The sequence below is a fragment of the Vicugna pacos genome, chromosome 7 (genome assembly GCF_048564905.1).
Source record: "Vicugna pacos chromosome 7, VicPac4, whole genome shotgun sequence".
Taxonomy (NCBI): Eukaryota; Metazoa; Chordata; class Mammalia; order Artiodactyla; family Camelidae; genus Vicugna; species Vicugna pacos.
This window is the reverse complement of record NC_132993.1, coordinates 4014394-4086482: the sequence shown is the minus strand read 5'-3', so window position 1 is coordinate 4086482 and position 72089 is coordinate 4014394. Positions and strand designations below refer to the sequence as shown.

Sequence of the window (72089 nt, the reverse complement as noted above, 5' to 3'; positions counted from 1 at the left end):
TATTTTCAATGACTGTATAATATCTGATTATATGAATATATCTTAATTTATTTATCCAATTTCCTATTTTTAAATAATAAAGTTGTTTTCAATTATATCTGCTATTATAAATAATAATAATCATTTAAATATATAATTTTCTGTAATTTAAAAACTTTTTTTGAGATAGAACCCTAGAAGGGGAATTTCCAGATCAAAGTATATGTATTTTAAGGATCTAGAAATGGATTTCCAAAGTGCTTTTCACATTTGCAGTGACCTTCCCTTCTACTACAGTGCCTGAAAATTCAATTCCACTCTCCCCAACATTGATTATTATCTGTAATTGACTAAAAATGATGTTCCATATTATTTTAACTTGTATTTCTGGATTACCAGTTAGGCTGACCATTTTAAATGATTTTTTAAGTTATTTGTGTACTTTCTGAGAATTGTTTACAAACTGGCCTCATTTTCTAATTGAGTTTCAGTGCTTTTCCTACTAATATATTAAATGTCTTATCCAAGGCAACTTGTCCTGCTGTACACTGCCTAACCTGCCCCACTGGCCTTTAGAAACCATTTGGTTCAGTCACAGCAAGTGACCACTGCCTTATTCCAAAAGCATTACTGGGAATCCCAAGTAAAGACCTTTTAGCTTATCGATGCACAGAGACCTCATGCAAAAACTGTGCAACAAGAATGTATTTTTCAAGCAGTGAGAAGAATAAATTACAATTCGTTTAAAATGCGCTCTGCTTGCATGGCTTGATATGTTAAACCTAAAGGAATCAGTATCATAAATGTATTTCTGACTCAGTGATTTAACAAATCCACTCTATTAAGACCCTGGAATTGTGATTACTGTCTTTGAAGAATGATACAGTCCCAAAGCTACTATATCTAAAATTTTGTCAGATTTGACATCAACAGGGTATTTGGGGGATGTTTATTTGTGGTAAACTACCAAAAAGTAGGGCAAGGGCCTGGCCTGACTATCAGGAGCGGTCACTTAGTGTGAATGGGGGCATCTCTCTATAAACAGGAGGACATCCGCGTCCCAGGAGCCACTCCAAGCCCTGGGACGGCACATTTGAATTACAAATGAAGGTGTTGGCCTCCATGGAAAATTCTGGTTCCTACGAGGTGATTTTTTAGGACCAAAAAAATAACATGGCTTTGTTTGGGCAATGATTGGAAAGATCTGAAATTGATCTTTAAAGGAGGCCATATGAAAAACCACCAAGTTAGACTGGAGTGATGGCCCCTCCTTTTCCTGGTCAGGTCTCAGGAAGTGCTCAGTGTTGGCTGGGGAAGGTTCTCCAGTCTTCTGAGTGAGCTTGCTACTGCTAGTTGTGAACCTAACAGAAGACGAGTAATACTTCTGCTTCCTTTTCTTTTTCCCTTTTTGGTTACCTTTGATGACCCAATGTTTATAATTATTAATACATAACTAAAGTCTATAGTTTACTTTAACTAAAGCTTATTGTTTACATTGGGGCTCACTCTTTGTGATGTACATTCTATGGGTTCTGACTAATGTATGATGACATGTGTCCCCCATTACAGTATCATACGGAACAGTTCCATTGCCCTAAAGTTCCCCTGGGCTCTGAGTGTCCACTCTTTCCTACCTCCTCCCAAATCCCTGGCAACCACTGATCTTTTTAAGGTCTCTATAGTTTTGCCTTTTCCAGAATGTCATATAGTTGGAATCATACAGTATGAAGCTGCTGAAGACAGATTTCTTCCACTTAGTAATATACATTTAAGGTTCCTCCATGTCTTTCTGTGGGTGATTACTAATTCCTTCTCATCAGTGAATATTCCTCCTTTGCATGGACGTACCAAAGTTTATCAATTCACCTACAGGTTGTTTCCAAGTTTCAGCAATTATGAATAAAAGCTGTTGCATACATTCATATGGAGGTTTTGGGTGGATGTAAATTTTCACCTCTTCATGTAAGCCCCAAGGAGTGTGACAGCGGCATAACAAGATAAGTTCTGTAAGGGCTGCAGCCTGTCCTCCAAAGGGGCTGCGCCATTTTGCACGCGCACAGTTCCTGCAGCTCCACGACCTCGCCAGCATTCGGTGCTGCTGGGATCCTGCGCCTTTCCTGATGTTTCTCTTCATCATCCTCTTTGGGCACATGTACACCATAACTAAGATTTTCATGATTACGATATTACGTAGCCAGCTTTTCCTGACCACTTTTTTACCTGAGTAAATGCCATCATCATTTCACTCAGGTCAAAAACTGACATCATCTCTGACTGATTTTTATTTTTCTCTCACCTTCTACGTTGACATCATCATCACCACATGACCAGCACCTGCTGGATCACACCACTTCTCTTCCCCTCCCAGCTGTCTCCACCACCAGCACCACTCATCTCTCCTGCCCAGCTTGCTTCCCAGCTGCTCCTGCATCTGGTCATATCCCTGCTGGCAGATCAGTCTCTCCAACACAGCCAGGCTCATCCCTCCAAAATACTGGTCAGATAAACTAACTGCCCAGGACAAAGCACTTCAATGATTTCTGATCACAGTTGAGGCAAAAAAAAAAAACAAAAACAACCCTACCATGGCCTCCAGCACCTTGCAGGCCCCACCTTGACTCACTGCTGAATTAACCTCCCACCCTCCCTTCTGCTGACAGAGTCTGGCAGCTCCTGGAGCATGCCAGCTCACCTTCCACTGGAGGGCCTTTGCACTCAAACTGCTACCTCTCCTCAGAATGTTCTCTCCCCAGGCCTTCATTTACAAGACTCCCTCACTGCATTCAGGGCTCTGCTGAAATGTCAGCTCCTCATGGATGCCTTCCCTCACCATTGTACCTAAGATGGCAACTTCATCATCACCTATCACCTCTTCCTCCTTTACTTTCCCTGACAGCACTTGTTTCCATCTGATATTATATTTCAGCGTTTGCTGTTATCTGTTTACTGCCCATCCCCACCCCATCTTGTTCCCTGCAGACCTGCACTAGCTCGAACACTCTGGCCATCTCATATGCTCGGTACACTCAGTCTTGGTTGAATGGATGAATTCTGAAACTACTCATGCTTTCCCCTGCTAAGTTTGAGTGAAGAGTCTGTGCTAGCAATGGCATAACCTGAGCGATAAGGTGAAGGATAAAAGAACTCCATTCCAGAGAACAGCATCCAAACACGGAACGCCCCAGGCGGTGTGTGGGAAGAGGTGTGGAGCTGGGCAGCAGAGCTCAAGGAAGTGGGCCGCAAGAGAGTCGAAAGGAGAAAGTCAATTTTGGGAACTTTAAAATTAAGAACTTCATTTTTAATTCTACGTTTAGATGATGCGAGAGAAGTGAAGAGGGTTTAGAAGATTTAGATGGTTTTGTTGATATTATTGCCATCGTAGTCATCATTTTGCTCAAGAAAATTTGTTAACTACTTACTGATACACAGTGTTTTTCTGTTTTGCTACAAAACACAAGCTAAACCAATATAGGCAGTAGAATAACAAAATGAAGTAGAATTACTAAATGGAGCAAGGGAATAAAGAAAATTAGATCAATGCAGCCAAAGGCAGAGGGGAAAAGAGAAAACCCATAAAAAGCAAGATGAATAGAAAACATGAAGATATTAAAAATTAGGCCAGCAGTACTAAGGATCATTAAAAATTTTAATAGATTAAATTCTATTAAAATACGAAGAACCTCAGATTGCACTTAAAAAGTTATAAGCTTTTTATAAGACATACATCTAAATAGAAAACATGAAGATGTTAAAAATCAGATCAGCCATATCAAGGATCATTAAAAATTTAAATAGACTAAGTAAAAAATTAAATAGACCAAATTCTATTAAGAAACAAAAAGTCTTAGATTGCATTGTAAAAAGTTACATGCTTTTTATATTCCAAAACAAAATTCCATAGGAGGGCTGAAAATTCAGGGACAGATAGAGACAAGAAAAAACAAAGAAAGTAGGACTTGCAAAAGTATTAATGTGCAAAAGCACTAATGGCACTAAAATAGATGTTTATGTTAATAAAAGATATTCATTTAGAAGATATTACAATAATGATTATGAATTGGGCAACGTAGCTTTAAAGTCAAAAGCAAAAACTGTTAGAAACACTAAAATTTGACAAGGCAATAAATAACAAGAAGAGAAACTAAAATGTTTTTTAAAAATTTAAAAATCAAGCAAATAAGGAAAACAAATCTATTATAACTTTGTATCAATAAATTTGAAAATACAGACATGATTGGTTCAAAAATATTTTAGGAAAACATGAATAAACCAATAAGTATAGGAAAAAACTGAAAATGTAGTCATAGATTTACCTCTCCAAAATACTCTGAGCCAGCTTAATGTTATAATGGGTAAATTCTATCAAACCTTCCAAAGAAATATAGATAGTATACTTTTGTTATTCAACCATTACAGATAATAGGGGAAAAAAAACAAAACAGAAAGAATTTCAATTCACTGTACAAGGCTAGCATAACCTGTCAAAAAATTCACCGAAGATACAAAAGGGAAAATTGCAAACAAAGGTGCAAAAATGCCAAATGAAATATCAGCAAATCAAATACAGCAATCAATTAAAAGGTTAGTAAATACCATATGATTTCACTTGTATGTGGAATCTAAACAAATGAATGAACAAAGTAGAACAGAAACAGATTCACAGATTCGGAGAACAAACTAGGGGATGTCAGAGAGCTGTGAAGTGGAGCAATGGGCGAAATAGGCAAAGGGGATTACAAGGCACAAACTTTCATAAATGTTGGAGTGGGTGTGGATAAGAGAACCCCCTACATTGCTGGTGGGAATGTAAATTGGTGCAGCCACTACGGAGAACAGTATAGAGATTCTTTAAAAAACTAAAAATAGACTACCCCATGGTCCAACAATCCCACTCCTGGGCATATATCCAGAGGGAACTCTAAGTCAAAAAGATACCTGCACCCCAATGTGCACTGCAGCACTATATACAATAGCCAAGACATAGAAGCAACCTAAATGTCCACTGACAGATGACTGGATAAAGCAGCTGTGGTATATTTATACAATGGAATACTACTCAGCCATAATAAAGAATGAAATAATGACACTTGCAGCAACATGGATGCACCTAGAGATTATCATACTAAGTGAATTAAGTCAGACAGAGAGAGACAAATACGTATCACTCATATGTGGAATCTAAAAAAAATGATACCAATGTACTTATTTACAAAATAGAAACAGACACACACATAGAAAACAAACTTATGGTTATCAAAGGGGAAAGGGAGTTGGGGAGGGATAAATTAGGAGTCTGGGATTAGCGGGTATAAACTACTACGTATAAAACAGATAAATAATAAGGTCCTGCTGTATAGCACAAGGAACTATATTCAATATCTTGTAATAAAACATAATGGAAAATAACATTAAAAAATATACATGCATATAACTGAATCACTTTGCTATACACCAGAAACTAACACAACATTGTAAATCAACAAGACTTCAATAAAAATAAATAAATAAATAGATAAGTAAATAAATGGCACAAACTTCCAGTTATGGGGATGCAATATACAGGAAAGGGAATACTGTTGGTAATGTTGTAGTAACTTTAAATGGTGACCGTTGGTAACTAGTCTTATTGTGGTGATCATGTAATGTATATAAATGTTAAATCACTATGTTATATACCTGAAATTATTGTAACATTGTATGTCAATTATCCTTCAATAAAAAATAAAAATAAAAGAATGATTAGTATGCCAGGAGACATAAAGCTGTGACATCTACTACCAATGTAATTCACTATATTATCAGAGAAGAGCAGGAAACAAAAGTATTTCAACAGAGCAACACCCAGTCCTGAAAACACATGGAGACCTAGGAACAGGCACATCTCCTTCACTGTGATAAAGCAGGCGACACAGATGCCGTACTTAACGGTGAAAAGACCAAGCCAGGAACAGGACAGGAACGCTGGTTTCATGACCACCGTCACTGTTTCACTGCCGGCCCCAGCCAATGGGGTGAAACGAGGAGAGTGGATGACTCTACAGAAGGAAGTGGCCTACTTATTACTGCTGACAGATGGCAGCACTGGCCACGCACAAAATCTGTGAAAACCCAGTGACAAACTAAAAGACTTCCAGATAAAAAAGGCACAGTGGGATAACCAGTAACGAGTAAACACAAACACTGACACCCATGACTATAAAAATGATAAATTAGAAAATCTAGTGGAACAGAATTCTACTCAATAGCAAAAACAAAACAACAAAAACATAAAACCCAAATCCACAAAACACACACAAAAAAAGTATTTAGGAATGAGCATAATAATAAATATGTTACTTGTGTTACTGGTGAAGAACTCTCCAAAACTTACTTAAGAACATGAATTATACCTGAAAAAATGGACATTTATTTTGGTTTCTAGACAGGGAAGACTCATTACTATGAAGATACTAATTCTTTTGAAACTGTTCCATAAATTCAATACAATTTAAGAGAAAACCCTAATGAATTTTTAGTTGTGTCTTTATAAGTTGATTCTAAAGCTTATTTGGAACAGTAGAGCATGGAAGAACAGCAACTATACTCTTAAAAAAAGGATGATGGCAGGGGAACTTTTCCTCTAAAACGTCAAAATTTACTATGCAGCTACAACAATTAAAACTGGCACAGAAAGAAATAAGAATCAAACAAAATAAATTAGAAACAAGTCAGTTCATAGTAGGAACTTAGCATTTGATAAAGATTAAATTCCAAATTAGGAAAAATAAGGCAAATAATTTTTCCTTCTTTTTAAAATTGAGGTATAATTGACCTATAATATGATATTAGTTTCATGAAGTAAAGATTTAAACATTAGAAATACAACTACAAAAATACTGGAAGAAAATGCAAAAGGTTATTTTTGTCATTTGGGGGCATAAGGATGGCTCCTCTCCTGCAAGTCACCACACAGAAACCATAAAGAAAAGATTGTTAGATTTGGCTACAGAAAAAGGTGTAAGCCTCTGTTCAGTGGGAGGTGCCATAAATAACATTAAAAGATGACCATCCAGGAAAAGCATGTAATGAATAAAAAGTCTTAAGAGCCAACATTAATACAGGGGCTATTATATGCCAGGAATTGTGTTAAGTATTTTACACAAATTATCTAATTACAATGGATACGTATTATTATTGTTATTCTACTTTACAGGTGGGAAAACTTAAGTTTAGAAAGGTCACATATGTACTAAAAGGGCTGCTATCTGTAATAGGCTGCGTTGTTCAGGACTCCCATTCCCTGGCCCCATCATTCCTCAGACATTTGAACCAAATCAGCTAATTAAAGCTTTGAAGTTTTGGAGCTAGAGGAGAATGGACATTACCTTTGGGTTTAGAAAGCTTCAGTGACGTGAATTTGAAGTTTCCTTCAAATGTTCAATCATCAGTGTTTCTGGCTACATAAAGAAAACCTAATTCCAGAAGGATCAAACAGAGAAAAGCAGAGGTAAAACATAAAAGGAGAAAAGTTGTGACGTAACTGTTGGGTCCCTGGAAGCACTTGTGCCTGAGTTTAGAGCTACTCCTGGACTCCCAGTGGTGAGAGCACGTGTCCCAGTCCCCTCTTTTCTTAAGCTAATTCGAATGGGTTACCTGACCCTTAGCATACAACGTCCACAGTACAGAAAGACTTCACCTACTAATTAAGGAAGCAAAAGACAAATCAACAGCACAACAACAAAGAATGTGATTAGAAACTCAGTGAAGAAATATTGGTGGGGGGGTCCAAGCCCCTCTGCGGTGGAGGACTGGACACTGTTTCTATCTGCTCCTCTTGAGGTCTCCGCATTGCGAAGAGCCACACAGATCATCCACAGTTAGTGTCCAGTGGCCGTCTGGGTGTACGGATGGTTTATCTTGGGATCACTTCTGCCTTAACACATGACCTCTTATTTGGCTCTACGAAATAATCTTCCTTAAATGTGGAGGTAGAAAGCAGGAGAAATCATTGATAGTATATTGTTTCTGAAACATCAAGGGACTGAGATAAGATTACCCCCACGTGGCTTCTGTTAGCACCGCGGAGGTACGGGGGCTTAAGTGTGCTTCAGGAGCGGTGTTGGTCGTTAACTGGCACCTTCCCACAAAGTCCTGACCGTCCTCCCACGTGGCTTGTCGCAGAGCCTGTAATGAAGCTGACAGCTCCTCGAGGCACGATTTTCCTTCCTTAATGCATGGCTTCTTTGGAATAGAATCAATTACAGAGTTTTATTTTATTTCATCTCTACAAATTGGTTGTGGAATGATGCTTCTTTGGTGTCAGGGGCAAAAAAAAAGGTCCCTGGATGAGAGACTGATATAAAGCAGAGAAAGGAATGTCATCGCTGAATAAGTGGCACAGATTGCGACCCGTGGCAGTTCAGTGCAAAAGTTTACTGCAAACCTAATCTGTGCTCAGCATTACGGAGGATTCAAAAATGGGCAGAAAACCTAACTGCTTTCAAAAAGCTTTCAGTCTAGTTTGGGAAAGAAGAGAGGGGACAGGGAAGCAACAGTGGCCGTCTCTGATTCACTGACGGAGAGGGGGAGGATGGAGACAGGACAGCGAGGAGGTAACTGACAGTGAGGAGGTAACTGACAGTTTGTTCTAGAAGTGGAGATACCAAAAGCATATTTTAGACACTTGCTCCTTCAGTACAGGAAGGAGGAAGTTAAAGATGAGGGCAGATGTGTATATATATATATATATATATATATATATATACACCAACCTGAATTTAATACTAGTTCATTTTATTTCTTTAAACATAATGTGTTGGACGAGAAGCAATGACAGTCCATTAGCAGTGAATACTCGTCATGCCCAGTTCCACTCAAAGGAACCAGGGCTCCTCAGAAAACTTGTTCCAGGTATGGGGCAGAAAAAGACTAATATAGACAAATCAAAAGGGCACAGAGTAAGTTTGAAAAGGAATTCTGATTAAATCTGGGATAATTTTAGCATTAAAAAAAACTAGGACCGCATTGGATTGAAACTCATCAAACGTAATAACAATCCATGAATTCATAATGATACTCAAAAATTATTTTCATAGTTATATTATGAGGTGGCTTAGAGAATCAATTTGATATAAAGAAAGGGAAGGAATCAAGTACTTATCCTGCCTTTCCAAACATGAGGGGGAAATTCTCTATAAGGATTATGGCTAACACACGCCAAAGAAAATGAAAATGTTAGAATACCCACTTACTAACCCCTCATGAAACAATCATTCCAGGCAAAGATTATTAATGTCTGCTAAAACTATTAGGTAAAGTTAATGGGGAAACTTTATAATGCATGCATCAAATTGACATTTGACCTCACTGATCAATTTTAATATCACTGAAATTGAACAGTTAGACATTTGTGACTCCAGAGTAAGATGCAAAAGAAAGTTCATAGCACCAGCTATAAACTATTCTTGGAAAAAAACCCAAACCTGATTCTCATGGAGCTTCTAGATTTTACTACGAGTTTACAGAAAATACAGGAGCAAGAGGAACACGTCAAAGAACACCTTGAGGATATAATCTCACAACTAAACACAATGTTCTGCCTGGACTAGATCGAGTCACACAAACTCAAAGGCATTTCTGAGGCATTGTGTGAATGTGAACCTGCCTAGATACTGGGCGATACCAAGGAATTATTAGCTATTTAGTTGAATGTAGTAATAGTTTTATGGTTACATTTAAAAAAAAACCTTTATATTTTAATTACACAGTAAAGCACTTAGAAGTCAAATATGCCTGAGATTTGCTTTAAAATGCTCCAGTAAAAAGAAAAAAAAATGGAGGTGAGGGCTAGATTAAAAAGAAGGGCAGAATGTAGAGAATTATTTGATAGATGTATGGGGCTTATACTATTCCACTTCTGTGAATTTTTGAGAATTTTCATAATAGAGCTTTTCTTTCTTTTTTTTTTCTAAACCAGTTTCTCTATGATTTTTTCCAGGGAGTTTATGCAGTTCACTCTATCTCAAAGTACCTTTGGAGGTAAAGTAATCCAAGCTTCTCAGCACAGTTTTCCAAAATAAAGATAAGCCATTGACCCCAACACTCACCACCCACCAGGAGGAATTTTGCTAGGTCAAGCATCCTTGCGGGAGCCTGGAACCCCGGGGGTTAACAGCCTGTGCCCCGCAGCTGAGCGCGGAGCGGCCCCACAGCTGCCAGCAATTAGGCTAGCTGGCAGCCCCCTTAGGAAACTCCCGCCGCCTGATTAGGACTAATTGCTAGCCAGCCTCTAAGTCCCCGATCGATAGAAATGGAAATCCATTAGGGAAAGGCAGGGCCGAGGGAGGCCGCCTTCTGGTGAGTATGCACGTACCAGGCGATGCCAGCGTTGTTTACTAGTATTTACGGAGTACTCCAAAATGCACCCCATTCCTGCAGTGTTCCTGGAAAATTACACTGTGAGAGACACTCCCATAGTTTCCTTTAGACCCCCAAAGAGAGTCTTCTTTCCCCCCTGATTTTGGTCTATAACTGAGAGAAGCCTGTTTCCGCCAAGAACGGCACTATGACAGTAGTTTCTTGGAGAGAGAAATCACGTGTCCGGGAGCGTGGCCGAGGGCAGGGCTGCGTGGGAAGCTGGGGAAACGCTTGGCGCAGGGGCGGGACTTTAGCTGAGCTTTTGAGTTTGCCCAAAGCAGTTATTCTGCATCAAGTAAGTTCAGGTCTGAGACTCCTTGGCAGCTACTGAAAAACTCACTTCAGATCCTTGCCAGTTTGAAATTTGTGACCGGACACCAGAGAGGATGGTAGTTTTAACCCGAACCATTTCAATTGACTGCATGCTAGGTTCTGAGAATCCAGAGATGGGTAAGATGTGGTCCTTACATGCAAGGAATCCTACAATCCATGCAAATTCAAAACCAAAAAAGGGATCGCAGAGAGACTATTTAAACTGCCTGCTTATGCTTTTAAACCCCCACCGCCACATTTTCTCATTTAATTGAATTTTTTGTTAAAACAAACCACACATACGCACAAGGAGTTTTGAGTTTGAACTTATTTTGAAATTTAAGGATATTAAAATGAAGTATGGGTTGTATTATTTGAGAAAATAACGTTTGTGAGCTTACTCTGGATAAGTTTCACAAGTAGGACAAAGGTCCTTGCTTATCCTGTGTTCAGAAACTTAAAGTTCTTCCATATATTGTACATAAAGACTAGATTAAATTCAAGCTGTGAATTTGTTTCTCCAGAAATAACATGCCTCTTTTAAAGAGCTTATGAAAATTAGACAAGAGAAGAACCACACTATTATTTTGCAGCTTCATGCAGAGGCAAATTCTTATTCCTCTTGCATTAAGAATACAAATGTCTGAAATGTATTAAAGAAAAACTACTGTTAAAAAAGGATTACTATGTATTCTTAACTTACTGTTTACCTCAAATACAATCTAGAACTTTTAAAAGCAGTTCAGAATATTCATTTGCTTTAAAATCAGATTCATTACAAACGACCCACTTATTAAAGAAACTCAAACATCAGCAACTCATTGAAGTCGCTGTGTATACATGAAAGTAATAAACTGCATTTCTGTTAAAACAGTCTAAGATTCTGTTTTTCCCAGAGTAGTACCGTAATGCTGTTCAACTTACACTTGAGATGATTTCAAACGCCATAACCACATTATACAGAAGTCTTTAAACTTCCTAGAGGGCTTTCTTTTTTTTTCAGGATAAGCACTGTGGCAGGGACAGGAAGCCCAGATGGAATGATCTAGATCATGCTGTACAGTTATGTGTCTACAGTTACTGGTATCCAAACTGCATTTAGAAGACTGTTCGACAGGAGTGAATTCTTACCGTTATGCGGTGTTGCTGCACTGGGATGAGGTCAAGCAGGAACCTGAAAGTGACAGATAAATTTCAGTGACTGGGCGCGGGAAGCCAACAAGAGAATACAACTTTTTTAAGTGCTTTTTTTTTTTTTTTTCAGAGTGTTTCCATAAAATAGCCCAAATTCAGAGTAAGGAGACTGGTTTTGTAAACTACAGAGGAAAACAAATCTCATTGCTCTATGCTCAGAATTCGCACTTAGTCATTTGACCCAGAGGAGGACAAGCATCACTTCCTTATTATATGGGCCAGGAAAAGCGGGAAGAAGGGAGAGAAAGTGATTTGCCCAAGATTACACAGTTGACTGAGGGCAGAGCGGGCCCGAGAGCCTGACTCTCTGTTTCTAGTCCACTGCTTACCCTTTGCTGTTCTTTTGTCTTTGCTATTTTTTCCTAAATTGGTCTCTTTATTCCCTTTTTCCCCCATTCCCTATTTATCCTTTATCTCAGTTGGATGCTTTTGATTTCTTCCCTCTCCTTTTTCTTCTCTTTCCTTTTTAATTATGTAAACCTCCTACAGCCCAGGGCTAGTTGGGCCGCCTGGAGGTCTGGGTACAAGAAGGCCTTGACAAAGGCATCAACAAGTGTGTCAGGTACTGGAGACCCCGCTACCTCAAAACTGCAGAACAATTTTACTATTTAGTAACTGGAGTCCCATTTTAGTAACAAGAATTTCACTTACACTTGATATATTTGATTATGTTTAATTTTATGAAGTTAACAAGGAAGAACTCTAAAATAAAAATCTACAAAAATCACATTCTATTTTTACCTAACTTTTAAAAAAGTCCTCGTATTTCAAGAGCTCTGGCAACCAAAGCTTAAAGTGGAGAACTCTGAAATCCAGTTGACATTCACATTGCTCCAATCTTAGGAATACTTCCCCTTCCTTCGTAGGGGAGACCTCGCTGGCTACTTGTTATTCCGCTTTGATTCCATTGTCCTTATCTGAACTCTGTCATTCTGAGAATCCCAAAATCTTCCTTAAAGCCATGGTTTAGTTTCACAGTGAATAGGATTTTAGCCTTAAAAACATTCAGCCCACTGTATGAAGTTACATGATAGCAGTAGACTCAAGAGTTAACGGGAAACAAAGGCTCAGAAGAGTCACACTAAAGTAACAAAGCAGGGAACTTGGGACAAGTCCTGAGCGCTCTCAGATGAATATAAAGAGGATCTGCGGAGTTCTCTCCTCGGCAAGGCAACTTCAACGCTAAAAATCTGAAATCCTGGCAAAACACCCATCTTTCACATGAGTAAAGCAGAACAGTCTTTAAAAATTAGGTAGTATCTTTCCGCTGCTTAACCACTCTCACATGGTACCTTTTCAGTTTTATTTTTTAACAGCTTTATCATGAGATCATAGCCTCATTTAAAATATACAATCAATGGGTTTTAATGTATTCACAGAGTTGTGCAGCCATCATCACATTTTTACAGTCTCATCAACTCAAAAATAAATGTCACACCCACTTTCCCCCCAGCTCCCAACCCTAGTCTATCACTAATCTTTTTCTTATCTTTATAGATTTGCCCATTCTGGACATTTCATGTAAATGAAATCATACAATGTGTGGCCTTTTGTGACTGGCTCCTTTCACTTAGCAGTGTTTTCAAGGTTTATCTGGGTTATGGCATGTATCAGTACTATACGGGAAGAGTTCATTCCTTTTCATTGTCGAATAATATGACATTATATGTATAAACAATAGATAAACAACAAAGTCTTCTTTTTCTTTTTCCATTAAAAAACCCCCAATTTTGGACTTGAATAAATGATAAATAAATTTCTATCATGTTTGGATACTTATACATTCTTTTTTTATTGAGGTATAATTGATATATAATATTATATTAATTTGATATTTGTATATATTGTGAAATGATCACAATAAGTTTAGTTAACATCTGTCAACATACATAGTTTAAAAAAATGTTTTTCTTGTGGTAAGAACTTAAGATTTATTCTCTTAGCAATTTTCTAATATGTAATACAGTATTTAAAAAATTTTAAACTTATTTTTAATATAATTTTGGGGGGAGGTAATGAGGTTTATTTATTCATTTTATTTTTAGAGGAGGTACTAGGGATTGAACCCAGGACCTTGTGCATGCTAAGCACACACTCTACCACTTGCGCTATCCCCTCCCCCTTGTAATACAGTATTATTAACTATAGTCACTATTTTGTACATTACATCCCTATGACTCACTTTATAATTGGTACCTTTAGACTCCCTTTACCCATTTTGTCCAACCCTCAACCACCAGTTCTGGCAACCGCCAATCTGTTCTGTTTCTATGAGCTTGTTTTTATTTGTTTGTTTTGTTTTGTTTATATTCCACATAAGTGAGATCATAAAATATTTGTCTTTCTCTGTTTGACTTATTTCACTTAGCTTAATGCTCCCAAAGTCCATCCATGTTGTCACAAATGATGAGATTTCATTCTTTTTTATGTCTGAATATCTATGTCACATTTTCTTTATCCATTCATCAATAGATATTTAGTTTGTTTCCATATGTTGGCTATTGTAAATAATGCTACAATGAACAGAGGGCTGCATATATCTTTTTGAGTTAGAGTTTTCATGTTCTTTGGATAAATACCCAGAAGTGGAATTGCTGGATCATACAGTGGTTCTATTTTTAGTTTTCTGAGGAATTTCCATACTGTTTTCTATTTTGGCTGCACCAATTAACATTACCAACAGTGCACTAGGGTTCCCTGTTCTCCACATCCTCACCAATTCTTATTTCTTGTCATGTTGATAATAGCCATTCTAATAGGTCTGAGGTGGTATCTCATTTCAGCTTTGATTTGCATTCCCCTGATGATTAGTGATGTTGAGCATCTTTTCACACACTTTGTTGGCCATCTGTATGTATGTCTTCTTTGGGAAAATGTCTATTTAGATCTTCTGCCCATTTTAAAATCAGATTACCTGTTTTGTTTTTGCTATTGAGTTGTATGAGTTCTTTATACATTTTGGATAATAACACCTTATCAGATATATGACTTGCAAATATTTTCTCCCATTCATTAGGCTGCCTTTTCATCTTGTTGCTGTGCAGAAGCTTTTTAGTTTGATGCAGTCCCACTTGCTTATTTTTGCTTCTGTTGCCTTTGGTTTTTTGGTGTCAGATTTAAAGTCACCAAGACTGATGTCAAGGAGCTTATTGCCTATGTTTTCTTCCAGGAGTTCTACAGTTTCAGGTCTCACATTCAAGTCTTTAATCCATGTTGAGTTAATTTTTGTGTATGGTAATTTTTGTATATGGTATAAGATAGTGGTCCAGCTTCATTCTTTTGCATGTAGCTGTTCAGTTTTCCCAACACGATTTATTGAAGAGATTGTCCCTTCTCCATTGTACGTTCTTGGCTCCTTTGTTGTAAATTGATTGACTATGTATGTATGGGTTTATTTCTGGGCACTCTATTCTGTTCCACTGATCTATGTGTCTGTTTTTATGCTAATACCATATGTTTTGATTACCATATGCTTTGTAATATAGTTTCAAATCAGGGAGCATGATGCCTCTAGTGTTCTTTCTTTCTTTTTAAAGATTTTTAAAGTGAAGCATAGTTTATTTACAGTGTTTTAGATGTACAGCAAAGTAATTCAGTTATATATATGTGTTCTTCTTTCTTAAGATTGCTTTAGCTATAGGGGTCTTCTGTGGTTCCACACAACTTTTCGGATTGTTCTATTTCTGTGAAAAGTGCCCTTGCAGTTTAATGGGGATTGCACTGGAGCTGCAGATTGTTTCGTATAGTGCTTTGTCAGTGTATAGGGCTTTCACCTCCTGGGTTAAATTTACGCTTAGATATTTTATTCTTTTTGATGCAACTGTAAGTAGGATTGTTTTCGTACTTTCCCTTTCTGATAGTTTGTTGTTAGTGTATAGAAACAGCAGATTTTTATATATTGATTTTGCATCCTGCAACTTTACTGAATTTGTTATTAGCTCTAACAGTTTTTTTGTGTGTGTGGAGTCTCTAGGGTTTTCTATATATAATATCAAGTCATCTGCAACTAGTGACAGTTTTACTTCTTCCTTTCTGATTTGCATTGCTTTTAATTTTTCTTGAACATCTGCTCTGGCTAGGACTTCTAGCACTATGTTGAATAAAACTGCCAAGAATTGGCATCCTTTCTTGTTCCTGATCTTAAAGGAAAAGCTGAAAGCTTTTCACCGTTGAGTTGGATATTAGCTGGGGGCTTGTCATACATGGTCTTTATTACATTGAGGTATGGTCTCTCTATCTACTTGTTGAGAGCTTCTATTATGAACTGGATATTGAATTTTGTCAAATGTTTTTTATCATTTATTGAGATGACTGAGTGATTTTTATCCTTCCTTTTATTAATGTGGTGTATCATATTGATTGATTGGAGGGTGTTGAACCATCCTTGCATGCCTGGAATAAACCCTATTGAATCGTGGTGTATGACCCTTGCAATGCACTGTTGGATTCAGTCTGCTGATATTTTCTTGAGGCTTTTCACCTCTGTTCGTCGGGGATATTGGCTTGTAATTTTCTTTTCTTGTGTATCCAGGGGAAAGCTGGCCTCATAAAGTAACTCTGGAAGTGTTCCCTCCTCTTCTGTTTCTTGGAAGGATTGTTATTAATTCTTCAAATGTTTGGTAGAACCGTTTGGTTATTTTTTAAAATGATTTCTATTTCCTTATTGATATTCTTCATTTGATTAGACAGTGTGATCATACCTTGCTTAATCCTTTAATCCTTTTTTATTTTTTGGTTCTTTGAACATTTATAATAGTTAATTTCATTTTTGCCTGCTAAGTCCAACATTTGGCCCCTCTCGTAGGCAGTTTCTGTTGCCTGATTTTTTTTATGTGTATGAGTCACACTTTTCTGTTTCTTTACATAATTGGTAATTTTTTGTTAAAAATTAATCATTTTAGGTAGTAGATTTTAGTAAGTGCAGTGCTAATTCCCCCTCTTCCTCCCCTCAAGGCCTGGGGTTTGTTGTTGTTGTTGTTGTCTTTGCGCTTATGTTCTCAGTGACTTGTCTGGGCTATTTTACTAAAATCTGTTTTCCTTCACTATGTGCACCATCTGAAGTTGCTCATCAGAGGACACAGACTCAGGTGTACATAGCCACCTCTCTTTTTCTGATGTCTGTTAAGCTGTCTGCTACTTTTGATATCACACCCCACTGTTGCTGGCTGATTGTCCTACTGTTTTTAGTAATGCCCTGGGGCATACAATTTGCTACATTCTGACTCAGCTAAACTCAGACCCCTCTGCAGGAGCACTCTTTGAGGCTTGTTTTGGGGTTTCGCTCTTTTCCCAGTAGGCTCTTTTTGGCTGTCTCATTCTTTGGTTCTTTCTGGTAAACTTGTAGCTGGTTTATAATTTACTTGTTGCTCTACTGAATTTACCAGCCTCCTCTTAAGTGCTTACTACTAAAATCTCCTTTATATGGGGGTGCACCCTTAGGCTAGAACTTTCTCAAATTCTGTTCCAAATAAAGTCAGTTCCCTTTGGGGCTCTCTAGCTTACAGCCTGCCTCTGTCCCACTGCTCTGCAGCTTTTCTCAGAGTGGCAGTGCTAGCTTCTCCTGGAGCAACACCCCTGCTTCTTCAGCAGGACGCTGGGGGGGGGGCCAATAGCCCTTGATCTTCTTGGCTCTTCTCTTCTGGCATAAATCACCTGCACTTTAAGTGAGCTGGGGTGAAGGCTGTTGGAGCCCCAGTGTTCTTGGCCTGTTGTGCCTGGGGGCTGAGCTTCCACCATATGAGTGGGTACTGGGTGGGGAAGAAAGACCCAGATCTCTCAGCCACTTGTGCCAGGAATCAAGCTTCTTCAACAGGCATCTGGGGGAAAATAAGAAATGCTGGTGGCTTGTCCTTCATGGGAAGATACTGTAGCCTACAACTGGAAGCTGGAGAGAATAAGCCTTATGTTCTTGTCTGGGTTTGCCCAGGGCAGAGCTCCATCGTCCTGAGATGGGCCAGGGAGAAGGGGAAAGGAAGTAGGTCATGGCTCAAGTGCTACAGACTCTCCCTGTTCTCTTGGAAAGATTTAGATTTTCTTGAATCAATGTTTCCTCATTTGTTGTAGGCCCTTAGTGCATTTCCAGAGTAAAAGTAATTTTTACCAGTTATGGTGGTTTCACAGGAGAGGGTTTACAGAGCTCCTCAGGCCACTATTCCAGAAATCATCTCAATGGATTAGAATTACTTTTAAATTTTATGTGCTATTTGGGATGTAACTGTATCTTAAGATTTGGAAGGGACCTCTAATGTCAGTAAGATCAACCTTTCAATTAATGAAGACATACCTAAACATCCTTGATTCACAGTCCTTTAATCTTTGCTTGGTGACAATTTATGACTTCCTATACAGGTTTGATGCTAGACAGCTTAAGTTAATATAAGGTCATTTTGACCTGAAATATGCCAGCAACTGGTAACTGTTTTGAAAGCAAATAAATTGTATAATCCATCTTGTTTTAAACAATCCCTCAATTATTCAAGACCAGGCATCAAATCTCCCTTTACTCTTTTCTTTTGAAAATTAATTAACCAAAATTTCTTTAAATGGAGAAATTTCTGAACCTCTAAACACTATAGCCACTTTTTTAAAATGTCTCTCTTAAAATTGGTCTAAATTAAATGCAAAAACCTAAATGTGATCCAATTAAGTCAGTTTCTGAGGCCACTACTTTCAGTAAAGAGGTAAAGGAAGTAAATGGATGGATAAACAGGTCAATATAGATGGACAGATAATTACATCAGTGCCTTTCAACAATACCTTTGCTCAAACAGCAAAGGACAAAACTGGAGAGGAAGTGAACATAATATTCAAAGCTGGAATTTGGAGATCTCAGCTCTCCACCAAATTTCACTTGATTAAATCCTTCAAAAACCTCTGGGCAAATGAAATGTGCCTCTCCCTTACTTGAGATACAGGTGTGAGGTAAGGCAGAGAGGGGCCAGGAGAACAGTCTGGCTTCAGTGTCCACCTTGCATCGACATCAGCAGGAATGTGAACATAGCCTCTCTGGACGTGGCAGTCTGGGCGCCTCAGTAAGACAATTCAGAGCAGCACTGTGGGGAGAACTAACACAGGCACCGTGCTGGGGGGACGTGCTTATGTCTAGCCCAGTGGTTTGTATCCTAGCAGAAGTGGACGGCCAAGGTCTTCTGGTAGGGCTTAGGCTTAAATGAATTTATATTTGATTTTAACTCAACTTAGTAATTGCTGTTCTTGGATAAATTATTTAATCTCTGAATTGCAGACTGCCAACTATTAAAAGAGGATACTGTTTTCAGAAGGTTGCTTGGTGATTGGAGAGGGGGTTATAAGAAGGCATGTGAAGTGTGTTGTAAGTGTTTATATCACACAGCTTTCTTAACCACACATACTGGTGAAGAGAAAGGATGCAGAGTCAAGGAGGCTATCCATGAAACGAGGAGAAGTTTTAGCTTGGACAATGAATATTTGAAAGCAGAAAAGGATGAGAGTGGCTGCAGTTAGCAGAGGTAGTTGAGGTGAAGAGACTGGGTGAAGGAGGCACAATCCCCTCAGTCTCAGCCTCGTGAAGGCCTAGAAGAAGAAAGACCTTGAAGTTGTATGAAGTGTCTCCACCTGTGGCAAATCCGTATCAAGCCTATTCTGTGCGGGGTCCAAGCTGTGTCTGGAAGTGGCGAAGTAGAAAGGTTTCATTCTACCAACTCATCTCTTCTGGGTACTTTGTTCAATATGGCAGTATTACCCCAGGTAGTTTCCTAGTTCCAGTGGTAACCAAAGAAGCGTGAGGCCAGGTGAGGGGATTTTTTTAGGGGAGAATCCAATTCTTATTCAGATGTCTCCTTATATCAGTGCAGAAGTGGGCTTAGCATTTAATTTTTTTTCTTTAATGAAGACAAAAGAAGGATCACAGTGAAACCACTCACAAAGCTTTCAAGGCCTTAGGTAACCAGAGAAGCTCGTAAGGAGGCTTAATTAAACCTAATTAAACCTGTATCTACGCTAGAAAATACTTATTTAGCTGAAGACTATTTAGTGTTGTCCTTTCATTCTTTGTGTTTTTCTTCACTATCTCGATACATTAAAACGTATCTGAGGTTTATCTGGAGCCAGAATTTGAAAGGACATCAAGAAGGTTTTCCATCTGTATGGTTTTATAGTATGGTTGGAGTTATTTTCCAAATGAAAATCAGCAGATACGCAGTCCTCTGGTTACCATCTTCCAAGGATTCCAATTTTCCATCTGAACAAAACCATACTGTGGGACAGAATTTCAGCTTGATTTTTCATTCCAGTAACTGCTATTAGATTCTACTATGGGTTATAGGTAAATCTTTGCCTATGATGTAAAAGAGCCAACTTTTTTTTTGTTTGAATAATCTCAAGTGCAGTGAATTCATGTCTGGAGAGCATCTCATACTTCACTTCCTAATATTGCTCCATTTTTTCCATCACAAATAGCTTATTATGAAAAAGGAAGGGGGCTGAGTCCTATACCATGTGGGTGCAATAACAGGGATGCCTGGTAGGGAGAAGGCACAACAGCCCTAGGGGCCAGAACATGAACAAGAGAAAAAGAGAGAGAGTTTCAGAAAGAGGGGAGATCCCAGGGCGGCACTGAGCGGTCTGAGAGTCCAGTTCTCTAAGGCCGTGATTACCGGAGTGCCATCCCCGACCAACCCTGGCAGCACCACCAGGGAGCTTATTAGAAACAAAGAATCCAGGCCTCACCTCAGGCAGACAGAATCAAAACCCGCACTTTAACAAAAGCCCCTGGTAATCTGTACATACAGTAAAGAATCGCTAGTAAAGACACCAAGAGTTTTATACTTTTATGCCCTGATGGTCTCGCCTCATTTAGGCTTCTTGTAATACAGTCACCTTAAAATGCACTCAGACTTAGGATGAACTTGGAAGAGGGTTCGTGATCACGTAGGATAAAGAGTCCCTTATGCTGTCCCTGTGTTAGCTCACAGTTTTCCCTAATGACTCAGTCAAGGAATACTTAATACACTCCTATGCGCAAGGTACTAAGACATGGGTTATAGAGGATGTACACTCTTTAACAAAACCTTAATTTTTGTGACTGGAAGACAGGCTATCTTTAAAATAGGAAATAATCCAGATACCCTGTTAGACTCTAATTCTCTAATGCATTAGATTTTTAAAAACCCTAACTGGCTGCCATGAGAAACAAGGCATGTTGCTTCAATAAATGTTCCATTCAACCAAATGTAAAATGCATGTTATTATACGGAATTAGATTTGTTCTCCCTGTACACATCCTGCTCTTCATTAGATGAGTCCAATTTAAATACTACATTGAAAATTCAAGAGTCGTTTCGTAAGCTCTCTGCTAAACAAATACAACAACAATTTGAAGCATGGTGCAGTAGAAAGAAAACAGCAATGATGGATGTGGGTGGCGCAGAAGACTGCACAGATTACTTCAAGGTCATCCAGAGAAATAATTACATCATTGCCAATGAATTTGGTTATCTTAAAAAAAAAAAAAAAGTCAGGCTAGAGCACTTTTTCTACCCATATTGGCCGAAAGAACTCTGCTCTCCTGTGAACCAACCAACAGCTACTCATTACTGAGTGCCTACTATATGCCAACACTGTGAAAGATACAAAAGCATGGGAAACAGAACTTGTTCTCCGAGAATTTATAGACTGGCAGGAAAACGGGATGCACATAAAAGTAATGGTCAAGAGAGTATATAAGAGTCAAATGAGGGAAGCAAACAAGTGTGCAGAAGTTTCCTCTGGTCTGGGGTGAGCAGGGAAGCTTCGCAGGGCCTGCAGGAGTTGAGCTGGGCACTGAGGCTCCATCTTAAGTTGAATAAAATGGTAGAACCAATAGTCTGGAGTAAAATATTCTCCCTCCTCAGCCGTAGTTCTCATCGTGCTTTTCCCAAAAGAAACATTTTCTTGGGACTTTCTCATATCAGAGGTCTGATTCTAAGGTCCAAATGTGTTGGTCTTACTATGGTATTAATCATCCAGTTTAAAAAAATCATTTTTGGATGGAAACTTAGCTAATGCTAGCTACATGCTATTTATCTGGCAAAATGTTAGTGCATTAGCTTCATTTCAGCAGCCTCGTGGGTTTTTCCCTCCTGCTCTGGCCAAGAAGGATTCTAGTTGAAAACAGTCACATGAAACAGTGCAGTCACATCCCCCTGCTATTGCACGTTCAGTGTGTCATCCAGGGCCATGCGCCTCACACATGGGGCTTCATAAATGTTGCTCGCAGATGGATTCACTAAAAGAACGATTCTGGTGACGCTCCCTGGCCCATCTTTTCTACATTACAAGCAGAGAAAGTACTCAACGGCGAAAGAAGGAGGAGGGAGAAAAAGCCAGCTGGGATTTGAAAAATCAGTTGACTTGTTCTCATCAGTAATAGTACATGTTTTTGTTTACCCATCAACCTAACCCACTTGGAGGCTCAAGTAGGAATGAGGGGCCCTAACATTATGCCAAAGCATAATTTTCAAAAGGTTAAAAGCATGATCTCATACACACATAAAATAAACATGTGGCGAGTGATTTTATTTAACTCATTAGTCAGTGAGGGAAATGGTAAAAGACTAGGTTCAACCAAGAATTGTAGGAGCTAGGAATAAATTTTAAAAGGAATGTTGGGGTAAGATTACCAGGTTAGATATAAAACTAGCTAATGTCCCGTGGGCCACAGGCGACACAACCTCTAGGGTTATCTTTCCCACTGGACACAAATTATTTGCACTTCTAACCAGACAAAAATCTACAAGTTAACCTCTGCTCCAACAGAGCCGTCAACGAACCCTAGTCAACAGTCAGAGGGGCAAGCCCAGCAGTGCACTGGAGGAACAGCTCCAAGCTTTGAATAATTGTTCCGACACTCAGAAGGGGCTCTCAAAGGGTAACGGCAAAGGTCCAGCCTCCCACTGGACTCGTGTGCAGGTCTTTACACTGCGGGTGACACTGTACCTGTCACAAAAGAACGCTGTTAGGGCAGGGATTCAGTCTGTACAGCTTGAGACAACAGGATTTGATTTGTGTAATGACAACACTCAGAGAATGTTCCAGTGAACATTAATGAGCATAAAGATCATCTACGTGGCAACCTCAGTGATCTGGAACCCAGCTGAGAACCAACCTAGATACAAATTTAAAGGGTATTTAAGTCTGATTTTTGATTTAATTCTAACAGTCTTGCTCATCTGGAGACTCCTGGACAAAGTCGTACACCCGCAGAGGAATACATTAACCCATAAGCTCCAAGGGCCACTTAGTCATAGGTTACGGCACCATAACCCCCTGAAGGCATCAGTGTCTTATAGTGAAGTCCTAGAAAGCATCTTTATGTAAGGGCCGGTTATCAAAAATCCTAAATTGTTTTTCAATAAATGCTATTCAAGAAAGTATGCAAATATGTAATTCAAAATTACTTCTATGAAAAACATTTTAATGCAAAAGTATTTGTATTTAAAGAGCTAACAAATGAATTCAACCCCTAGTATTAACTATATGTTATGTGCAGGATACCTTACTGGGTAGGAGCTGTACTAACAGGAATAAGATGTTCCTGCTTTCAGAACGCTTTTACGAGGGAGATATCTTAGCTGACATATTTAGTACGAGAAAGTCCTACTGACGTCCTAGCGCTCATGTAGAAACACACAGGAAGGAACGAGTGACCCAGACCTGAATTAGAGGAAGTCAGGGAAGACTTCATGGAGAAAGGGACGTTTAGGGTGGGACCTGAAGGATTTAATTTCATTTGACTAGAAAATCCTCTAAAACAAATGACTGTGAATAAAGGAAGGTTGCCAAACTCTTTCTCAAAATGACTCCAATTGTGTAGAAAAATATATGTGATATTTATAAATAAAGACAAGTGACAAATTAAGATAAAAACATTAAGAAAAATGGACCCATATTGTGGACAATTCACAACAGACATAGGAAGGGCCAAAGAACACCCAAAATTGTACTTGATCTTCCTAATTACCAAAGAAAGGCAAAGTAAAGTGAGATACCCTTTTGCAGAGAGCAGCATAATGAAGATTAAAGAGAGGAATAATACTTGTGGTTAACAAGTGTGTAAAGAAAGTAGTGTTCTCAAAAAAAAAAAAAAGAGAGAAACTGGCGCTTTCATGTAAGTTATTAAGAATTTAAACTTGGGGAGAAGATGGCGGAGTAGAAGGGCGCTTGCAGCTCACCCTCTCCCACAAATACACCAAGACCCACATCTACAGACCCACTCAGCCAACCAGAGCACCTGCGGAACTCCGACAGAACATCTCCCTCTTCAAAAGATAAAGACGCCAAAAATCTGGTAGGAGAAAAGGAAAAAAGAAAGAACAAAAGAATTTCAACTGGTACAACTTTTCCTTTAGAAATGCATTTCCACTGCAAATAGTTTATCCTATGAAAATAATTACACAGTACTGCAAAAACTGTATCTGTATGAATGTTACCAAAACAAAAAACAAATTTTTAAAAGGAAAGCAAAGAAACAAATATCCAACAATTGAGGACTGGTTGATAAATTACAGGTCCATGAAATATCATATAGCATTAAAAATTATAATCACATAAAATTTAATGATGTGAAATAAATTTCAAAATATTGAGAAAAAAAAGTGTTATAGAAGTCTGGCAGTATACCAGAAACTAACACAACATTGTAAACTGCCTATACGTCAATTAAAAAAAGTCAGTCAGTATGATACCAATTTTGATTTTAAAAATGAAAGATAAGGATCATTATTTCCCTGTTTCTTTCCAGATTCTGCCCTTAGGTCTCATCTCCCACATTTAATTCTAAGCTGATACATTTTTTATTTCTTTGTGAGAAACTCTAGAATCAACTAGTGAAAGAGTATTTTTTAACTATCATAATAGTGCTTAAGAAAATCTGAAAGAGAATATATACCAATAAAGTTAATATAACTTTTAATTTTCTTAATTCTGTAAAGTGTCTGCAATAAACATATTACTTTAAAATCAGAATCGCAAACGTGATTATTTACAAGTTGAAAAAAATTATCTATTTTAAACACTTACAGGAATTTAGTCTAAAAAAATTAATCACAGAGATACAGAAAAAATGTTTGTAGAAGCACTGTCATAGCCCATGTTCCTCAGAAACAGAACATGAGGCCAAGCTTACATGCTAAAGGCTCGTTAGCGAGGGAAAGGGGGGTCAGGAGAGCCTACCTGAGGAGCACATGGAGAGTTTGCCCCAGCATCCTAATAGAGTCAGGTGGTCTCACAGGATGTCTCCAGGGCGCTGATATAAGGTACTGTGTCCAGGAGCGGTCCATTCAGGGGGAGTTAGGGAAAATAACTTATATAACATTTCCCTTCTTCTCCAGGCAGTTACTGGGGACGCCAGTGGGCAGGCACCTCAGATGGTCTTCATTATCAGTTGGTGCCTGGGGCTCCTTGATTTGTAGGGCTGTGGTGGCAGCAGCCGGCACTGGGTCCACAACCATGGGAGGACTATGAGTAACAGCCAGTCATCTCCTTGGAGCACACCAAGACCCACTCTCTGCTGCCGTAGATGGCTCCAAATTTGTAACTAGCATTGGTGTCATTCCCCTCTCCCACCATCTATTCAGATGACCCTCCCTTTCAGCCAGGCACTTTGGCTGGTCTGAGTTGCTTTCTGGGCAGGGTTGGAGCTCTCATGATCCTGCCCTTGTTGGGCCATGGATGCGTCATTGCTCACTTGCAGTTATCAGTGGCATGGAAACCTGACAAGATACCCTCATTTTATAAAACAAAGTGCATCTACTCTTTTTACTCAAGAAAGGCATACCTCTCCCCTGTACCTAATCTTATTATGGACACTGCTGCCAGATTTAGAATCTTTTGAGGCACCCCTCTCCCCCAAATTCCAAAATACAGGCAAGATGGGGGTGGATGTGGGGAGTATCAATTTGAAATACTGGTGTCTGAGAGGATTCCTTTAATTAAAGAACCATAAGCTCACCTCAGGGTTTCATGCTTTTTCTCTCTCATTCGTCAGTGGTGGGACAGCCTACAGAGCGGATCAGTGGAAAAAACAGAATGCTTCTAATGATCTAACATCTCCAGCTGTTTGGAAGAACACATCACTTCTGAAGAATGCCATGTGAGCAAAGAAGCATCAATACAAAATAGTGAAGGCAGAGGAGGCTTGCTTCATCCAGCAATAAAACGGCGAAGACTGATGCCCTCAACCTACCTACCTCCCACCTGCCTACTGACTACCCACCTATCCATCCACCCAGTGAGGAAAGCATTCAAGACTTGTAAATATCATCTTGGGAAATCCCCATCTGTCACAAAATGCACTTTCTCTGCATTTTCAGAGTTTGTGGCAAAGGGAAGGAACTTAGTAGGTCATGCATTTGTCATCATCTATTTCATAGAAGAGGGATGAAAATTTCCATGTTTACTTCTAACAGATGAACTTTACCACTTTCAATGAAAGAAACATATATGCAAGGTAAGTTGAAGTCTGATGTTAAAGTTCTAGTTTCACTAACTTTTAGATTTCTGGATTCCAAAATCTAGCCTCAGGGGAGGACATAGCTGAGTGGTAGAGCTCATGCTTAGCATGCACAAGGTCCTGGGCTCAATCCCCAGTACCTCTATTAAAATAAACAAATAAATAAACCTAATTACCCCACAAAAAACAAACAAAAAATTTAAAACAATAAAATAAAATCCACACTTATTTTTTAAATTGGGAGAAATGTCTTTCTTGATGCTACCTATCAAACTAACTCTGTTCATTTATTCAGTCCTATTAGGTACTTATTATATTTAGAGTTAATGTAAAGAGCATATGAAGAAATGCATTTCCAACACATTTACTTTGTGTTACCCATTATTTATCAATATTTGAAATATGTAGGTTGTTTCGACCAACTGTATTCTAGTAGTAACTGTAGTAATTAATTACTCAATTACTTAATACTTAGTGTCTTAAGGTCACAGGAGAAAACTGTTTCAAATTTAAATTTATATGCATATTTTCGTTGCAGACACATGGGAGCAGGCCAACAAAGTCAGAAATGGACTTCTAAATATAAAAAGTTTACTAGATTAGATTAAAATTCTGTAGGGGAAGGGAATTCAGGAAACTAATAATAATGTAAAAATTCTGACTATTATATACAAGGTTAACTCTTAAACCTATTTTTAATTTTAAAAACTGTGGTAAAATATACGTAACATAAAATTTACCATCTTAACCATTAAGTGTACAGTTCAGGAGTGGTAAGCACATTCTAAAACTCTTTACCTTGCAAAACTGAAACTTTAACCGTTAAACAACCCCTCACCTTCCCTGGCAACCACCCTTGGACTTTCTGACCACCCAACACAGCCCACATAGGGGGAAATCATACAGTATTAACACAAGCTTTACTTTTGCATTTAAAAGAAAGGGTGGTAGGTCTAAAATTGCTATGACATACAGATTTCATTAGATATATTTAGTAAATATTTTAAAGTGTTAAAATGTCAGAAATCAAAACTTTTGCCACCACCTAAACTTATGAATGTCAATTCAAAAGGCGTTAAGGTAATACATAATTTTCCAAGTTTCGTTTAGGGAGTGTGTGAGTAGAAAAGGAGCCCAGCGACCCTAAACTAGCCTTTTTGTTTCATATGTAAGAGATGAAATGGTTTGCGTATGGTCACACACCGGGTTGCCCGTGGCGCATCGGAGAAAACCTGTGACTCCTGATACCGAAGAGCCCTTTCCAACCACAGCCTCTTCTGTCCATGAATCTTATATGTTTATTCCAATTTTAACCACACTGTTCACATATAATCTGTGTGAACACCTAAAATAGCCAAGAATCCTTTGTAATAAAAAAAAATACCCTGTATCTCTGGCACAAGTTATAATTTTATATAATAAACTTAAATAGATGAATCTGAATTTGGTAATAGAGAGAGTATTTTAAGTAAGATTAAGTGTATCATCCTATAAATAATCAGTATACTATTATGGACTTTTAGAGGTAGGAGAGGCCTCAGAGGTCATCTAGTCTGAAAAATACAGAATAAATTAAGGCACAATGAAGTAAATTGTCTCCAAATAGCCTTCTGGAAATTCTGAACTATTTTTGAAATGTTAAAGATATGATTTATGTGACTATCCATAAATATTTCTTAATCTTGTAAAAAGGATCCTTTAAGAAACTTCAAAATAAATGAATGAAATCCAATAATTTAAAACTCAAGTGCTGTTATTTCTACAAGATCTTGGATTATATGTTCATGTGCTCACTGGAAGAAAAATCACATTTTCATTTCTTATATTTTATTTATATTAGAGCACTTCAGTATTAATTCAAATATCTATCCATTAAATGCAAAAATGTTAATGCAATATTAAAATGAAATTTAAATGAAAGCAAGGGGATATCGCATTAAGGTTCCCATGGCAACTCTCACTACACTTTTCAGCTTCTGAATTGTAATATGGTCATTTATTACAGGCTCATATAAAATACAATTTTGCAAATATTTAAAGATATATAGGTTAATTCATGTCAATTCAAAACTGCATATGCAATGTAATATAATACAGCAGGCTAAGAATACTCCAAGTATTAACCCATATTCTTAATTTAGACATATCTACATGAAACAGATGCAAACTTCCTACATTTTGAATCATCTGCAATTGAATAATCTCTGCTTTGGATAGCACCCACATGAATCATAGCATTTTGTAGTTCCCACAACAGTTGAAATCTGAACTTTATGTCACATAAATACGAATATAGGTAGGGTCAAGTGTTTCTCTCTGTAGTTTTACTTAGTAAGAGTTTGAAATTACAGATCACACATTTTACCAGAGTAGGCAAACTATAAATTTATTAGTTCACACAAGTTGAAAGTCCAGGAATTGAATTATGTAGGAGATCAAATGATACTATCAAATCCCTACCTTTCTCATTGGCCCTGCTTTTTCTATAACTTTCAGCAGTTTGTGTCAATGTGCTGAGAACTCAAAAAAATAAACATCTGTTAACCAAACAGTATCTCTTTGTTTATCTAAAGCAAAAAACTGGACCACTACAAAGCTATATGTATAGAAAAAAATGTAGACAATCTAAATAGCCATCCTTAGGGGTAGGTTAAGCAAACTATGGTATAAAGAGCTTTGAAAGTGGTTAGATCAACATACTGATGTGGAAAGGGGTCCACAGCACATTGTTAGGTAAACAAAGCAAGTATAAGGCAGTAGGTACAGTAAGGAATAAACAGGAACAAAGCAAAACAAGAAGCCAAACACGATGGTGGAAACAATGTGTGTATCAATATAGAGAGCAGTCTAGAATGAGGTACACCAAACACTGAGCAGAGCTCTCTGGATGGTGGCTTTATTTCTTGATTTTTCAGATGTATATATTCAAATGAATATAGTGAGGAATAAAGGATAAACTGTAAATAAAGTACTGTCGGCTGTTACAGGCATGAACACACTCATATTCTCCACCACTGAGAGCAGGAGTATACACTGGTAAAAACCTCGAGACATTGGATAACCTGAACAAGCTGCAGCAAATCTATTTCTATACTCTTTCTTGAAAAATAATTGGGAAATTGGAAACTACTCACACATTCAAGAATAATTAAATAATAGTTAATTAGTTAAATAATCATATATCTATAAGAGGGGACACTAAGTATCGTATCATAGAATATTCCTATGGGAAAATACTATTGATAACATGACGGGTCAGGATGCCCTTAGCCGCAAGTAACAGAAAACCCCGACTCAGCTTAAATTATAAAATATAATAACCACAGCAGCTGAACACCCATTCACCTCTAATTCCTCCTGAAACCAAACTACAGTGACAGAAAAGGGGAAAAAGTAAAATTCCATAAAGACAAAGAAAGGGGGAGGGGACAACAGCAACACAATCTTTGAAGCCAGAAGCTGGAGGATGGGGACAGGTGTGTGGACCCAGTGGCACAGATGACACGGACACCTAAAGCAGGCAGTTCAGAAACAGGCTGACTTACCCGTCAGAACTCAAAACATACACGAGAAGTGACACATTTGGGAAGTGGGAGTGCAGGGGAAGAATTTACATGAGAAATGAGAACCCAGGTCTCCCCAAGAAATCAAAACCTACTTGCAGATTTTAGAGGCTAGTGTCCCTCCCACATCAGAGCGTTAACTTTTTACAAAATGTTGAGGCCAAAGTGCCCTAGTCGTATGTGTTCACGTGTATATGTTGTAATTCCTTTAACATGTGATAATGAGTTATGAGATACATTAAAAATGTACCTTAATGAGCTGATTAGAACATCGCCAAATCTCATTCTGCTGTACCCTTCTTTTGCTATCTTCAGCGTGGAATATTTAGTTTTGCTTGTCTTTGCACCTTATTTTTAAAAGAATCTTCACAGAAAAACTTAAAAATGAGTGTTCATAGCAGCATTATTCACAAAAACCCCAAACTGGAAACAACCCAAATGTCCATCAAGTGAAGAACAGATTTTTTAAAGTGGTATATTTTCATAACAGAATATTCTATGGCAATAAAAAGTAATGAAGTACTGACACTTGCTGGATTTTGGAAGAATCTTGAAAACATTATCCTAAGTAACAGAAGCCTCACAAAAGGCCACATATTGTGTGATTCCATTTATAGGAAATGTCCAGAACAGGCAAATCTATAGTCAGAAAGTAGATTAGCGGTTGCCAGGGGCTGGGAATAATGAGTGATAGTGGACATGGAGTTTCTTTTGAGGGTGATGAAAATTTTCTAAAATTAGTTCTAAACAGCTCTGAACTAAAACCATCAGAGTATACTTTAAGTGGGTCATTTTTGTGGTATGTGAATCATATCTTTAAAAAACTATCAAGAAAAGGTATTATACTGAATGTATATTTTGGCAGTATCTTTTAAGAAAATTCAACCTTATGATTCTAAGATTTATCTAATGTTTATCCATCTTGCATAATGCGTTCATCTTTCTAGTGCTTCATAAAATACACTACCGTTTGCTTATCCATTCTATGGTGAATGGATATTTTAGTCGATTCTGGCTTTGCTGTTACAATGCTAATATAATTATACATCTCTCTTACTGCTTATGAGCAAGAATTTCTCAAGGATCTATACTGGACTAAAGGGTTAGGTGTGTTTAACTTTATAAAATAACGCCAAATAAGTTTCCCAAATTCCACATGGCTTTGCATTCCCACCAGCACTGAATTAGATTTCTCTCTGTCGCGTATCTTCTTCAGCACTTGGTATTGCCAGCCTTCAGGTTTCTGTCAGCTAGATGTGTATGGAATGACATTAAGATCTTAACTTGTATTTCTATTACCAATGAGACCGAACCTCATTTCACGTTTTTGTGGGGTTTTTTGTTTGTTGTTTTTCACCATTCTTGTTTCTCCTTTGGTGAAATGCCTCCAGGTGTTCTGCCCATTTTTCTATGCATTAATTCTTCCTTACTGACTTGTGTGTACACCATATAAACACACAATTCTAATGAATTAGAAAATTGAACAGAAACAATGTGTATATATATAATTATATATAGATTCTGGATGTCAAACACATATTGGCTGCAGATACACTTTCAGTTTGTAGCTTTTCACTTTATTTTGATGAATAAAAATTCAGTTTTAATGTGGTCAAAATTTTCTTTCCATTATGATTGATTGCTTTTTGTGTATTGGAAGAATTATTTCCATACTCTAAGATCATAAATATATTTTCATATGGTTTTCTGCAGTTTTTAATGTTTCGCTTTTACATTTATATCTTTAATCATCGGAATGGATTTTTTTGAAAATATACATTAAATAAGATTTAGCGTCATCTTTTTCCACATGTATCTCTCGTCCTTGCTACAACCTGAGCAGGCTGTTTCCACGGAGACTTGCTACTTCTGACACATATTAAGCTCCACACATGGGTGGGTTTGCTCTCCTGCTTTATATCCTTTTCTGTTTATCCCTGTACCAATAACACTCCATCTTAATCATTTTAGCTGCGTAATAGCTTTCCATGTAATAGAGTAAGTCTCCCTACCGCAGTCCTCTTTGAGAACAGAGCAGCGTTAGAAGTGCGGGGCTCAGATTTCCTGTGAGAGTGAATCTGCCACAGTGGGTGGGGTTAATTGACAGCTTTCAGCGAAAACATCTAGATCTGCTGCAGCAGCTGAGCAGAGGTAATGTCCTTCCCAGGCAGCTACCGAGTGCCCGAGCAAGGCAGGAGTCCTGAGGCCTGGTTGTTTCTGCTCCGTGTAGGGCTCCTCCACAGTCTCGGCTCCAGAAGGACAAGACTTTCTCAGAGCTGTGCTGCCAGTCTGAGATTCTTCTTGCCAATGCTCCTTCCTTCCTTCCTCCACCTAAAGGTGTCAGACCCGCAGCACATTCTGAAGGCTTTCCTGGCCTAACCCGGCTCCTTCTCCTTTGTAGCCATCACATCTTATACTTCTAACCCATGTTGGCATCTGTCTCCTAGAAGACCTGAAATGATACAGAGTCCTGGCTATTCTTGGTTCTCTGCTCTATAAATTTACGAATGTTAAGAATCACTTAAGTTCCAAAATGAAGGGCAACAAAAGTAGGATTTTGACAGGAATTGTATTGGATCAATTCATCAATTGCAAAGTCGATGTCCTTACAATATTGAGTCAATTCATGAACATGCTTCCTCTCTCCATTTACTTAGGTTTTCTTTAAAGTGTCTTTCAATACAGCCTTGTACTTTTCTCAAAAGGGTCTTGCATATTTTCGTGATTCCTAGGAAATCTTATATTTTTAGTTATGATCCAAATTGTGCATTTTTAAAATCCATCTTTTCTAATTCTGTTGCTGGTATTTAGAAAAATTTTCATGTTGATATTTTAACTGGCAAATTCATTAAATTCTTAATTCTAAAATCTATTTCTAGATGGGTTTCGGTTCCCACGTACACAACTGTAGAGTTATAAGAATGACAATTTAGTTCTTCCTTATGCCTTTTATTGATATTCCTTGCCTTACTGTGCTTACAGTTTAAGTACAATGTTGAATACAAGTGATAGCAGACATTCTTGTCTCGTTTTTGATTTTAAAGGGAATGCTTCTACTATTTCACTGTTTAGTAATGTTTACTGCGAGATTTTTTTGTAGATACTTTATCAGTTCAAAGAAAGTATCTTCTATTCTATGGTAAGAGTTAATATCATGAAAAGATGTTGAATTTTATTAAAAGCTTCTCTGTATCTACTGATAAAATATTATTTTTTAGTTTAATCTGTGAGAAACTTAGTGATTTATTATTATGAGATTACTGAAATCTATCAAATACTTTTTCCGCATTGCTTGTTATCTTAACTTTTTCCCATTGAATCCAGTTTATGTGGCAAATTTTACTGACTGGCTTTCAAATGCTAGACCCACCTGTGTTCCTGGTATAAACCCAACTTTGTCATGATGTCTTTGAATTATTTTTTATTGTGTTCAGTGTTCTTTTTTTAAAACATATCTTTTTTCTTCCCATTTAATTGAGATATAAGTGACATACAGCACTGTGTTAAGTTTAAGGTTACAACATGATTTGATTCTCATACATCATGAAATGATTACCTCAGTGTGTTTAGTCAACATCCATCATTTCATACAGATACAAAATAAAGGAAATAGAAAACATTTTTTCCTTCTGATGAGAGCTCTCACAATCCTCTCTTAACAACTTTCATATACAACATAAAGCAGTGTTAATCAACCATATTGTACATTACACCTCTAGTACTTACAACTGGAGGTTTGACCTTTTGACTGCCTTCATCCAAGTGCCCCCTCCTCACCCTCTGCCTCTAGTAACCACAAATATGATCTCTTTTCCTATGAGTTTGTTTTTGAAGTATAATTGATCTCCAACACTATGCTCATTCCTGTTACATACAGATTCAAGATTTCTATACTTTTTAAAATGATCACCATGGTATTTCTAGTTATCACCTGTCACTACACAAAGATACCACATAATTATTGACTCTCCTCCCTGCACTGTACATTTCACACCCATTATTCATTTATTTTGTAACTGGAAGTCTGAACCTCTTAATCTCAGCTATTTCTCTCATCCCCCCTCTGGTAACCACCTGTTTGTTCTTCGTATCTAAGACTCTGTTTCTGTTTTATGTTTTATGTTTGTTTCATTATGTGAAATCATATGAGTGAAATCATACAATATTTGTCTTTCTCTGTCTCACTTATTTTATTTAGTATAATATCCTCTAGGTCCATTCATGTTGATGCAAATGGCAAGACCTCATTCTTTTTTATTGCTGAGTAATATTTCACTGCACGCGTGTGTATACATACCACATCTTCTTTATCCATTCATCTACTGATAGACATTTAGGTTGCTACCATATCTTGGCTATTGTAAACAGCGCTGCAAAGAACACTCGGGTACAAGGGTGCATATATCTTTTCTAATTAGTGTTTTCATTTTCTTCAAATAAATACCCAGGAGTGGAAATGGTGGATCATATGGTAGTTCTATTTTTTAATTTTTTGAGGAATCTCCATACTGTTTTCCATAGTGGCTGCAACAATTAACATTCCCATCAACAGTGTGCTAGGGTTCCTTTTCTCCACACCCTTACCAAAATTTGTTATTTGCCATATTTTTTTATAACGGACATTCTGCTAGGTGTGAGGTGGTATCTCATTTTGTTTTTGATTTGCATTTCCCTGATGATTAGCAATGTTGAACATCCTTTTCGTGTGCCTGTTGGCCATCTGTATGTCTTCTTTGGAGAAATGTCTATTTATATTCCTCTGCCGATTTTTTAATTGGGTTTTTTCAATGTTGTGTGAGTTCACTGTATATTCTGGATATTAACTCCTTATCAGATAATTGTTTGCAAATATCTTCCTCTCTTCAGTAGGTGGCCTCTTCATCTTATTGAGTTTCCTTCACTGAGCAAAAGCTTTTTGATATGAAGTAGTCCCATTTACTTAGTTTCCCTTGCCAGAAGAGATATGTCCAAAAAAATATTACTATGACCAATGTCAAAGAGCACCCTGCTTATTTTCTTCTATAAGTTTTATGAGTCTTTATTTAATTCTTTAATCCATTTTGAATTTATTTTCATGCATGGTGTGAGAAAGTGGTCCATCTTGATTCTTTGGCATGCAGCTGTCCAGTTACCCAACCCCATTTACTGAAGAGGCTGTCATTTACCCATTGTAGTCTTTTCTCCTTTGTATTGGCTTTATTGATCCTTTATTACATTTTCCCCATTTTATTAATCTCTGCTCTTGTAATTACATTTCTTCTACTTGGTGAAGGGGATTTAATTTGCAATTTATTTTCTTCTTTAGGGAAATACTTATTTAGCTCCCATTTAGCCTTTCCTCTGATTTAATAAAAGGGTTTAAGGCTATAAATTTGGCCCGAAGTACTGTTTTAACAATACTCCTCAAATTTGATATAAATATCATTAAATAAATATATTTTGTATTTTCTATTGTGAGATCTTCAATCTGTTTGAAGTTTATTCCTTACTTTTGAAATTTATGGAGAATTCCTAGTTTTTGTTACTGATTTCTGGTTTAATTGTATTGTCCCTGGAGAACTTGTTCTGTGCATTCAATCCTTTGAATTCTGTGGACAGAGCTTTATGGCTGAGTACATGGTCACTCTAAACTGCCATAAGCATCCTGGGAAAGAATGTACCCTGCACTGGATGAGTGATGTGGTTTGTGTATCATCCTTCGATCTTTAGTATCCTGACTGATGTTGTTTACTTCGTCTACCAATTACTCGGGCATGAAAATCTCCAAACATAATTCCTAACTTCTCTATTCCCCTTATGTCTGTAAACTTAATGTCATCCTGGTGAATTAAAAATTCTATCAATTTCCTTCTTTTATCTTTACCTTTAGTAAGAGATCTTCGTCTTCTTACCTGAGTAGCTTTTGTCTGATATTACTATGCACATACCAGCTTTCTCCTGATTTGCACTTAATGGAGGACGCTTTTCCATTCCCTTAATATCAAAATTTAAAACTTTTTTTCTATTCTTGAGTGATTATTCTAGAAATCATAAGCTGCAACCTCTTTGTCAGTATCTAATGTCGATACCTTTCCTTCTCTGGACAACGTAAGGACTTTAGGATGTTAACTTCGTATACCCCGACACCTGACCCTCCCCACCTGACGTATACATACGCATGACTATTTGGGGGGGAGTCATTTTTTTCTGCAGTTTTTCACCCAGGGATTTGGGTTTTTTGTGTGTCATGTTACCTTAGATTGTATTTTGGACACTGCATTTAAGAATTCACTTTTAGAAATAATCTGAAAACTGTAAATGATATTGTCATTCTCCGGAGAGGATTTCTGTTTTGGCAGGACACATTCTGCTGTTACTGGAAGTCCCCCTAAATGACTGTCGGGAGGGGAAGTTCAAATTACTGATTCAAGTCTGGTGATGATTATCGTATTTTTTTCAGGTTTTTTTTTTTCTTGAGATCGTTTTAGTAAGATCCATCCATTGTCTCAGTCTTCAAATTTATTGATATGAGTTGTTAATATTCTAAAGTCTCTGCTCTATTTATGGTCATGTTCTCTTGTTCATTTCTGAAATTGAGCTCTTGCTCTTCTTGGTCATTTGATTTTATTGCTCCTATTGTGTTTTCTATTTCATTAATTTCTACTCAGTTTTTTTCTCCTGTCTTTGAGTTTATTGTTTTTCTAACAAGTTGTATGTTAGTATTTTCTAACTGTGACTATTTGACTTATTTAGAAACTTTTTTTTCTAAATTTGGAAACTTTCTAGTTATCCTTTTTGTTGCTGACTTCTGACAATTGCATGATAAAGAAAAATGATCTCCATGATACTGACTCTTTAAAATTTGATGTCTTCTCATAGTATGTGATCAATTTTCATAAATTTTCCTTGTGTTCAAATTACACATTCTTATTTTGTAAGCAGGGTTCTACATATGTTCACTAGGTCAAGTCTGACCTTGTGCTTAGATTCCTTAACTGATTTTTTTAAACTGACTGGTCTCCCAGATATATTAAAATATCCACTGTGATGGTGACTGTCAATTTCTCCTTCTAGTCCTCTAAACTTTTTCCATTTTTGAAGATTTTTACAGAGGACATATAAACGTAACCTATCATTATCTAGAGATCTTCGTTAAAACAGAAAATATCAGTACAGTTAAAGTCTACTTACACAGCTACAAGAGCTTCCTTTGATATTTCTCTGGTCTTTAAAAAAATTTTTTTAATTAATTGTTTTTGTGTTGTGGGGGAGAGTAATTAGGTTTATTTATTTATTTTTTAATGGAGGTGCTGGGGATTGAACCCAGGACCTCCTGCATGCTAAGTATCTGCTCTACCCCTGAGCTACACCCTCCCTTCTCTCTGGTCTTAATCTTTAGGCTCTCAGCCTTTCTGTATCTTTGTTTTAGATGAATTTCTTTAAAAAGCATATTGTAGATTGTTAAAGATCTAGCCTAATGACCCAACATTTTTTGCAGAAGACTTTGACACATTTATAACTGGAATTATCCTTCTCACACTGCTCATGTGTCCTATCCACTTTTTCTCCTGTGTGTGTTCACGTTTTGTTTCTCTCATTTCCCTTTTGCCTCAACATATACTACTGGAGCATGTGCTACTTTGGTTTTTTTAGAGGCAGTTCTTCAAACTGTCAAGTTCACACTGAAGTCTAAAATTGGTCCATATCTTTACTCTCCTTCAGAATACAAGCTATTTAGATCAATAGAATTTCAATTACCTACCTTACCTGGACTAGGTTTACAGGCAATAAGACATCCAGAATCTCTCATGTTTCTTATGTTTCTTCCTCCCACAAAGCAGACATTGTTTTACACCCTCAGTATTTCTTTAGATGACTCAAGTGCTTGCTGTTTCCTTTACTCACTCTTATTTCTTATATTTCAGACTTTGGGATGATATTCCTCCTTCCTTGAAGTATATCTTTTAGAAGCTCCTTTAGTGAGGCAATTTTCACGGTAAATTCTCAATTTCTGTTCACCTGAAAATGTCATTTCACCTTCGTTCTTAGACAATCCATGTGGAACAGTAGTCTGCATCCACGTTTTCTGGAATGATACTAATAATCCAGCATTTGAGAGTTGAAAGCTGAAAACTTCAGACAAAGGAAGGAATAAGGCAAGCACTATTCTAATTTTATACAGCATTTACCAGACGAATGTCTGAAATACCTTTCATACGCTTTTTTTTTTTTAAGTTTTGGGGTTTTAAAATTTTTTTAATTTAATTAATTAATTTTCGTGCATGCTAAGCATGTGTTCTACCACTGAGCTATACTGTCCTCCTTTATATGCATTTTATAAAAACTAGATTTCTCACAATGATCGTCCTGAGAAGCTCACCGGTAAGAAACGTATTTTATAATTCCCCTCTCCTTTTTTCCTAACAGGTGAACAGGATAAATACCCTAAGACTTGTAATCACTTGCTCCTTTTACTCTTCTGGTTCCGCCCTAGCGTCCCCGTCATCTGATCTGTGTTACTTAGGATGTGCCGTTTCTGTCTCTTTAAGGGTGATTCTTTTTACAAGTATTAAATTTTCCACAGTGTTCAAGAAATCCCATTGGTGTAACTCGTAGTTTAAAAGAATTTTTTATTAACCAGGATTCTTAATTCCTTCCAACATGTCAGATAACAAATCTTTTAAAGATAACTAAGTCTTTGGTCTGACACATTAATATATAATTGATAATTTAAGTTAATAAAATTCATTATTTTTTAATCATGTTCCTGAAGAATAAGTTATGAATCTGTGAATAACAGTCCATTAAATTAGCGCTTCATTTATACAGAGGGGAAATGGAAACTCCTATCATATTCAAGGCCACAACTCTGCTAAGAGTTTCTAAGTTTTTTGTAAATACATGTAACAAATTCCCTGTACTTGACAGGGAGGGTACGAGCATTTCCATGACAGCTAAAAGAAGTACTCTCAAGTATAGCAAGAGATTGTCAACCTTACTAATCACACACCTTAAAAAAAAAATGTGTTTTATTGTTTTTTTTTTCTTTCAGAGTAAGCACACAGGCATCTACTGGGAGTTTTTTGGTTTGTCCTTTTGTGGCAGTGGAGGAGGGTAATTAGGTTTATTTATTTACTTTTTTAAACTGGGGATTGAACTCAGAATTTCATGGATGCTAGACACATGCTCTGCCACTGAGCTCTACCCTCCCCGCCACATTCTTATCAAAGGGAAAAATAAATGCATATTCCCCTAATATGTAAGTATTTATAAATTACTTATGTGTAACATATTGCATGTAATAAAATACACAAAAATATAAATTAAAAAGGATGGACTATGAATAAAATAAATATCTTAAAATATTTTAAAATACATTAATGGAAAGATAACATTTGAGGGCATATTGGTAAATGGGTGTGAATGACAGTAATGTGATCCAGTGTAATTTAACTTGATTGCCAACAGAATGCCATCATTTTAGGGGGAGGGTATAGCTCAAGCGGTAGAGTGCATGCTTAGCATGTACGAAGTCCTGGGTTCACTCCCCAGTACCTCCTCTAAAAATAAATAAACCAAATTACCTCCCACTGCCCCCCGCCCCCCCAAAAAAACTTAAAAAAAAAAAGATGCCATCATTTAACATTCCATAATGTGGCTCAGCAGCAAACACTGGGCCCAGAAGGGGTGTAAGTCTGATGATTTTTTATTGTCTGCCAACAGTTTGGTCCCCACCGCCCACCCTCGACAACAAAGTAGTTCCTAGACAGGGACTTGTTCACCAGGGAGACAATCCCAGGGGCACCGTGACAGTGGGGAGGTGAGAGGGAAGGAAGGCAGGCAGTAAGCAGTGCAGTAACAAACAGATTATTGCTGGAAGCCACTGGGAATCGGTCCTGCGGGGCCGCCCTGAGGAACACCTCAGTGTCCTCTCACCGAGCAGGTGGGGGAGGAAGCGGAGTATTTACCTACCAGACCCTGGCCCGGCCCAAACGCAGCCCGGGAGGCCCTGGCATCCAGGAGACACCTTCAGAAGTCTCAGGGTTTGGAACTGCAGGCAGGCTAGAGGAAGCCCAGGGGACACACAGCGTATGTGACACCCGTTCTGCCTGCATTATGAGGACTGTCTTTTAAGCCCTTATAAAGAATCTTTGTTAGCTAAGTGAAGGTACGGTTAGACAGTTTCACCTACACAGGTTACATATAAATCAACACACCTGTGAGAACACCACTGTCCATTCTTCCCACCTTTCCCACAGGGCACCTCAAATACACACATGACACAGGCAATCTAACACAGAGACTGAGGGAGTGCTGGGGTCAGAGCATCAATACTGATAAAATTTAATCTTCTCTCAGATTAGAATGCACAAATCAAAGTTATAAAATACATTACCTTCTGTCCCCCTTGAGGTGCATGTGCCCATTCTGGCCATTAGGGACCAAAGCATATAGAGCCTCGCCCAGATCTCAGCTGGGAACAATTCCATTCATTTCAGGGTATGTGGGAACTCTTCTAACTGGGTAAGAAAACACTAGTAACATAACGTTCTAATACAGTTTCAGTATTTGCCTATCACTTAACAAGGAGGAGATGAAAATTTCAATCTTCACAGAATTCCTTGATTGGGTATCTTATTTCCCAGTATTTAAAAAATTATACAGAAACCCACCCATAATGCGGCTCCATCTAGGAATTCACTGCAACTCAGGTCAAAATGCTCTGACTTCCCATAGTCTTTGGTATGAAAGGCAAACTGCAAACTGGGTAGGCTCTTTGTTTTCATCCCTTTTACAGAAATAACAGCTCTACAGAAACGTTTTTCAAATTCACAGCTTCCTAAATGAGTTACATGTGAAAACTCAGAAATGCATTTCAACTTTCTTAAACAAGTATTGAATTGAATTCCAGAAATGTGACACAAAGTTATAAAACTCCATTTTATTTGGACTGAAATGAGTCTTATTCAGTTTTTAAACAACTTAATCACATACAGTTTAATTATTATTATCACTCTGAATAATCTTCACAACCTAGGAACAGAACAGGCTTAAACGGTACTAGTTTAAGAAATCCACCTTGTGCAGAAATACTGTCATGTTAAATTCCCTGAGACTTTAAAACTTTAGAATCAAATCATTTTAGCCTACTAAAGACTTTTAAAACTTGCTTAGTATTCTCCTCAAAGGCTATTTTATGACACGTATCAACAAAACTCAACGCCACTTTCTCTGATAATAAAAAAATGTTTTCTTAAGTTGTTACTTTTTAAATGACGTGAAACTAAAGAAAATTGGTTGCTGGTGTTAGAATCATCATGTTTGAAGAAAAAGATCCTGTGCTTCACCGCTTGCTGCCACGCCTTACAGAGGTAGGGCCGATAGTCTAGCTCCGCATCACTCGGACGGTTGGAGGCACAAGAAGGACCTTCTGCTGAGTTTGCGGTTCTCTGCATTATACTTTGCGTTGTTGCAAAAAGAACCAATCGATACTCATTTACAAGTTTCTCTAAGAGTTGAGAACATTTCTTCAGAACAGACTCCTGTAAGTTAACACTTTCTCCTCCATTGACACGGTCTATCCAATAAAAAGCCGACAGGCTATCCAAAATCAGAAGGCAGAGGGAGGGGCGACTACAAAACATGGTTTCTAGCGAGTACAGCGTGAGAAGCAGCTGCGTGCTACTACTGCAGTAGACCAGAGAGAGTCTCCCGAGGCAATGCTTTATCACTTCTTCAGAACTTTGGGACAGTCTGTGCTCAAGAACTGTAACAAGCCGAAGCATGTCAAAGTGGTAATCCGTGTCAATAAATAAGACTTCTACTTCCAGTCCACCTTCCGATTTTGGAAGTATACATCGTGCTGTTAAGTGATAAAGCATCTCTGTCTTTCCTGTTCCTTCTGGACCATGAAATTCAAGAATAGCACCTGTGTAAAATTTAAAAATGTCGGTCAAAATGCAGCAGCACAATAATGGTAGGCTAAGAAATGAGAAGTCTGCAAAAATGTTTAAAAAAATTTACTGACATATTCTTTTGAAAGAAAATCTAAATCCACTTGCCCAAATGGATTCGTAGAAGCAAACACAAATAAATATGGAAGTTAAATCACTAAATTTCACCTCCGAGAGAGGTGCTGGCTATTAATTAGCACCAAGAAAATTTGAAAAACAAAACAACATGGTTGAAATGGGCCCAAGGGCATCTGCTGGGGATGGGGCCGCATACACTCAGAATTAAACTGTCAATACTGCAGCATTAAGCATAATGTGCCACAGGTCTATGGTCTTTTAAAGAGATACTGACCCCTGATACACGCCATTTCTGGTAGTTGATTTTCCAATATCCATTTTCTCCTTTTTCCTTAAGTTTAAAACCCCAATTTGGGGGGAAGGCAATGTGCCCAGCTTAAAAACTATTTTTCTTAGTTTTCCTTGCAAAGATAGGTCAGCAGGTATCAGAGTTGTATCCAGTGAAACACAGTGGATGTCTGCTGGGGTTTCTAACTTTTGCTGCCCTGAGACAGGTGCCACTTCTGCTCTGCCACTCCCTCCTCTGGTGCAGCAGTCATCTTGGAACAGCGAGGATGTCGGGTTCACACCAAAGAGGGCAGACCCCGAAAAGGGTGGAGCAGGAAGACAGGCGTGTCCAGGACTTGGACGACAACACAGAACCCTGTGTGCCAACGATGCACAGCCTGCCTCGGTACCAACGGGTGGAAAATAAGCCTCTAGCTCATAAGCTGCTAGGTTGGATTTCTGTCACATGCAGTTGAATCAATCCATAATCAGGGCTTCTCAATGTTGTTGTCATAATGGGTGGAACAAATTCTTGACTGTGCAGATTCACACAAGCAGGGCAGTAAGAGCCCACAGCTCTCAGGTCCTAAGTGCCAACAGCACCCTTCAGGTGAAAACTCCCACACACAGGTCCAAGCTGCCTTCAGTTACTCCCTGCTATAGTGAGTATCTCTGAAATGGTCTTGCTGAAACGACATCTGCATTGTGAATTATTTTCCACATTATAAATCAAAGTCAACTACTCTGAACTTTAAAGACTCCAAATCTCTCTCTATACAGGTTCCAATAACTCTCTTTCATTGAGGACAGGACATGTTAAATAAAACACCTGGGGAAACTGTCCTGTCTCCAGAGCTTTCAAAATCCACTCTAAACAGTGGCCTTCCAATTCTTGTTTGTTTGCCATTAAATTTATGGCTGAACTACATAACTGGTAACATGTTAAAAAGCAGATTCTCAGGTTCCAAACAAGTTATGGTCTATCTGAGAATCCAGTTACTTTATTTCCTGTTATTACTGACAAGCCATTTTATGCTGGAACAATCACAAATAATGCATAAGAAATCTAGCAGTTTGCCACCAGGACATATTTAAGGTAATATGAAACTTCAGCCAATTTTCCCTATATTCTTATGTACAATTTGCAATTCAAGATTTTAATTAGAGGGGGAGGGGATAGCTCAGTGGTGGAGCGCATGCCTAGCAAGCATGAAGTCCTGGGTTCCATCCCCAGTACCGCCATTAAAAATCAATTACCTTCCCCTCAAATAAAAAATAAATACATAAAAGATTTTAATTAGAAAGATTCCCTCATGTCTCCCCACAAGGTATCCGCCTCAAGGAGTGAAACTGTTTTCACATTAACAGTTGTTCACGGCTGCTCTTATTAAAAGCTAACATGGTGACGAAAGCCACACTCAACCAGATGTTCAGGTTACCCTCTCCTACTTATATGACTGAGGAGCTGAGTGGAAATCTTACCCCTGCCTCCAACTCTTTTACTGCCCTATGTTATAAGGAAGAGGACAAGCTACGTGCAGCAGATGGAGACACATTAACCCTGAACAAGTATTAACGGCAGTGAAGGAAAGCTGAAGACACAGTGTAGCAAGATGAATCTGAAGGTGGTGTGAGGGCACAACAGGCAGGCAGCACCAAACCTGGCCTCCCGTCCCCAGAAACGCAGGCAGGCACAGCATCGCAGCGGTCACCCTGCCTTCAGCCCTCTACACGCGGCAGGGAACGACTTCTACCTCACTGGACCACACTCGGCGGCGGACAAATCAACCCTGACCACCCTCCACCATCGCACTTAGCATGCTACAGACCCTGCCCATCTCCCTGGTTATATTTCCTGCTCGTGACTTCAAGGTTGGGACCTGAATCCCCAGCATATAAAGCACAGTATCTTCTGAATGCAATTCATCGGCTTAACCTTCTTAAGAACTTCTCGAAAGAAATCTGAAGAATGAAATGTAAGTGCTGATTTGGGGAAGATTAAAGGCCCAGAGGTCAATTCTGGAACATGGCACTTTGACAGGTAGCAGGTATGGCAGGGAGTTCCAGGCGAGGATGTGACTGGGAGTAAGCTACAGAGAAACAGAGAACAGAAAGCTCTTTGTGGGGTGGGAGTACACCTAAAATTAAGACAGAGGGCCAAAACTCAATTCTCAGACTACACCCACAGTTAGAGGAGTCAGCAGAACACAGATAAAACAGAAATTTAACAGAAAAATCAGGAGGAAAAAACAACACAGAACACAAAAGAAGGTTTCAAGAAAATGAAATAGTACTGAATAATACTAAATGTAGCAGAAAAGTTCTAAAAATAAAGAAAATGGCAGGGGAGAGGTAGGGAACAGATCACTTAACTGGTCCTGGATGGTAAACTTACAGCAGTAAATGTGTTGTTTTCAAAAGCACATTTAACATAAACATTATTTTACGAACTGAACTGTAAAAACTGAGATACTTAGAAGACAGACTGAAAAGGCACCACCGGGAGCAGTCCCTGCCTTCAGACTAAAGGCAAGGATGGAAATCACACTGTACGAAGGCGGGGATACACGAGGAATTAGAAAAAGGACACAATGGTTTAGGCTCATTTAAAAAGCACAAAAAATTCAAAAGCAGTTTCATGTGGCAGGAGAGTCAAGTGAAGATAATTTAAGGTAAGAGAAATATAACATTCTGAAATAGAAGAGCAGGGATTCCACAGGGAGATAGAAACACAAGTTATTGGTCAGAGGGTAACTGAGATAGTTATCTCTGGATATTTTCCGGAATTCTCGGAATAGGGAAAAAAATGAAAACTTTGCCAAATATTTTCTTGGAGACGGGGTGGTGCTCATAAACACCTCTCAGCATAACCGACAAGAGTTCTGGTGCTTTGTGAGCACTCTCCAGCAGGGCTTACCAAGGCTTTCTAAACCCATACATTAAATAAGAAATGGCCAGTGTAATATATATAATGGTTCCTTAGATCCTTGGTTCAGCATGACTTAAACTCAAAGTTTAAGGTTGGCCAGGAGATTATTAGGTAGATAGAAACATTCTTCTTCTACAGATTAACAGCAAAGCAGATAAAAAGGTCATTTATAACAACTGGGTAAGAAAAATCTGCAAACCTGGAAATTACACATGAATATTATCACTAGGGTTCTTGAACTAGATTCCCTACAAATATGTTTAATGATGAATTGGACTCAGTTTCATTGATTTTCATTTACTGTCTAATCATAAGATCAAAAATTGTATCCAAGCATTACGTTCTATATAGGAGACATGGTCCTGTTAACTGTATTTTAAGTCACTATTTCATGTTTCTTAGAGCTGTTACAAAAAATCTCACCCAAGTCCAATCAAAGCATTGAGTATGACAACTTGCAGCTAAAGAAAAAAAAATCCCACCTCTACAGTTTGACACTCAACAAATTAAACTAAATCAGAAAATCTGGATGGTTTGGCCTTGTTAGTTACTCTTACAAATAGAATGCTGTTAAGGGGTTTGGGTAACAGATTGTCAGAGTGAGTTTACCAATCTAAAGAGCCTTCAAATAAGGAAAAGAAAGAAAAGCCAAAAAATACATCATCTTGGTACAGCCTACTAATTTTATAACAAATATGTTGAATTTGCAGAATACAATCATTACAGCACTTAAGAGGCAATGAGCTTCTGTGTGGTACTGAATAACTACTACCCAAAAAAAGCATTAAAACTACGTTCACCATAGCACTGTAAACTGCTGTAACCCCTCGTCTTCTACTGGCTCACTGAGCTATCCTGTAACAGCTTATCATCAACTGCTGTTGTTGACAAACAATCCTTATAATCCTAGTCTTACGTCTGCTATTGCTCCGATGAGTACTCATCCAACCAGTTTTATAGCTCTAAAATCTATTCATTTTAAGTAAACATTTTTAGTGGCTGAACATAATGTTTTTAAAGTTTCTATAAATGTAATATTCAAATGTATAAGCTGTTTTTCAAATCCATGTTTCAATGACAGTTTCATAAGGCTCAACTTAATATCCTTTCTGACAGGGAGAATAGATAGTTCGATATTTTGTCTGATACGTTTGATGAAAATTTGTCATTTATTCTTGATAGTTTAGAATTTTCTGCTAACAGATCTGCTCTGCAGGAAATACCAAAGGGAGTCCTTCAGGATGAAGGAAAGGAGGAGAGAGGAACTTAAATCCAAACGAGTCGATAAAGAACACAGGTAAATATAAAAGACAGTATAAGCGTGTTTTACACCTGTAACTCCTTTTTTGTCTGATTTCAGATAAAACTGCATTAAATAATTCTAATGATTTTTAATAATTTTAAGTGTGTTTAAGTATATACTTCAGTATTATAAGCATATGTAATGTATAAATACATAATTTCTAGCAGCACAAAGAAGGGGGCAGGAATGGAATGATACATTACCAAAGTTCTTATAAAATATTGAAATTAAGATGGTACTTAATCCAATTAGATTGTTATCAACTAAGATGTTCATTGTAACCCTCCGGGCAATCACGAGGTAAATAACTCAAAAAGTAAAAATAATGACAAGGAATTAAAATGGAACACTAGAAATACCTATTTAACACAAAAGAAGACAGTAAGGGAGGAACAGAGAAACAAAAAAGATACAAGACATACATAAAACAGACAGCAAAATGGTGGGCATAAATCCTACTTTAACTGGTGATAATAAATGGATTAAAAAATCCAAACAAAGGGCAAAAACTGACAAAATGGAATAAAAAACATGATCCAACTACAGGTTGTCTACAATGGGCACACTTGACATCCCAAGTCACAAGGTTGACAGTAAATAGGCAGAAAAAGAGATACTGCGCAAAAGGTAACCAGTAGAGCTGAAGTGGCTGCACTATCATCGGACAAAACACACTTTAAGACAAAAATTGTTATTAGAGACAAGGACATTGTGTTTTTTATTGTGGTAAAAGCAACATAAAATTTACCATCTTTGCCATTTTCAATTGTGCAGTTCAGTAGTGTTAAGTACATTCACATTGTTGTGAAGCAGTCTACAGAACTTTTTCATCTCGCAAAACTGAAAACCTGTAACCATTAGACAACAACTCTCCCTTTCTCCCTTCTCCCCAGTCCGTGGTGATCACCATTCTACCTTCTGTTTCTATGAATCTGACTATTTTAGGTGCTTCATGTAAGTGGGACCAGTAGTATTTTTCTTTTTGTGACTGGCTTATTTCACTTGGTTTGTCCTCAAGGCTCATCCATGTTGTAGCATGTGTCAAAATACCCTTCCTTTTTAAGGCTGAATAGTATTCCATTGTATGTATATATGATTTTTGTTTATCCATTCATCTGTCAACAAACATCTGAGTTGCTTCCGTTTCTTAGCTGTTTTGAATAGTGCTGCTATGAACATAGGTGTGCAAATATCTGTTCAATCCCCTGCTTTCAATTCTCTTGGATATACACCCAGAAGTACAATTGGTGGATCACATGGTAGCTCTATTATTTATTTTTTGAGGAACCTCCAGACTGTTTTCCATAATGGCTGCACCATTTTACAATCCCATCAACACAAGGGTACTAAATTGTCCACCACCTCACCAACACTTTTTTTTTTGATAGTAGCCATTCTAATGGGTGTGAGATGAATTTTATAACATAAGTCAATCCATCAATAAGATATAATAGTGATAATAAATGTATATATGCCCAACAACACATGAAGCCCACAAAAACTGAACCAAAGGGAGAAATAGACAATTTACCAATAGTCAGAGACTCAATACCCCACTTGCAATAATGGATAGAACAACTGGACAGAAGGTCAGCAAGGAAACAGAATACCTGAACAACACTGAAAACCAACTAGAACCAAGAGACATCAATAAAACACTTGACCCAACTACAGTAGAGCACATATTCTTCTCAAGTGCACATGGAACATTCTCCAGGACAGATCATATGTTTGGCCATAAAACAAGTCTCGATGAATTTAAAGAGACTGAAATCAAATAAGTATGTTCTCTGATCAGAAAATAAAAACAGAAATCAGTTGTAATAACAACAACAGCTGTAAATCTTCTTGACTGTGGATTAGGCAATGGCGTCTCAGCTATGATATCAAAAGCATGATCAAGAAAAGCATAGATAAATTGAGGGACTTCATCAAAATTAATAACTTTGTGCTTCAATGGAGGCCATCAAGATAGTGAAAAGACAACATGCAGAATGGGAGAAAATATGTAAAAATCACGTACTTGATAAGGGACTTCTATCTAGAATGTATAAAGGATTCATAACTCAGTAAAAAGAAAACCCAGTTTTGTAAAAGGGCAAAAGATCTGAATTTCTCCAAAGTACATATACAAACTGCCGAAAAGCACATGCACCACGCTTAACACCATTAGCCATCAGGGAAACGTAAATCAAAACCACAGGGAGGCATCACTTCATACTCACTAGGAAGGCTATCGTCAAAAAGACAGACAATGACATGTTTGCAGGATGTGGGGAAACTGGAACACTCGTACACTTTGCTGATGGTGACAAGGAAAATGTGGCAATTTCCAAAGCAGCTGCCTTGGAAAATAGTCTGGCAATTTCACCAAAGGTTGAACACAGAGTCCCCATACAGCTTGGCAGTCCCTCTCATTGGTATTACCCAAGACAACTGAAAATGCATCTCCACAGAAACACTCGTACACAAAATAACCACAGCATTCTTCATTACAACCAAAAAGCAGAAACAACCCAAATGTCCATCAACTGATGAATGGATAAATAAAATGTGGTGTATCTACACAAGAGAGTATTACCCAATAAAACAGAATGAACTACTGATGCGTGCTACAATGTGGTGAATCAAGCAAAGTGAAGGAAATCAGTTGTAAGAGACCGCATGCCCTATGATTCCGATTATGTGCAATGTCCAGAAAAGGCAAACCCGGACAGGCAGAAAGAAGACGAGCGGTTGCCCAGAGTTAAGGGGTGTGGGAGGGAGTGAGGAGCGACACTATCAGGCAGGGCTTCTTTCTGGGGTGAAGAAAATGTTCTACAGTTGACTGTGGTGACAGCTGCACGCGTGTGTGAACTGTACACTTAGATGGGTGAATTCTCTTCTTTAAAGCTGCTGCATTAAAAGAGAAAGAACGACCTAAGCACACTACTTCGTTATAAGTTTCCCCTAGTGTAGAAGTGCTGATAGAACCAGTGGATATATAGTTTCCCTGCCATGAAAATATTAACAGAACAGCCAGGTACCTAAGGACTTCCCTGTGATTCTCAAACTTCTAAAGAATAAAAACTCAGTAATAACAAAACTCCCCAAAACTGTGCTGGGACTAAGGAGGTTGTTTGTACTGAAGATTTACTGCAGATAAACCAAACTTCATCTCATCTGACACCGCCAGCGAAGGCTTGGAAGTGTCCCACCGCAATCTCTTTCTCAGGTTTTAACTTCACAGTTTAAGCCATCTAGGCTCTTGCCAAGAATATGTGTATATATATGAATATATGTCAGAAAAAACTTGTCTTATAAAACTTAATTTATATTTTGGCTGGAGACTGTGTTTTTACCATGCACAGGTGAATCTTCATCAGCAAACAGATATGGTTCTATGTCTTTCAAGGAACTTCTGCCTTCCAGTCGGGCAAGGAGCTTGTAAAAGAGAAAAAAAAAGAGAAGAAAACTCATTATCTAAAAATACAAAATCCTAGAAATTGACATGGACAATTTTTCCAAAAGTCTATGAGACTTTTCATAATGTTGAGGATCTGGAGGAAATTACAAAATAGGAAATACAATTTAGGAGAGAAAATTGTGTTCATTTATTCAGAAAATAATTTATTTTTTGTTTATGTACCAAACACTGGTGGTAGAGTCGCTGCCCTCAAAGGAGCTGATGTGTAGTCTGGATACAGGCCCACACTGCTAACTGCAAGGGGTCTATCTTCCTTACTCCTTATAATTCTCTTTCTCACTCCACTTACCACACTTGTTACACAGTTACCAGCTTTTCTTCTGTCTGCCCACTATCTGTCAGCCCTCATCTAGGGAAGGTAAAGGGAGGAGACAATGGAGAAAGGTGGAGAAAAATGTCCCTGAGAAGCTCCAGCTTGAATTCGTGAGGTGAACAGGGCAGAGCCAGGCATAACTGGCAGATGGGACCACGTCAGCCGAGGTGCAAAGGTTATAAACAGCAGTGCGTGCAGGTCAGCTGGAAGAAAGTTTGAACTGCTAGAGCTGGTGGCATGAAACAGGCAGGAGACAATGAAGTCATAAAAGAACAGAAGTGAGGTCGCGAAAGGTCTTGGATGCCATGTTTAGCAGTTTGCTCTTTGGCTTGCAGGTAAGAGCAAGGGGTTTTAAGAAGCAAGCTACAACAGCTGAAGAGTAGAGAGCTGGGACTCGAGAACCAGACCTGCTGGGTCACTTCTCTAGGCCTGAGGTTTCTCATTAGTAGTGTTTCAAGAGTGCCTGGCACAGAGCAAGCACTATCTAAGTATGAGGTGTTATCTGCATTTCAAACAGATCATCCTGGTGGCCACTAGGGGGTGGGTGTGAGAGGAAAGGCAGACGTGGAGAAAAGGCTGGAGTCTGTCGCACTAACCCGGAGGAGGAGTGCCCGCACCAAGACAGAGTCAGGACCACAGCAAGCAGAATTCTGAGGCTGACAACGGAAACGTAATCAAAGTTGATTCTCGAGGTTCTAAGGAGCAACACAGACTAGACAACCCTTCTACAGAACAACAAAAGCACATCGCAAAGGGAAGAAAAGCACTTATCCTTTATAGTTCTTCTTTTAAAACAGAAGCAAGAGCTTCGGAAAGAATTCCTGCGGTGATGAAAAGGTTCTGTGCATTAAGCTGCCCTCAAAGAACCTGCAGGTAGGTCCTCTAGGAGATGAGGTTTTACTCCACAAGCTGAGACTGCTAACTACACAAGGAGGAGAGTGCTCTGAATTACAGCCGAGGCTCCAAGCATGCACCTGTGGTGTCAGTTGTTCTCATAAATACTAAGACATCATCTTTTTCACTAAGCTGACAATGCGCTGATGGTGCAACAGCGAAGGTGGGTAGAACTGTTGGCACCAGCACACTCACAGCAGTGGCACCAAACTGCATCAGTATGCACGGTATTCTTCACCACTCGCAGGAAAAAAAACCCAAACAAGCAAAACTATTTTTATGTAAGAATGGTTTTTGATGAGGCAGTAAAAAGTGTTAGTTCTATTAAATCATGACCTTTGAGTACTTTTGAAAATATTCCTTGTAATGACATGGGAAGCATGTTAGTAGGAAAGAATTTAACCTTGACCAGAGAGGTCTGGCCTTTGCCCTGGGCTTCTGGGAGATAATCTCTAGGCCTCTTGGAATATCCTGCTGATAAAAGTGTCATTGTTTACCTGGGGACCCTGAGCCACACCAGACAGTCTAACAGTGTGAGTGGAGGTGGGGGCCCCAGGTCGGCTCAGCCTCTGGTATCCCTGGGCTGGAGCCGGAGGCTGGTTGTTCGGGCGGCTATGCCTGCATGACAGCCTCACGAAGACCCTGGACACTGGAGTTCAGGTGAGCTGGCAACTGAGGTCAGAATGAGTGAGGTCTTGAGGACCTGGAACTCTGCAATTGGTCCAAAGTGAAGGCAGTCTTGGGGACTTATCCTAACTTCACATATAGATAAAGCACTTTTGCTCTGAATTGAAATACAATGGTTTTTCTCTAGGAAAAGCAATTGTGTGATTATCTGAGCTGGATACTTTTTCATCGAATACCTTTAATTTAAAGAACGACCGACAGACAAGTCACGACTATACAGACTTTGGTATCTGGCAGACATTTTATTGCAAACAAAGAAAGCGAGCCTGTCACTTTAAGGGAAAAGAACTGACAGCATCTGTTGCCAATGATAAAATCTGAATTTTGGGAAACTTTTATCCACTACTGTGAGCTTGTCAGGTTCCCAATACTTCAGGTATTGGTGAAATCACTGGTGACTTTAACAGATGTGACTTTGAGGGGATAATTATTTAACAAAATGTGTCAATACCTGGAAGATCAGTATAACACAGTGAACCAATATTTCCAGGTGACCTATGTACGATGTCAAATCACTTCGGGTTAAGAGTCACTCCAAGTTTAAAACAGATCAGTAGGTTGTAATGTCAGAGAAGTTCATTGATAAATTTCATATCCTATGTTGCAATTAACTTCTAGGAAAATGACTAACTTCTAGGAAATTGTCAAGTTTTGGTGTAGCATCAAGGAAGAATATCCACAGTTATCTGAAAAGATTCTTAAAATACTCCTCCCTTTTCTAACCATGTAACTGTGGGAGGCAGGTAGTCTTCATCAACTTTAACCAGAACCACATATAGTAACAGGCTGGATACAGAAAAGAGATGCAAACCCAGTTAACTTCTCTTCAGCTAAACATTAAAGAGACTTACAAATATGTAAAATAATGTCACTCCTCACTACATTTTTTCTTTAGAAAAATATAGCTATTCTTCATAAAAATATTTCTGATAATATTCAATGGGTTTATTATTGGGTATATTCAGTTGGGTCATTGGTACACAAATGTAAGTATTTTAAATTTCTCAGTTTCATTGACAGATATAACCCACATAAACAAAAGCTCTTTTGCTGATGGATGTTAACAGGACCAACTGTGATGATCATTTTGCAATATATACAAATAATGAATCATTATGTTCTACACCTGAAACTAACATAATGTTATGTCTATTACACCTCAAAAAAAAAAAAACCCACAACCAACAAAAAACAAACAAAAACCACAACTCTCTGAAATCCTCAATAATTTTAAAATGTGTAATGCAGTCCCTAAAGCTAAAAAGTATGAGAACCACTGAGTTAGAAGGCTCAGAGTCCAAGGTGAAGGAGAAAACAGAGAAATGTCCACGGACAAGATGGAGCATAGGAAATGACTATAAAGCGTTTTAAAAAGCAAGCATACAAATGACTAACATCCTTATCAGAAAGATTAACTTGAGAAGTTACTCCAATTTTTCACTCTTACTGACATGGCTCAAGATATTTTAGAATCCTCATCTCTTGAGAATCCCTTGTGAGACAGTATTCAAAAAAGCATTAGAATTTTATTGACATGACTCTCAGAAAAAGGTAGTATTACTCGTCTTACCAAACTGGCTGACTTTGACAATTTGCATCTGACTTTCCCCTATTATTAAAAAGTCAAATTCATTTTCAAAGAATGAAAAACATCACTAAGAACTTTCAAAACAATGTTTTACAAAGCCAAAAGCAGGATATACTGAATACAGAGGGAGTGAAAGTAACTCCCAGAACTTGAAACTTTACAAATAATGGAAATTAACAATTTATAGAAGTCACTTGATGGGATATATTCCAAACCTAAGCAGAAAATACCCTAAAATTTTGGCATAAACCTGACTGTTATATAATTTAAAATGAAAAATGTCCAGATTTGAGGAATGAGTTGAAAGAAGCTAGGTATAACCAATCTGGAGTTTCAGTAGGGCAAAGGGTAGGTTAAGTCAGGGTAAAGGGAACCCAAATAAGTTCTGCTTGACATGACAGTTTGCTCCTTTCAGGGAAGATTAACACATCAGGCAAACAGAGCTCGGTTGATGGTAGCTATTAAGACAATTCAACTGTTTCTCTTGATTCTCTAAGCAACCTCTCTGAGCCCAAATTTCCTAACTGGAAAAGAATATACAGTGGACACAACAATTCTGGTCTATTTGGCAGTTGCACTAGTGTTGTAAATTAATACATTCGGCATTTGGTTTGTAAATCAGCATCTGCTAGGTTTTATTGTCCTAACAACAGCATCTAATAACAGCTACTGTTTGTACTTGCTGCAGTATCAGTGGTTCACAACTTACATACATTATCTCTTTTGACTGTCACATTAACTCTATTTGTTATCATTCTATTTTTCAGATGAGAAAATAAGTAGATGCCAGAGTCAGGATCTAAGTGAGATCTCTCTGGCTCCCCAAGCCCAGAATTCGCCCACTTTGAGACAGAGCCTCAGTCACGTCACTGAGTCAGGCAAAATCTGAGTACCCCAATGAAACAGTTTTTGGACCTACTAAGCTAAAGATCAAACCAATGTGATGTCCTGTCTAGACAATTATCCCAACAAGGAGCCCCAAATGTTTCAACAGCAACATCAATAATGAGCAAGTATACAGTCTGCAAAAGGGATAATACTCAACAATACAGATATTCATTGGTAAACATTTCAGGTAAGTCAACAGTATTCCAGGAACTGAGTAAGGCGCTGGGGATACACAGGTAAAACAGACACAGTAACTATCCTCAAAGAATTTACAAGGGGAGAGCCAAAAGATTTAAAAAGTACAATACAGCATTTCAGGTATTGTAACAGAAATAAATACGGGGTGCTATGAAGGCATAAAAAAGATAGTCGATGGTAATCTGTGTGAGAGGTACCTTTAATTTTGAATGAGAGATTGAGCATACAGTTCTTTCGGGCACATACAAAATGTTCACTGATACAGAAATGCTTTTTTTCTTTCTACCTGGAATGTCCTTTACCTGTTCTCTCAAATTCCCTAAGACCTAGACTACTGAAAGAATGAAAATTCTACACATTCCTCAGGGCCACCTTCCATGAGTTATTACCTTACTTAACACAGTACCAGCCAGTCTCCCTCACCTGGATGTAAAAGCTTAAAAAGAAAAGGGTCTACCTTGGCTCACCACCAATTCCAAAATGCTTTACATTTGGCAGAAACTTAGTAGCTGCCTGTTAAGTTGAAGGTAAACAGGACATAGGTGGGTAGAATCAGGGTTAGGATGGAGAGTAAAAAGAACCTCAAATTATGTAGATTTTCTACATGCGTGGACAATCTATGCAAACTTCTGCTGAACAGAAGTCCATGAGTATTCTTACAGCTGTCATCAAAGTTCTTAATGCTCACTAACAAAAGTCTGTTTTATAGGCAATCATGTACCTTCAGTGCCTGTTAAGGAAAATACATATCATGCAGATGTTTTAAAACATCATTTAATTATGGAAAGGCTTACACTAGCGCAGGAGAGCTTAAAGATCAAATTAACCAGAAATGAATGACATTAAGGCAAACACGTGCATATAATTTGGATAAAGGCTCATTTCCCGTGACCTTTTTTGATTAAATCTGTTTGCAGACAGTCCCCAGCAGCAAGGCTTCAAACCAGTTAAGTGTAAAAGGTGACCTAAAGAAGTAAACATCCTAAACCCAATATTCCCACCCTGTCCTGTAACAGGCCTGGATTCCACTTACAGATTGAATACAATTCTTAGTAGTTTTACTGCATATATAGAGGAAGTTCACTTCAGGCAAACGTATGTAACTGTTTTAACAGAAAGAGAGGAGCTAGAAAGAGGGGGAAGGCAGGGAAAGCAGCTCTGTGCTAACATGCATGTGGTCCATGACAAATCCGGCCCTTATCATGATAGCCCCTTAAATTAAAGGACTAACTCTTTTTCACTTGTGAATTAGGCTCCTTCACCACTGAGGAAACTCAACTGTCTTTCAGGGCAGAGTACTAGGTCTGGCTCTTCAATTAAGCTTTTGTTTACATTACATAGAATAGACAACTGTTACTCAAATACTAAATAGTTAAATTCCATTGTTTCTAAGTATATTCCCTGAAGAGCTCCTGCTTTTATAACTAGTATTTTTTTTTAAAAAGCAACCATCCTATAAGAAGGAAAAATAGATACATAACTGACTAAGCAGCATTAATTTCTAGCAGAATTCATAAGGATTAAATTCTAAATTTGACATCCACAAATTACTAATTTCATTAAGTGTATTCGTAAGATTTCACTAGAAGTTATATCAGACTGTGCTTCAAAATTTCATTTAGACTATAAGATCAACTATATGCAAGATCCCAGAGACAGTAAAGCACACAATCAAAACTGCAGGAGCTGGGAACCCTGCTCCCAGGTGATGAGCATTCAGCTAAAACACCTTTGTTTAGCTCACAGGAAGCATCCCTACCAGGCCCACCTGTGAATGACTGCAGGAAGGGATTAACACACCCCTCCAGAGGCTGACTGAAACCAGGAAATGTTCGCCTTTACTCCCTCACCTTTTAGTATAAAAGAAGCCTGAATTCTAACTCAGGCAAGATGGTTCTTTAGGACATTAGTCCCCCATTTTCTCGGTCTGCTGGCTTTCCAAATAAAATCACTATTCGTTGCCGCCTTGCCTCCCCTATTCTCTCATCCTCTCATCCCCAGGGAAGGAGAGACTTTTTCCAATGGATTATTTTGAGAGCAGGAACTAGACACACACTTATCAGCCCCTTCCTGGGTCCTGCCAGCTTACCTGCAGGAAGAACATAATTCTACTGTTTCTAGACTTCAGTCTAGTAGGAGGGGCACTTAGAAACAAGCATCTGGCAACATAAAGGTTGATGCAAACCTTGACAAGAGCACTTTTAGTGGAAGGTGGAGCCAGAAGCCAGGTTACAGTGGGCTAAAGAGTGAATGAGATAAGGAAGTTTGGGCACAGAGCACAAACAACTCTTTGCTCTGCTGGGGAGTAAGGGAATGGGGCTGAACGGGGATTTGATGTCTAGGGAGTTTTTTTCGGCTTATTTGGTATTTATTGTGTTATGTTAGGATACAGATGGAAACGACTGGTAGAAAAGAAGATTGCAGATGCAGAAGACGGAGAAAAATGGTCACAGGAGTGGGAATATCTGCAGGAGCAATGTCCTTGAGGGGGAGGAATGGGGTGGATGGAATTCAAATCCCATGTGGAGAAGGTGCCCTTTCTTAGACACAGAAATATTTATTCTACTTTACAGGAGGGAATTTAGAGAAAATCAATACATATATTATTATCAATATAGACTTGGTGAAAAAGCAGGAGTTGCTATATTACTATGCAATAGAGCAGACTTCCAAGCAAAGAAAATTACTGGAGACAAAGAGGGACACTACATAACGATAAAATTCCTAGTGTCAATCCACCAGGAAGATGTATGATCCTAAATGTACATGCATCAAAGAGTCTCAAAATACATGAAGCAAAACTCAGAGCTGAAAGGACTAACAGACAAATCCACAATTACAGCTGGGGCTTCAACACCCACTTCTCAGCAAACAACAGACTTACTAGAAGATCTGAGCAACAGTCAGCAGGATCTAATTCACATTTACAGTACATTCCATCTAACAACAGTGGAATGTACGTTTTTTCAAGTGCCCAAGGAATATTAATCAAGATATATCACATTCTGGGCCATGAAACAAACCTCAACAAATTTAAAAGAACTGAAATCACACAAAGTATGTTTGACTATAATAGAAACAAACTAGAAATCAGCAACAGACAATAGGAAAAAATAAGGGAGTTTCTGTGAATTTTTTCATCAATGACACATGAGGCAGTGCAGAAAGAAGAGGAGGAAGGCATGAAATATATCCATTTAACAATGATTGGTGCCCATTGTGGGCTACATGTTGTTCTAAACACTGAGACTTAAAGGAGTAAACCCAACAGAGAACAAAATCTGCAACCACGATCCTTAAATGGCAGGCGTTGGGGGTGGGGAGGAAGACAAAAATGTAAGATGTCAGGCATGATAAGTGTTAAGAAGAATAAACAGAGGTTCCTTTAGGAATAAAGATTAACAGTAGGAAGGACCTCCTTATACTGGATGGAAAAGCTTCTTCTCTAAGTTGGCATGTGAGCAGAAACTTGATGCCAATGAGGAAGTGAGCCTTGTCAACTTCTGAGGGAACAGCAATCTAGGCAGAGTGAACAGAAACTGCAAAGGCTCAGAGGCTGATGCCTGTCTGGCACATTCAAGGACCAGCAGGGACAAGAGTGAAGGCAGTGAGGGAAGAGCAGTGAGAGAGAGTGGTAGATGAGATCAGGAAGGCAGAAGAGATCAGAGGTCATGGGAGGGGCTGAAGGGCAAACCACACAATTTGCAAGTCACATGTCACTGTAGGAAACAGGATTCTGGATCTTACCGCAAATGATACATGAGCCTCTGGAAAGCTCGGAGCAGTAGAGTCTGTTTATGTTTTGAGTGAATCACCCTGGATACTACGTGGACTACACATTAGAATAAGTGTGGACAGGGCAGAGCAGAGACCAGTCGGGGGTTGCTGCAATCAAGTGGGTGATGGTTATTAGGAATAGGAATGGCTGCAGTGAAGACAGTGAGAGTGGTCAAACCCAGGATACACACTGCAGGTTAGAAGACAGATTTGCTAATGACTGTGGGCTGGTAAGGGAGGAAAAAAGAGGACTCAAGAATGACTTGAAGGTTTTTGCCTTGAGCAACAGGTAGAACAAATTCACCACTTAACAAGACAGGGAAGACTTGGGAGGAAGCAGGTTGAGGTGTGGGTGTACATGTGTGGCGGCAAATCAAGACTTCAATTTGGAGCATATTAAAGTTTTTTCTCTGAATCCAGGATTCAATCGTGATGAGCATGTTAACTGCGGGACGCCTACTGGACATCCGTGTGGATATGTCAAGAAGATAATAGAACAGATGTGTCTGAAAACCAGGAATAAGGCTGGACTTGATGACAGATGTTTTGCAGTGAGAAAGTGAATTAATTACTGGAAAAGCATAGGTGGACTGGGAGTCCACTTGAGATTGATGGTTATAAATTTAAAATGAAATCAGTCAGCCTAGTTGTGATTTTCTTTAGCAATATTCAGCTGAGTGGGCAGAGACACTCAGTGAAAGTCGACAGCTGGGTTTAATGGTTAGGAAAGTAGGTTAGGATGTGGAGACAAGGAATTTGAAGGTATTCACAATGGCAACGAAGGAGCACTTGTTCTATTCTGGGTAAGAAAAGCAAAGAGAGAAGGGGACATACATTGTTCTAAGTCTATGACACAAAACTGAAATATTATTTAATAAATATTAAATTTGTCTTATTGAATATTTGCTTCTGGCAAAAAGGTCACCCTGTACCTTTTCTAGGAAAAGAAAATCAGTCATTGTTAATAAATATTTATCAGCTGTTTCCTATGCAGGGAACAGTGTGCTTAGTGAAAGGATACAAAGAAATATTAAGAACCCACCTTCCAGAAGTATAGCTGAGAGGGAACTGAGAGGTCATAATCGACCACTCCCATTTTACAAAGGTAGAAGTCAAGTTTTATTAACTTAACCAAAATCACCAAGCTTGTTCCGGACAGAGCCAAGACCAGAACTTCCAGCCCAGCACTATCCATCTCAGCCTCCAAAATGACACCAGAAAATTTCCGGGAAAATGTACAAAAATTCGCCTTGGGAAATGATCACTGGGGTGGAGAAGTTTTCTACTTTTCACTTCAGTGCTGCTGGAATTTTCTGCCATAAGCACGCACTACTCTAATAATATAACAGAACTGTTACAGTGAAGTTAATTAAGGAAAAAAGAAGCAGTATGCGCATGACAACCAAAATTGGACACTTTAAATTTTTTATCCACTGATTATCTTTAAACTCAAGGCACGTTTGCATTTTCGAGAAAATGTAAAGCACACCACTACTTAACAACCATGTGCAAATGATGCCATTTGGTGGATGACACCAGTATACTGCCAAGATCACCGTGAAGGTCTGCTGATAACTCTCAGCGGAATATACAAGCAAAAATGCCATTGCTCCTGGGCGGAAGTAAGGGGAAGAACAGATTACTCTGTCACACACTGCATTCAAATGTGAGTTTCGTATAGTCAGAGGCTCCTTATATAACCTTTCCACTTGCTATCTGGGCCACCATAAAATGCATCCCTAGAATCTGTTAAACAAAAATATTCTTTGCAACTTTGTTTTCTTGTATGAAATGTCTTTTCCCTAATATTCACAAGATGTGGGAAAAGTCAGCTGCTTTATAGGGTGGTTATTCTAGTGAATTAAGACTTTTAAGTAGCTTATTTCAGTTTCTTGGGATAGCTTATGACCTCAGATATCTTCCTCAATGCAATGCCTCCAACATTACGTAGACGAATGTGCACAGAAAGAAAACACAACCTGAACAAATAAAGCAACGGCCACACGGTGCCCAGCGCCTATGGGAAAAGAGACCTGCTTAGTTGGTTTTGTTGACAAAAAGGAAAAAGAATAAAGGAGCACCAATCGCCCAGCTGACTATTCTCCTCTCCACCCCACCCGACTCCAAAGTAGTAAGAGTGAAACAACCCTGCTGAGGGTCCCCAGACAGCCTAGGCCGGACAGCGATATGACACTGAATTCTTCGTTCAGTGAATGACTCCTTTTTTTGGGATGCTAGGCATGTTCTGACTCCAGAAGTCACTGAATTTAACCTGGCTTTCAAATTATCATTTAAATAAGAAAGGCTGAAACAACTAAGTCCTACTGTACAGCACAGGGAACAATATTCAGTATCTTGTAATAGCCTATAACGAAAAGTAGGAAGAGGAATATACATTTACTTATGCATACCTGAATCACTATGTTGTACACCAGAAACTAACACAATACTGTAAACTGATTATACTTCAATGAAAACGATAAATATGATTTTAAAAATAAATAAATAAGGTTATAACTCTTTGCAGTTCTTACATCAAAAACTGCCTCTCTTCTTAAGGGTCAAGGGTTGGTGAACTATGGCCAGGAGGCCAAATCCTCCAGGTTAAAAAAGTAAAGGTTTGGGGGGAGGATATAGCTCAGTGGTAGTGCATGCTCAAGGTCTTGGGTTCAATCTCCAGTCCCTCCACTAAACAAACAAGTAAGTAAACCTAATTACCTCCCCCATCGCCCCCCCAAAACAAAACCGAAAATACATAAAAAATAAGTTTTATTGGAACTCAGCTGTGCTCACTGGTTTCCACATCTACCGCCGCCTTCACATTAGAGCTGAGTGGTTGTAACAGAGACGCAACCGCCGGCAAAGCCCAAATGTTGACCACCTGGCCCTCCCCAGGGAAAGCTTGCAGGCTCATTTTACTGAGTGTTGATTCCTCTCCCTCACCTGCTCAAAGGCTCCTTCACAACCCACCTCTACCTATTTCTCAGGACTTACTTCCCAACACTGTTTTCCCTCGTTAGCTTTGTTTCAACCACAGAGAACTACTCGCAGTTCCCCTAAATCGGCCTGCTCCTGCTGAACACAGAACCTACATCCTTGCAACTCCCTGCCCCGAACGTCACCCTCCCCTCGCCAAGCTAACCTCAACAGGTCCCTAAAACTTCAGCTGTCATCTCCTCCTCCCAGGCAGTCTTCCAGGATGCCCGCCCCTCTGCTGCCAGCATGACTGAGCACCCGCGCGGTAACTTGTAGTCAGCCTCCCCTACCAGCTCTGCGACAGCAGTTCTTTCTTTCGTTTCTTACTCTTGTTCCTAACCAGCGGCTGACACCGTTAAGTGCTTGATACTTGCTGGTTCAATTTCTGAATAAATTCTTGCAGGCATCAAATGGCTTGTGTAGCACTGGATATTTAGGCTGGAAATGTAAACTGCGATGGCGAGGGCTTGATGCCGTAAGCCAGGACCAAAACATGAGAGGAGGAGGTGAAGCAGCCTACTCAAACACCGCTGCTCTGGAAAAGTCAAGGAACGAACCACCTGGCGGGACTGCTTTTCCCAGCTTCTCCTGCACAGCTAACCATGTCTGACTGTGGCCAACGTGGGGCAGGTCTGAAGCATCATCCCAGCGAGCAGAGAGCTCGCATTTCACACCCTTCAGTGCACCCCGTGAGCTCTCGTACCCCCGGAGTGGAGTTCTCCGTCTGCGCCCCGAGCGTGCGCGTTGGGCCGCGCGTCTCGGAGGACCCCCGGGTGCCGGGGGCGGCTCCGGGGGACACCGGTTTGCGGGGCGAGGTTCCGGGCGGCCTGCGTCTGGGCCCCGCGCGCCTCCCCCACGCCGGGGCGCCCCCGGCCTCCCCGCGCCCTCGCCCGCCCGCCGCCCTGTTCTGGTCTCCCTGACTCCCACCCCGGCGGCTCTCACCTCCGTCCCAGACTCAGCCCTCTGGAAGTCACTACACATAGCCCTGAAGGCTCGGCGCGCCAGTCACTCAACCTTCCCGCCCGCAGCGCCATTTACCGGGCGGCGTCGGCTCCACAGCCAGTCAGAGGCGCCGACCCGCTGACCCTGGCGCGAGCACGCGCACTGCGCCCGCCGTCGGAGGCATGCGCACTAGGTTGGGCCCGCCCCGCTCTGCTGACGTCACGCCCCGTCTCCCAGGAGACGGGAGACAGCTGGTGATTTTATTTTCGCCTCTCTCTCAATTTGTTTGTATTAGGTAAAACTAGCAGCATGTACTTTAAAAAAAGAAGTATTAACAGAACATTTACTGAGCAAGCGGGCCTCTTTGTTCACTCTTGGGTTAAAAGCCTTTGGCTGTGCGTGTGAGTCATGGTGACTTCTGAAAAAAGAAACGAGTACACTCAATTTAAACGAACTTATCGAGCAGATTTATCAAGTTCTTTCTGGAGGTAGAAGAATTCTATTACTGTTTGTTACCGGATGTCTATCCATTAAGATAGATATTAGGTGGATAGTTGATGAATATTGAGTTATTGCAATATTTGAGACCTTGTGCCAGGTTCTGGGAACAGAACAAAGAGTAAGAGACATGCCTGAATGGAGTTACAGCCTATTAAGTCACTTACTGGGATGTGTTTTTTAAAAACTTTACTTTCCAGCAGATGTATCTGTTGTTTAGTTGGGCAAAACTGAGGTGGGCTCTCTTTTTGGTCTCTTTTTCTTATCCTTACACTTGCATCTATGTAAGTAAGAAATAATTATAATATTTGTAATGATGGTTAACACCTGTAGTGCTTAGTATGTGCCAGGCACTGTCCTCAGGGCTTTGTATGAAATAACCCATTTAATCCTCATAGTTCTATGAGGTAGGTATTGTTATTATCCCCATTTTATAGGTGAGGAAACTGAGGCGCAATTTTGGCCCACATTACTGTGCTGTAATGATTGTAGTGGGTCAACACATTAATGAAAAATAGGAAGCAAAGACCCTGAATACAGACAGTTCTTCAAAGAAACTTGGCTATGAAGGAAGAAAGTAATATAATACATAGAAAAAATATACAGGATCAAGGAAGAGTCTTTAACAAGAGAAGGCAAAGCCTAGGGCATGTTTAAATGCTGGTAGGAAAGAGCAGGTGGAGACTTAATGGTTAAAGACACCATCTGAGAAAGGTTACTTGATGGAGTTGGACCTGAGGAGGAAGAAGAGTGGAGGTATAAGAAGCAGCTTTAGATGGGGGAGGGCATCTCGTCCAGAGACAAGGAGTCAAGAGTGGGTGTAGATGCAGACACGGTTTTGGGTAGGGAGCTCAAAGAGTTTGAGAAGTTTGAGCCTGAGGGCTTATGTTTCTTCTTTGAAGTGCTTACGCAAGGTAGTAGAAATCCAAGTTGAATTCCTCTTGTGAAAATTAAAAGAGCACCCACATCAAGTACCCAAACACATATTACCCACCTTGGTCCATTCGAGTACACAGAGCAGTGGGTGATGGACCCAAGTACCACACCACCACAGAGTATGGACATTTTCCTGTAGCACTTGTTGTCTGTAACCACATTTCATATTCCGCATATAGTGGTACTATTCTTTTTTTGCACAGAGCTCTTCTCCCAGAGTTACAATGTTCTTGAATTCCAAGGTGAATTTTCTAACTCAGGTGGGTTTTGATGTCAGATACACCTAGAATTTTAAACCTGGTTCAGTCACTTATTACCACGATATGGATAACTTACCCCTCTGGACCATAGTTAGTACAGTGCTGTGATGACTGAGTGAAATGATGTTCTTAAAACAGGTAGCCCAGGACCTGGTACAAAATATGGATTCCCTTCCTACCTTCCTGGCTTTCTTAGATCATCATTTAACAAAGCACCAAAGATACAATAAGCACTCAGTAGATCTCTCTTGTTCACCATGATGACATTGATAGGGGCAGATAAAGATACGGGCCTGCCTGGCAGTTGTTCAGGGTGGTAGAGTCCTAAAACTAGTACTAAAATGCCACAGCAACATGAGATGGAAAAACTATTTCTGTTTCAACTCTTTCCAAAGAGAAGAACACTGTATGTTGTTAGGAGGAAAAGGCACTTGGAAAGAGGGTGAAAGATATCACTTACATATGGAATCTAAAAACATGACACAAACGAACTTATTTACAAAACAGAAACAGACTCACAGACATAGAAAACAAACTTATGGTTACCAGAGGGCAAGGGGGATGGAGGGATAAATTGGGAGTTTGGGATTTACAGAGACTAACTGCTATATATAAAATAGATAAACAACAAGGTACTACAGCACAGCACAGGGAACTTTATTCAATCTCTTGTAATAGCCTATAATGAAAAAGAATATGAAAAAGAATATATATGCATAACTGAATCACTAAGCTGTACACCAAAAATTAATGCAATGTTGTAAACTGACTATAATTTAAAAATATATATAATACATATATATATATATATATATATATATATATACCTACAAAGAAAGAGGATGAAAGAGACACCAGAAAAGACATGCCTGAGCAACAACAGTTACCATGTGCAGGGTTAGAGGACTGTGATAGAAGGTACAGTGAACAAACTGGTGCATTCCCGCCACCGGTGTTCACCTACCCTGCCTTCCCCCCGTCTGCTCCCACACATGGAAGCAGGATGCTGAATCTCTAAAAATAGACAAATGTTTTTAATGTGTCAAATTATCTTATTTGCTCCCCTACCCAAGTCTGTAAATCTTAATCCAGTTATGATGGCATCGATGAAGATGATACGTCAGCTGTAACCCCTTTTGTACTGGGGTCCTGCATTTCCTCTCTTAGAAAAGTAAAGTCTATTTTTTTTTAATTCTGCAAGATGTCAAAGTCATTGTACAGTGACCAAAGCACAGCCCTGCGTACTGCCTGTTATAAAAGATTTGGATTCCCTAAACTGAAGATTGCTCCTGTAATGCAACCCACTCCACGTGCAGGTGTTTCCTTCCCCTTTTCCCATGGCTCTGTGGCTCCTGGGGCTCTGAAAGGCAGTGCAAGGAAATGTTGATATTCTGGCTGCTGCTATTGCTATGAGTAACAAAAATCTTTTGTTTCCGACTTGGACTTTTGTGTGGTCTGTCACCATTCATGAAATTGTGGTAGGCTGACTTGTTAGCTTGCATGAAGAGCAAAACCCCAGGCTCTTTATAGTTCTTGACAACCCACACCAAACAGTCCATAACAGGATAAATGAAAGGTTTTGAGTGAACAAAGCAGAAGCTCAGAGAAGCAGGAATATAATTGTAATTGAGGAAGGCAGGAAGAGTATTTAAAAATGGTGGCCCAGGGCAGCCAATATAGGCGAGCATGCCTTTCCTTCTGACTTTAAGACCTTTCATGCCTTGTTAGACTTTCTTGACAAAGTTTTGGGTCTAACTTTTAAACTACAAATTTAGACCTGGAATGTTAATGCCCCCTTTAAGTTCAAAGAGGCTAGAATCTGGACCTAGTAGCTTTGGCCATTCGTATCAAGATGACGAACTATTTCCTGGAATGAAAAGCTTTATGAAAAGATATATATATTTATTTTTTCACTCATCTCTTCTTTAAAAAACCTAGGGAATGTCATGTATTTGCAAAATATTCTTGTAGGTAACACTGAAGTTGCTCATTGTATAAATTAGAATGTTTTTGGTTGCCAGTCACAGAGCACCCAGCTCTTATTGATTTAAATAATAAATGGGATTTATTGGGTCATGCAGATGGAAGTGCAGAGGTGAGACAGGCTTCAAGGTTAGTTTATTGAGAGGCTCAATTAGGCAAACACATACCTATTTTCTTTATTTATTAAAAAATTTTTTTTGGTGGGGGAGGCAATTAGGTATTTATTTATTTATTTATTTATTTATTTATTTATTTATTTATTTATTGAATGGTGCTGGGGATGAAACCCAGGACCTCCTGCATGCTAAGAACGCATTCTACCACTGAGCTATACCTTCCCCACCTAATTTCTTTTTTCTCTTGCCCGATTTACGTTTTCTACCTTGGTCCTCATAGTGTGGTATGTTCACACCTAGAACATTTACAGAATCAGGGAATCAGGTTGAGTTGGTTAAGAAATAGACTCTCAGACATAGAAAACAAACTATGGTTACCAAAGGGGGAAGGGCAGGGAGGGGTAAATTAGGAGCTGGGGATTATCAGATACACCTACTATATATATAAAATAGGTAAACAACAAGGACGTACTGTAGAGCACAGGAACTGTATTCAGTTTCTTATAATAAACTATAATGGAAAAGAATCTGAAAAAAAATATACATATGTATAACTGAATCGCTTTGCTGTGCACCTGACACTAACACTGTACATCAGCTACATTTCAATACAAAATAAATTTTAAAAAAAGGTTGGGCTGCTTAGCTGAGGCCAGAGCCATATGACCCACTCCTAGATCCAGGGGTGAAGGCATCTTTCAAAGTGCAGAGGCTCTGGGGGAAGGCACGGGTGGTGTAAACAAAGACAACAGCACAGCGAGCCCTCAGGACAAGTGGAAGGGGTGCTGCTGGGAGGCAGGCTCTAGCTCCTTGTATTTATTATACGTCACATATACTCACTGCACATTATATACACATTATGTCCTATGAAGACCCGTGTGTACAAAGCGCAAATCTAGGTCATCCCCCGTTCCTCTTGCTTCCCTCCAACACAGGAGGAAATCAATATTCAAGAAAGCAAGCTTTACCACTGAACAGCTGCTGTGCGCTAAACGAGTTTCTTGGTCCTCACACTGTTTGTGATGAAGATTACAAGTCAGCTGAACTGGTTTTGTCCATTAAGGGCTCACCTGTTTGTGTGGACTGTCTTGTACAATGTGATTTTGAAAAGACTTCAGTTGTAATGCCCCAGAGACAGCATTTCTCTTTGAAAAGAATGTTTGAGGCACTCTCATAATTTTCTGGTAGAAATGCAAATATGTACCGTCTTGGGGGGGGATTTGGCAATGTCTAATAAAACTACACATTTATTCACTTGTTGACACAGCAACCCTGCTTCTAGGAATTTATCCTCAAGTCGTACCTCCAAAGCCCACTCCTAGGTATATATCCATGAAGTCCATTTAAATAGATTTTAAATATGGATATTTAAATAATTTTAAATATGGAGAAATTATTTTTAAATGTTATATTTAAATTTTAAATTTGGATATTTGAATATTCAAATAGGTGTTTAAATATCCATATTTAAATATGGGTGTTTAAATATGGATATATTTTTCTTCTTTTTTTGTTTTTTTTCTAAATATGGATACTTGGATATCCATATTGAAAATCTAAAATCCATAATCAACTCTGTACGATCCTGCATATGCTTCTTAACTCCCCTGAGATGATAACCTTTGTTTCTTTCTCGCGAAGTGAGGGACTTGGACTAGATGTTAGCTCCCATTTATGGAAAGTCAACTGTGTCTCAGACACTCTGCTCGTTGTTTTACATGTAGAACTTCCAACCCTTCCCTGCCAGGTATTTATCATACACTCATTTTATAGGTGAGGACTTTGAGGCTCAGAGAGGTTTAGTGAGCATACATTCCTCCAGCTAGGAAGAACTCAGGTCCGCCTGATCGTAAAACCTGCTGTCTTCCTAACACGTTTCCAGATGATGCAAAAGATCTAAGGCCTCTTAAAACCTGAGATTCTGAGATTCTTTATCAAGAAGCAAGAAGATGGGAACTGACGTATCCACTTAGGTGCTGGTAACTCATACGCTTTAGGGTCCCTTTCTTATGGGAATTAAACAGCTGACTGAGTATCACGCTCCCTTACCCTGAAGTCATTTTCAGCTCAACCTCTTTTTGATGTACTTGGGCTTAGTCAGTTGTACTTTTCAGTTTGTGAGCAGGTATCTGTCTGCTCCTGCAAAGCCCTGCTCTTGTTTCATTTATTTGTTTATTCCCTTTTAGCGCCATTTCTTACTCCCCAGCTCGCCCCTGCATGGACAATTAATCTAATGTGTCTGTGTACCTGAGTTTGTAGGTTCCTTGCCAAATGAGTAGTTTTGTTTTGAATGTGAGTGTATTTGTAATGTACATAAGTCATTGTGCTCATTCGGTGTGCTGGCTGGTATCCTTGACTCTCAAATTCATCTCTTGATCTTTCCCTGCTTTGCTTTGTATCACAGGGCAGTGCGGAGTGGAGCTGGGTGGGGAGGTGGACTGATCTCTGCAGACTGCACTGTCAGGTTCCCTGGTTGGCTTCTGGTAGAGTTCAGCCAGTGAAAAGCACGGAGCGGGGGGGGAGACTGGAAGATGGAGGGAGAATTGGTGTATGCTTCTCCATCTCTCTTTTTTAGGGTCTCCTACAGCAGCTGTGTCTTCTCCATAGCTCCAATTCCCTCTCAACAACCCTGCCACGGGTCCAACTTCTGCCAAAGGACTTCAGCCATTGGATTGAGGTCCCATCACTTCATCCCTTTGCCCCTCCAACCTCACGGGGTGTTGCTGCCTTCCTCCTGTTGTGAATGCCTAGGCTGTTTCACCTGTGCCCTGTTTGGTCATCCAAATATTTCACCACCTAGGTAACCAATTCCCTATATTAAATTCCCTCTCTGTTTTAAAACGCTTAAAGTGTTTTCTGTGTTCCTGGTTAAATCTCTAGCAAATACATTTGGTTTTTCCCTTTTTTTGTGCAACACCGTATTTGGAAGTCTATCTCTGTTCTTACGTGTATGTGTGGCTCTCTGACTGTTGCACAGTAAACTTCACTGTATCCACCACATTTTTCTTAACCATCTCCAACTCCTGCTCCCACACACAGCACCTGATGAGTTCTCGTGTGTGTGTTCCCTCGTGGATCTTTCGTGAGAATTTTTCTGCAATAAATACTCTAGGATGGGACGGCTGGGTCATAAAGTAAATCCATGCTTAACTTGCCAAACTTCTGTCAGATTGGTCGAGAAAAGTTACTCTTTCCCCATGTCCCCAACTCTTCATGTCATCCAACCTTCCAGTTTTTGCCTTTCCCGATTTAATTTCATAATAATACTAGCATCGGAGAACAGCACTAACTAGCAATTGTTAAGCGCTTTCCTAGACGCCAGGCACTTCACGTAGTTTCATCCTTTGCCCTTATCCCAGTTCCATGGGTAGGTGCCAGATGAATGAACAAAGGATCAGAGAGATCACATTACACCTGTATGAACCTTGAAAAAATTTATGTGAAGTGAAAGAAGCCACAAAGGATTACATATTGTGTAATTCCATTTATACGAAATTTCCAGAGTAGGTGAATGTAGAGACAGAAAGTAGGTTATTGTTTGCCTAGGGCTGGAAGATGTGGGAGGGTTGAGAGGCTGTTGGGTACAGGATTTCCTTTTGGGGTAATGAAAATGTTCTAAAATTGATTATGAGAACGATGCACAATTTTTAAATATGCTAAAAAGCCATTTAATTACACACTATATAACATATGAGTTACATTTCAGGAAAGCTGTTAAAAAAGTTATGAAATTATAACTTTAGAGAAATGGGAGTTGGGAATGGAGTAGGATGACATTATCCTCTTATTTAAAAAAAATAACACTTTAATTATTTTTACACACAATTATGCACACTTCAGCTCATACCAGAAGAAATTTTTATTCCTCAGAGACAGCTTTCTTACTTGAATGTCTTTTTTGGGGTCTATGGGATGGGGTTTCCAATTCCCTTGTCCTTTTTCCTTTTTATTTATATTTACAGACATGTATGAATAAGAGTTGTTATAATAAAAACCTATGCTATAGGTGAGGATGGAAACAGTAGATAGAATTCTCCCATCTTTGTGAGATTGAAAAAAAAATTCAAAAGAAGTTGTAAGATAACTATCCAGACTGAATCTGAATAATCAGTTCAACGCAGCAGCTCTCAGAATCTGGGGGCTGAGGAGCCTTTTACATTCTTGAAAATGAAGGTCCCCAAAGAGCTTTTGTTAATGTGAATCATATCTCTTGAGATTTACTGGAGTACAAATTAAATGGGGAAATTAAAAACATGTATTTATTCAATCCATTACATGTCAATGTATTTTATTAAAAAAACTATTTTCTAAACTAAAAAATTTGTGAGAGGATTAGCATTGTTTCACATTTTTGCAAATCTCTTTAGTGGTTGACTTAATCGAGTGACACCTAGGATCTCATTCCTGCTTCTGAATTCAATCTGTTGTGCTGTGGACACAGGGCAAACACCAGCACAACGGAAAAGGAGGACGGCATCTTAGTACTTTCAGGAAGTAGTTTTGCTCTCTGGAAGGTCGTGGGGCTCCTCAGGGGTCTTAGATCATACTATGGAAATCGGGGGTTTAGTGTTCACTAAAATTCCTGATAGCAGTTCTTTTGACTAGATTTCACATTTCATTTTAATAGAATCATTATTTAGTAATTACATTTCAAAATAGAGTGCACAGATGCACAGGTATATGTACAAAGATTAAGCACTAAAGCTGGCACCTCAAAACTAAACATTTACTTTTGCTACATGAAAATATGGAAACCATTTTAGCACAGAATAAACAACAAGGTGTGTATAGCACAGGGAACTACATTCAGTGGCTTATTGTAACCTGTAATGAAAAAGAATATATGTATGTATGACTGAATCCCTATAGTGTACACCAGAAACTAACACAACACTGTAAATCACCTAAACTTCAGTTTTAAAAAGGTTATAGATAAACAACAAGTTTCTGCTGTACAGCATAGGGAACTATATTCAATATCTTATAGTAATTTATGGTGAAAAAGAATATGAAAACGAATATATGTATGTTCCTATGTGACTGAAGTATTGTGCTGTACACCAGAAATTGACACAACATTGTAAACTGACTATAGTTCAATAAAAATATTTTTAAAATAAAATTAAAAATTAAAAGGCTAAAAAATAATTTAAAAAAAAGAAGAGAAAATGTGGAAACCATTCTAGTCAGGGAGGAGGAATGGCTAGCAGAAAAAGAAAATCCCTCTCGATGACCTGGTGGCTTGCAGTCAACAACGCCACGTGCAGAGCACGCTGCACTGCTCCTCGACTTTGGGTGCACTCTCTGGTAGAAGCCCAGAATGAGGCTAGAATGTGTTACCAATGGTTTTCAGTCCTTATGGGAGAGGCTGAAAGTACATCAGGAGAGAAGTAGGTTTCAGCCCAGGCCAGTTCAGCTGTTGGTAATACAGGAGCAAGAATAGCAGTCATGCTCATCCCAGTAATTCTTGGGACACAGCAACAGGGTCTAAATGAATCCATATTGTTGTACCATGTGACATGGCCATGTGCAGACCTGGGCACTAAACAAAGTGAACTTTAAACACAGGAGTATGGAAAATTATCTTATAAGGTCACTGAGTTTCAGGTATATAAAATTCATGATATGAATGAGGAAATAAGGGGGTACACTTTGCTCCAAAAACTCACATATATTAAAAGAGAGAGGAGAGGGGAAGGTATTGCTCAGTGGTACAGTGTGTGCTTAACATGCATGAGGTCCTGGGTTCAATCCCCAGTACTGCCATCTATCAATAAACCAATAAACCTAATTACCTCCCTCTCTTCCCAAAATTAATAAATTAATTAAAAGACAAAAATTAGTGAGGACATAAGAGATTTAACCTATCTTCACAAAAGTCCATATTCAACAAAATCAAAGACTGCATATGGAACATTTTGAAAAGTGGACAAATTATGTCAGAAATTAACCTTAATAAATGCCAGAAATTTAATACCATACATACCATGTTCTCTGATTACAATTCAATTTAAAAAAAGAGAGAGAGCGCAAGCGAGAACTTGCACTTTCTGTCCAAAACTCATAGACCTAGTGGAGAAACACACATTTTAGGAGGGAAATGGTGGGAAGCATTTGAAAAAGCAGAAATGGGAAGGTGGTGTACAG

General features: G+C 38.8%; 1 protein-coding gene and 1 long non-coding RNA gene across 2 annotated transcripts; one reads left to right on the top strand and one right to left on the bottom strand.

Annotated features, from left to right (window-relative positions):
* Positions 1–40811: 40811 nt before the first annotated feature.
* Positions 40812–62296, bottom strand: XRCC2 (X-ray repair cross complementing 2). The gene is made up of 3 exons (XM_072964110.1): positions 62150–62296; positions 49762–49843; positions 40812–41818 (listed from the first exon to the last, which is right to left on the bottom strand). The coding sequence occupies exons 1-3, from the start codon at positions 62186–62188 to the stop codon at positions 41097–41099; spliced, it is 843 nt and encodes a 280-aa protein (XP_072820211.1). The 5' UTR covers positions 62189–62296; the 3' UTR covers positions 40812–41096.
* Positions 50805–58833, top strand: LOC140697513 (uncharacterized). Its single transcript, XR_012074650.1, has 3 exons — positions 50805–51072; positions 54136–54443; positions 58652–58833. It is a non-coding gene; the product is annotated as an uncharacterized lncRNA (long non-coding RNA).
* Positions 62297–72089: the final 9793 nt, after the last annotated feature.

Excerpts from the sequence above, each read along its gene's own strand:
- XRCC2 (XM_072964110.1), bottom strand. The coding sequence starts at position 62,188 with ATGTGTAGTGACTTCCAGAGGGCTGAGTCTGGGACGGAG. Across the intron at positions 49,844-62,149 it reads GGGCTGAGTCTGGGACGGAG|CTCCTTGCCCGACTGGAAGG; the intron begins GTGAGAGCCGCC and ends CTCTTTTACAAG. Across the intron at positions 41,819-49,761 it reads TGAAGATTCACCTGTGCATG|GTGCTATTCTTGAATTTCAT; the intron begins GTAAAAACACAG and ends AATTTTACACAG.